We start from the raw sequence: 72089 nt of genomic DNA on the forward strand, positions 1-72089 counted from the left end.
CAGTTGGTCAGAGTCCCCATTAAGAGCCACCGCCAACTGGGTATCATCGGCGTATGATACCATAGTGAGACCCCAACTCTTCGCGACCTCCGCCAAAGGTTGAACGTAGAGGTTGAAGAGAATGGGGCTCAACGCCGAGCCTTGCGGGACTCCTTGAGTGATAGCGTGGGGCTTGGATCTGAACGGTGGCACTACAACCTGAAAGGATCGTTCCGAAAGGAACGATTGAAACCAATCCAACGCCCTGCTTGAAATACCTGCTTCACGAAGCCTTCGAATAAGAATGGTGTGAGATACAGTGTCAAAGGCGGCACTAAGGTCCAAGAGGACCAGTGCCGCCGTTTGACCTGCATCTAGTACAGAGCGGAGGTGTTCAACCATGAATAGAAGTGCCATCTCTGTACTATGTCCAGGTCTAAAACCATTCTGTGTAGGATCTAGTAGATGTGCAGATGCCAGATGGTTTGTTAAGATGTTATTCACATGGGCCTCTGTAATCTTTGCCACCCAGGGAAGGAGGGAGATGGGTCGATAACTCTCCGGCTTCAACGAATCCAATCCAGGCTTCTTTTTGATGGGCATGACACAGGCAGCCTTCCAACTAGGTGGAACTGAACCGATGGCAAGGGATTGCTCCACCATATGGCGGATAGGAGGAAGGCAAACGGACGCCGAGTCCATAAACTGGGCAGGTCTCAAAGGGTCATCCGGTGAGCCAGACTTGACCTTGGCCGCTAGGAGATTAAACTCCTGCTCCGATGGTATAGAGAGAGAGGCCAAGCACTGAGAAGTACGCAATGTCAAGGTCGTACTGTCAGGGTCAGCTTTGGGAAAAGAGCGATAGATGGCATTTACTTTTTCCACGAAGAAGCTGGCTAACGACTCACAATGGGCAAGGGAACAGATCTCCGTAATAGGAAGTCTGTTCACTGTGAGCTCCTTCAAGACTCTAAAAACCAGTTTGGACGGGTTAGAACTCGCCTGGAACTCCCGTGCATAGTAGTCAGCTCGGGTCCGGCAGACAGCTCTGTGGTATGTCTTTACCTTGGCCAGGTAGCATACTTTCAGGTCTTTATCATAATTCTTCCTCCATGCTCTTTCTGCTTGTCGGCAGGTAGCTTTAATACACCTGAGTGCCTCCGTGTACCAGGGATTGGGCTGAGAATGTCGATTCCTACTCCAGCCGGCTGGGATTAATACGTCAAGGACTTTAACAATCCAAGCGCAAAAGATGGTATACCCAGTTGCAACGTCATCCGTATGAGCCAGAGGTGATGTGATCAGGAGACGATGGAAATCCTCCAATTTGAGCTTTTTCCAGGGCCGCCTGAAAGATGTTTTATCAGGCTTCCTAATAGATTGTGTCACCATTGTGACAGAAAGCTCAATGAGGTAATGATCACTCCATCCCATGGGTCTAGGAGGTGAAACCTCGACCAGTTGAAGGTTTGTGAAGACCGGATCGAGGATATGACCTCCCACATGGGTCGGATGACGGACCAGTTGGAGTAGCTGTACTGCTTCAAGGTCGTCCAGCAGACCTCTAACCACTGGTATCTCCATGGCATCGAAGTGTATATTAAGATCGCCGATGATGGTTATGTTGGAGGAGAACAGAGAAAGAGAGCTTACCAGCTCAGGAAGGCCTTTCCTGAAAGCACTGTCACTCCCTGGAGGGCGGTAGATCAAAAGACCTGACAATGTTTGATGCTGACTAAAGCTCATGGAAAAATGGGCACACTCTGCGCCCGCCAAGTCCATAGGCTTCCAGGTGCAGGTGAAGCAAGTTTTAAAAGCCACGGCTATGCCTCCGCCTCTCCCCTTGCGATTTAGTGTATGGATTGCGTAGCCCAGAGGGAGGGCCAGATTAATAATGGCCGTATCCTCATCACCTAGCCAGGTCTCCGTCATACAGAAGACATCAGGGCTTTCTAAGGAGATAAGTTCATAGATATCTCGATGATGTTTCAACAGGGATCTGACATTGTGGTGCCAAAGTTTAACGGCACTAGGGGGTGAAGGTTCCTTCTTACGATGCGGTATTACCTGGCTAGGGGCCATCGTCGGTGCCGATAGTTCCCACCATCCACATGGACAAGTATGAGGGCCGCACAGGGGATGCTGAGCCGAGTGCGAACAAGAGGGCAAACATCGTTTGATCAAATGAAGAGCCTGACTAGAATACTGATAGATCATACTTGCAGCACGATAGTGTCCTGCCACGTCCTGCGTCTCCCTTGCGCGGATGAGCGCAGACGGGCAGGACTCTGGCACGACTCAGGCGCGAGTCAGGCGCTTCCGCTGCGCGTCAACCGCTGCGCGGATAGTGTGAGCTTTAAATAGAGGCTCACCTGATGTGGAAACAGAGCACTAGAGCGCTCAGGCAAGTAACAGGATCAAATCTCAAGCACCCCCAAGATGGCGGCGAGGCGCCTCGAGTGGCTGTAAGATAGGGAAGTAATCCGCTCTACAAGCGGTGGGGGGCACAATTAGAATGCAGGTATGAGGGCGCGATGGTGAATGTTAAAATCAGGGGCTAACAAACACAAATATAACAGAGATGCCAAAAACGGGATTAATTAAAAATGCGATAGCGCTGCACACCTGGTTACACGCTAGTGCTGACGCTCGTTCTAAAACATCGTACACCTTTCCCAAAGAACGAGCAACTCAAGGTGCTTGCCCTAAATAGAGGCTCACCTGATGTGGAAACAGAGCACTAGAGCGCTCAGGCAAGTAACAGGATCAAATCTCAAGCACCCCCAAGATAGCGGCGAGGCGCCTCGAGTGGCTGTAAGATAGGGAAGTAATCCGCTCTACAAGCGGTGGGGGGCACAATTAGAATGCAGGTATGAGGGCGCGATGGTGAATGTTAAAATCAGGGGCTAACAAACACAAATATAACAGAGATGCCAAAAACGGGATTAATTAAAAATGCGATAGCGCTGCACACCTGGTTACACGCTAGTGCTGACGCGCGTTCTAAAACATCGTACACCTTTCCCAAAGAACGAGCAACTCAAGGTGCTTGCCCTAAATAGAGGCTCACCTGATGTGGAAACAGAGCACTAGAGCGCTCAGGCAAGTAACAGGATCAAATCTCAAGCACCCCCAAGATGGCGGCGAGGCGCCTCGAGTGGCTGTAAGATAGGGAAGTAATCCGCTCTACAAGCGGTGGGGGGCACAATTAGAATGCAGGTATGAGGGCGCGATGGTGAATGTTAAAATCAGGGGCTAACAAACACAAATATAACAGAGATGCCAAAAACGGGATTAATTAAAAATGCGATAGCGCTGCACACCTGGTTACACGCTAGTGCTGACGCTCGTTCTAAAACATCGTACACCTTTCCCAAAGAACGAGCAACTCAAGGTGCTCGCCCTAAATAGAGGCTCACCTGATGTGGAAACAAAGCACTAGAGCGCTCAGGCAAGTAACAGGATCAAATCTCAAGCACCCCCAAGATGGCGGCGAGGCGCCTCGAGTGGCTGTAAGATAGGGAAGTAATCCGCTCTACAAGCGGTGGGGGGCACAATTAGAATGCAGGTATGAGGGCGCGATGGTGAATGTTAAAATCAGGGGCTAACAAACACAAATATAACAGAGATGCCAAAAACGGGATTAATTAAAAATGCAATAGCGCTGCACACCTGGTTACACGCTAGTAACCTGAACCCTGTACATACTAAGAGTGATGTAACATGTTATATGGGTGAATATTTTCTAATAATAGGTACGATAGATATAGCTGAAGCACACAAGAATAATTTAACATGCTTATTACGTGAAAAAGAGAAAATGTTTTTTAATATGGTTGCGGAAAGGAGAGTTTCCAAAGAAAAGCAAATGATAAGAATCATAACATTCCTAAATGGACTGAGAATATAGGGTCCACCCCAAATGGCAAGACTCATGCTGCTATGTTGCTAGATTTTGAAAAGAAGGGGAAGCTCTGTCTCCATAGGGAAAGAACTAGTTATTATAACAATATATTCATTGGTTCCAGTGAATGTGAACACAATTATAAGGTAATTGGGGGTTGGGGTTTCAAAGATGGAACTGAACCTGTGTTTCCTGGAATTTATTTTATATGCGGAAACAAGGCTTATTACAAATTGCCAACAAGGGGTGGTGATGGACAGAGTCTCTGAATTAAGCAGAATACTCTCACCCAGTCAAGAGATCAGGGCTAAATCCAACACCGTTTTTTAGCTCATTGCACCATCCCAGTTTCAGAACCTGGCTGTATGCAAATTAGTCTGTCCCTGGCCCAGTGCATCATGGGAACAGGGCAGACCAGACTACAAAAGCCAATTCTTACACTGGGAAGGAAACAAGCTTCCGGGGACCGGTTTCTGGCATTTCAGCCGTCTTCGGCCCGGCTTGCTTGAATCCTGATGGTGCAATGAGCAAGGGACTCACATCTGAGTATACCCTTCCACGCTTAGGGTGGACAAAAATATTTACAACAAGGGGTGGTGATGGACAGAGTCTCTGAATTAAGCAGAATACTCTCACCCAGTCAAGAGATCAGGGCTAGATCCAACACCGTTTTTTAGCTCATTGCACCATCCCAGTTTCAGAACCTGGCTGTATGCAAATTAGGCTGTCCCTGGCCCAGTGCATCATGGGAACAGGGCAGACCAGACTACAAAAGCCAATTCTTACACTGGGAAGGAAACAAGCTTCCGGGGACCGGTTTCTGGCATTTCAGCCGTCTTCGGCCCGGCTTGCTTGAATCCTGATGGTGCAATGAGCAAGGGACTCACATCTGAGTATACCCTTCCACGCTTAGGGTGGACAAAAATATTTACAACAAGGGGTGGTGATGGACAGAGTCTCTGAATTAAGCAGAATACTCTCACCCAGTCAAGAGATCAGGGCTAGATCCAACACCGTTTTTTAGCTCATTGCACCATCCCAGTTTCAGAACCTGGCTGTATGCAAATTAGTCTGTCCCTGGCCCAGTGCATCATGGGAACAGGGCAGACCAGACTACAAAAGCCAATTCTTACACTGGGAAGGAAACAAGCTTCCGGGGACCGGTTTCTGGCATTTCAGCCGTCTTCGGCCCGGCTTGCTTGAATCCTGATGGTGCAATGAGCAAGGGACTCACATCTGAGTATACCCTTCCACGCTTAGGGTGGACAAAAATATTTACAACAAGGGGTGGTGATGGACAGAGTCTCTGAATTAAGCAGAATACTCTCACCCAGTCAAGAGATCAGGGCTAGATCCAACACCGTTTTTTAGCTCATTGCACCATCCCAGTTTCAGAACCTGGCTGTATGCAAATTAGTCTGTCCCTGGCCCAGTGCATCATGGGAACAGGGCAGACCAGACTACAAAAGCCAATTCTTACACTGGGAAGGAAACAAGCTTCCGGGGACCGGTTTCTGGCATTTCAGCCGTCTTCAGCCCGGCTTGCTTGAATCCTGATGGTGCAATGAGCAAGGGACTCACATCTGAGTATACCCTTCCACGCTTAGGGTGGACAAAAATATTTACAACAAGGGGTGGTGATGGACAGAGTCTCTGAATTAAGCAGAATACTCTCACCCAGTCAAGAGATCAGGGCTAGATCCAACACCGTTTTTTAGCTCATTGCACCATCCCAGTTTCAGAACCTGGCTGTATGCAAATTAGTCTGTCCCTGGCCCAGTGCATCATGGGAACAGGGCAGACCAGACTACAAAAGCCAATTCTTACACTGGGAAGGAAACAAGCTTCCGGGGACCGGTTTCTGGCATTTCAGCCGTCTTCGGCCCGGCTTGCTTGAATCCTGATGGTGCAATGAGCAAGGGACTCACATCTGAGTATACCCTTCCACGCTTAGGGTGGACAAAAATATTTACAACAAGGGGTGGTGATGGACAGAGTCTCTGAATTAAGCAGAATACTCTCACCCAGTCAAGAGATCAGGGCTAGATCCAACACCGTTTTTTAGCTCATTGCACCATCCCAGTTTCAGAACCTGGCTGTATGCAAATTAGTCTGTCCCTGGCCCAGTGCATCATGGGAACAGGGCAGACCAGACTACAAAAGCCAATTCTTACACTGGGAAGGAAACAAGCTTCCGGGGACCGGTTTCTGGCATTTCAGCCGTCTTCGGCCCGGCTTGCTTGAATCCTGATGGTGCAATGAGCAAGGGACTCACATCTGAGTATACCCTTCCACGCTTAGGGTGGACAAAAATATTTACAACAAGGGGTGGTGATGGACAGAGTCTCTGAATTAAGCAGAATACTCTCACCCAGTCAAGAGATCAGGGCTAGATCCAACACCGTTTTTTTAGCTCATTGCACCATCCCAGTTTCAGAACCTGGCTGTATGCAAATTAGTCTGTCCCTGGCCCAGTGCATCATGGGAACAGGGCAGACCAGACTACAAAAGCCAATTCTTACACTGGGAAGGAAACAAGCTTCCGGGGACCGGTTTCTGGCATTTCAGCCGTCTTCGGCCCGGCTTGCTTGAATCCTGATGGTGCAATGAGCAAGGGACTCACATCTGAGTATACCCTTCCACGCTTAGGGTGGACAAAAATATTTACAACAAGGGGTGGTGATGGACAGAGTCTCTGAATTAAGCAGAATACTCTCACCCAGTCAAGAGATCAGGGCTAGATCCAACACCGTTTTTTAGCTCATTGCACCATCCCAGTTTCAGAACCTGGCTGTATGCAAATTAGTCTGTCCCTGGCCCAGTGCATCATGGGAACAGGGCAGACCAGACTACAAAATCCAATTCTTACACTGGGAAGGAAACAAGCTTCCGGGGACCGGTTTCTGGCATTTCAGCCGTCTTCGGCCCGGCTTGCTTGAATCCTGATGGTGCAATGAGCAAGGGACTCACATCTGAGTATACCCTTCCACGCTTAGGGTGGACAAAAATATTTACAACAAGGGGTGGTGATGGACAGAGTCTCTGAATTAAGCAGAATACTCTCACCCAGTCAAGAGATCAGGGCTAGATCCAACACCGTTTTTTAGCTCATTGCACCATCCCAGTTTCAGAACCTGGCTGTATGCAAATTAGTCTGTCCCTGGCCCAGTGCATCATAGGAACAGGGCAGACCAGACTACAAAAGCCAATTCTTACACTGGGAAGGAAACAAGCTTCCGGGGACCGGTTTCTGGCATTTCAGCCGTCTTCGGCCCGGCTTGCTTGAATCCTGATGGTGCAATGAGCAAGGGACTCACATCTGAGTAGACCCTTCCACGCTTAGGGTGGACAAAAATATTTACAACAAGGGGTGGTGATGGACAGAGACTTTGAATTAAGCAGAATACTCTCACCCAGTCAAGAGATCAGGGCTAGATCCAACACCGTTTTTTAGCTCATTGCACCATCCCAGTTTCAGAACCTGGCTGTATGCAAATTAGTCTGTCCCTGGCCCAGTGCATCATGGGAACAGGGCAGACCAGACTACAAAAGCCAATTCTTACACTGGGAAGGAAACAAGCTTCCGGGGACCGGTTTCTGGCATTTCAGCCGTCTTCGGCCCGGCTTGCTTGAATCCTGATGGTGCAATGAGCAAGGGACTCACATCTGAGTATACCCTTCCACGCTTAGGGTGGACAAAAATATTTACAACAAGGGGTGGTGATGGACAGAGTCTCTGAATTAAGCAGACTACTCTCACCCAGTCAAGAGATCAGGGCTAGATCCAACACCGTTTTTTAGCTCATTGCACCATCCCAGTTTCGGAACCTGGCTGTATGCAAATTAGTTTGTCCCTGGCCCAGTGCATCATGGGAACAGGGCAGACCAGACTACAAAAGCCAATTCTTACACTGGGAAGGAAACAAGCTTCCGGGGACCGGTTTCTGGCATTTCAGCCGTCTTCGGCCCGGCTTGCTTGAATCCTGATGGTGCAATGAGCAAGGGACTCACATCTGAGTATACCCTTCCACGCTTAGGGTGGACAAAAATATTTACAACAAGGGGTGGTGATGGACAGAGTCTCTGAATTAAGCAGAATACTCTCACCCAGTCAAGAGATCAGGGCTAGATCCAACACCGTTTTTTAGCTCATTGCACCATCCCAGTTTCAGAACCTGGCTGTATGCAAATTAGTCTGTCCCTGGCCCAGTGCATCATGGGAACAGGGCAGACCAGACTACAAAAGCCAATTCTTACACTGGGAAGGAAACAAGCTTCCGGGGACCGGTTTCTGGCATTTCAGCCGTCTTCGGCCCGGCTTCCTTGAATCCTGATGGTGCAATGAGCAAGGGACTCACATCTGAGTATACCCTTCCACGCTTAGGGTGGACAAAAATATTTACAACAAGGGGTGGTGATGGACAGAGTCTCTGAATTAAGCAGAATACTCTCACCCAGTCAAGAGATCAGGGCTAGATCCAACACTGTTTTTTAGCTCATTGCACCATCCCAGTTTCAGAACCTGGCTGTATGCAAATTAGTCTGTCCCTGGCCCAGTGCATCATGGGAACAGGGCATCCCAGACTACAAAAGCCAATTCTTACACTGGGAAGGAAACAAGCTTCCGGGGACCGGTTTCTGGCATTTCAGCCGTCTTCGGCCCGGCTTGCTTGAATCCTGATGGTGCAATGAGCAAGGGACTCACATCTGAGTATACCCTTCCACGCTTAGGGTGGACAAAAATATTTACAACAGGGGTGGTGATGGACAGAGTCTCTGAATTAAGCAGAATACTCTCACCCAGTCAAGAGATCAGGGCTAGATCCAACACCGTTTTTTAGCTCATTGCACCATCCCAGTTTCAGAACCTGGCTGTATGCAAATTAGTCTGTCCCTGGCCCAGTGCATCATGGGAACAGGGCAGACCAGACTACAAAAGCCAATTCTTACACTGGGAAGGAAACAAGCTTCCGGGGACCGGTTTCTGGCATTTCAGCCGTCTTTAGCCCGGCTTGCTTGAATCCTGATGGTGCAATGAGCAAGGGACTCACATCTGAGTATACCCTTCCACGCTTAGGGTGGACAAAAATATTTACAACAAGGGGTGGTGATGGACAGAGTCTCTGAATTAAGCAGAATACTCTCACCCAGTCAAGAGATCAGGGCTAGATCCAACACCGTTTTTTAGCTCATTGCACCATCCCAGTTTCAGAACCTGGCTGTATGCAAATTAGTTTGTCCCTGGCCCAGTGCATCATGGGAACAGGGCAGACCAGACTACAAAAGCCAATTCTTACACTGGGAAGGAAACAAGCTTCCGGGGACCGGTTTCTGGCATTTCAGCCGTCTTCGGCCCGGCTTGCTTGAATCCTGATGGTGCAATGAGCAAGGGACTCACATCTGAGTATACCCTTCCACGCTTAGGGTGGACAAAAATATTTACAACAAGGGGTGGTGATGGACAGAGTCTCTGAATTAAGCAGAATACTCTCACCCAGTCAAGAGATCAGGGCTAGATCCAACACCGTTTTTTAGCTCATTGCACCATCCCAGTTTCAGAACCTGGCTGTATGCAAATTAGTCTGTCCCTGGCCCAGTGCATCATGGGAACAGGGCAGACCAGACTACAAAAGCCAATTCTTACACTGGGAAGGAAACAAGCTTCCGGGGACCGGTTTCTGGCATTTCAGCCGTCTTCGGCCCGGCTTGCTTGAATCCTGATGGTGCAATGAGCAAGGGACTCACATCTGAGTATACCCTTCCACGCTTAGGGTGGACAAAAATATTTACAACAAGGGGTGGTGATGGACAGAGTCTCTGAATTAAGCAGAATACTCTCACCCAGTCAAGAGATCAGGGCTAGATCCAACACCGTTTTTTAGCTCATTGCACCATCCCAGTTTCAGAACCTGGCTGTATGCAAATTAGTCTGTCCCTGGCCCAGTGCATCATGGGAACAGGGCATCCCAGACTACAAAAGCCAATTCTTACACTGGGAAGGAAACAAGCTTCCGGGGACCGGTTTCTGGCATTTCAGCCGTCTTCGGCCCGGCTTGCTTGAATCCTGATGGTGCAATGAGCAAGGGACTCACATCTGAGTATACCCTTCCACGCTTAGGGTGGACAAAAATATTTACAACAAGGGGTGGTGATGGACAGAGTCTCTGAATTAAGCAGAATACTCTCACCCAGTCAAGAGATCAGGGCTAGATCCAACACCGTTTTTTAGCTCATTGCACCATCCCAGTTTCAGAACCTGGCTGTATGCAAATTAGTCTGTCCCTGGCCCAGTGCATCATGGGAACAGGGCAGACCAGACTACAAAAGCCAATTCTTACACTGGGAAGGAAACAAGCTTCCGGGGACCGGTTTCTGGCATTTCAGCCGTCTGCGGCCCGGCTTGCTTGAATCCTGATGGTGCAATGAGCAAGGGACTCACATCTGAGTATACCCTTCCACGCTTAGGGTGGACAAAAATATTTACAACAAGGGGTGGTGATGGACAGAGTCTCTGAATTAAGCAGAATACTCTCACCCAGTCAAGAGATCAGGGCTAGATCCAACACCGTTTTTTAGCTCATTGCACCATCCCAGTTTCAGAACCTGGCTGTATGCAAATTAGTCTGTCCCTGGCCCAGTGCATCATGGGAACAGGGCAGACCAGACTACAAAAGCCAATTCTTACACTGGGAAGGAAACAAGCTTCCGGGGACCGGTTTCTGGCATTTCAGCCGTCTTCGGCCCGGCTTGCTTGAATCCTGATGGTGCCGACGAGGCTGAAATGCCAGAAACCGGTCCCCGGTAGCTTGTCTCCTTTCTGGTGAAGAATTGGCTTGGTAGTTTGGTCTGCCCTGTTCCCATGATGCACTGGGCCAGGGACAGACTAATTTGCATATAGCCAGGTTCTGAGCTGGGATGGGGCAGTGAGCTAAATAACGGTGATGGATCAAGCCCTGATCTTTGGACTGGGTAAGAGTGGTCTGCTTAATTCAGACACTCTATTCATCACCACCCCCTTTTCTGAATCGTTTTTGGCCACTATAGGTGTGGCAGGGTATACTCAGACATGAGTCCCTTGCTCACTGCTCCATCAGGATTCAAGCAAGCCGGGCCGACGAGGCTGAAATGCCAGAAACTTGTCCCCGGTAGCTTGTCTCCTTTCTGGTGAAGAATTGGCTTGGTAGTTTGATCTGCCCTGTTCCCATGATGCACTGGGCCAGGGACAGACTAATTTGCATATAGCCAGGTTCTGAGCTGGGATGGGGCAGTGAGCTAAATAACGGTGATGGATCAAGCCCTGATCTTTGGACTGGGTAAGAGTGGTCTGCTTAATTCAGACACTCTGTTCATCACCACCCCCTTTTCTGAATTATTACAAATTGCCAGCTCATTGGTATGGGAGCTGTTATTTTGGAGAAATAGTAGGTGATATATTTAGTGCATTGATACCTACAGTGGGAGTGGCTCTGAATACACAAAGAATTTGCAAATTGTCAACAGTAGTGGATCGGTTATCAACTGACACTGCTGGAGGGTTCTTGATGGTCAATACCGAATTGGTTGCGACCAGATCAATGGTTTTACAAAACCGACTTGCTCTTGATACATTATTAGCAAAAGAGGGCGGAGTCTGTAGAATGTTGAAAGCGCAACATTGTTGCACTTACATACCTGACAAGAGTGTTGAAATTAAAGGGTATGTAAGAAATATTACACATTTGGAAAAATAGCTCAAACCACTGGAGGTCGATAGTGCATGGAAGAGACTGACTGATGGTCTCGCCTCAATAGGTAGTTGGATTTCTAACGTAGGGAGAAGTTTTGTAGGTAGAATATTGATGCCAATGGTGGGAATAGGCCTACTGATTTTAGGGATAATAGTATGTTGCAAATGTCGTAAACACGGAAAGAGATATACAGTAAATGAAAGAGGGAGGAAAAGAAACTGCAATGAAATAGAGCTTGAAGAATTAAATGGTAAAATTTATAAGAAAATGAAAACTTTTCATTTAAATAATGATAAAAATCCTAGAAGAAAGATTGAAGCAATTGAGTTGGGTGAATTGTGAAAGTTGGCATCTGTTTTATTAATTGGTGATTATATAAAATATCATCAAAGAGGGTATTGATTGAGCAAGGATTCGCACGTAACGCGACTTGCTTGTGTTCAGTCCTCTCGACATAACGTTAATAAACTAACCAACATGTTTGTATTACTAACATCGCATTACACGACATCCAAGGGAAGCTTGCATATGTGCTTTTATTAACTATAATCCGCTTGCATTAAAATGGCTGCTGCTATGCGGGATTTTCTACTGCGCATGCGTCTGTCATACTCACGTGACATGACGTACTCTTTACTTTGGAGGGAAACTTTCGCTTCTGCGCACTAGAATTAAAAATCGCTGATCTGTGTTACAGCATGCATGAAGCTTGCACTGCTGCTTTTGCTAAGCTGTTTGTTTTGCTTAAACCTTAACGCAATAGTTAAATATAAAGTAATGGGAATAAAGTAGAGATACGTGGTATACAGTGCATTCTTTTATTCTGTGTTCCTAAACTGTTTCTTTTCTATTCTTACATGTAAATACATTTTGGGCCTGATGCCTGTCCCTGAACTCCACATTGAAACCTTTGAGCCTGCGCACCAGAGTCTAAAATCAATCGAGTCATGGCATTGAATGAGTGCCAGGGACAGTCTTGACCAAGATGCTCCTGGGAACCTCACCTCCTGAACTTTACGAAGGAAACAGAATTCTAAATATGAACTAAAATGTAACAAATAACATTCATTGTAACATTCATTGTCGGGTGGAAAAAAATATACATGGGAAAATAAAAATTGATGGACGGGAACGTTAATAGAATATTCAAAAGAAAAGTGTCATTTTGGTATGGTGTGATGACCTCTCCTCATTCCTTGTCCAATCAAAATTGGGGATCCTTACACTTGCAACATTGGGGGGTGGTACACTGACCTGGAAAATAGTATAACTAGGGTAGGCTTAGCTAGTTAATTTGTCCGACTTGTCCGAATAGCTGACCTGTCACTGACCCAACGCACTCAATAGGTGACCAAGAGCAGAGAGCTGCAAAGCACTCTGTCAGAAGATTCGATAACCCAATCGGGGTTCCGGGAGCTGAAGTGCTGGCGAAGCACTTTGTCGGGGAAATCAATAACAAATTCGGGGTTCTGGCTGTTAGCTGCAGAGAGGGAGTAGCGCAGGTGTTGCAACTTAACTGCGGGTGCCAGTCTCAACCTTTGGTGATCCTGTCCTGATCCAATTTGGCTTTACCTGTCCTGGTTCTGAATCTGCACCTGTTAGCCTACTGGCGACTGCACCTTTTGGGGTTCTGTCCTTTAAACTGACCTGTGGCCAGGGTTAGTTCTTCACACCATTCTAGGTAAATATAAAATCCATGTGGGTTCGTCATTGATTTGTTCCTTCTCTTACCCTTCCTAATCGCTACATGTTTTAATTGCTGCATGTTTGCATATCATGTTCCTTCTCTTTACCCTTCCTACTGTTAAAATTTGACATGTTCCCTTTTTACCCTCCTTTTGTTAAATGCCTAAACATTTTGATAGTATTTCATGTTCCTTTTCTTTACCCACCCTATTTCTAAATGATTGAAATTAATTTAATACATCTTTTGCATAGTTACATTTTGATTCTGATCTTCATAATTGAAAGTCTTTTGGTGTTTAATCTTTGGATGATGACCATTTAAGAAACTTAGATAAAGAGTAAAACGTTCCCGAGTCTGTGGTTATTATATGAGTGAAATGTTAATTCTCGCTGCCTGTTTTAAAACTAACTCCCTGATCCAATAGGTTTACAGGTACCAGCAATAAGGGTTGGCAAGTTAATGGTACAGGACCTAGTAGGGAAAATATCTGGTAGTAGAGCTAAGGTTACCTGATTAAATTATATGTTTAGTGTATATGGGCCCAGGTGAGTATGGTAAAAATGCGCGATGGGCACCCATGAGGGAGCTCTTTGCAGAGATCTTTTTATAGCCATATGATGAAGTGGGGGTGTGTGGGGTTTTGTAGTGTGGCTGACGTGGTGATACAATAGTGAGTTGAAATAAGTCTAGTGATGTTCAGTATCAGATTACTTTATTGATTGAGCTCACTAACCTAATTAAAAGATGTGGTGCTCATTCAGGGTACAATGGTCCTAATAAGCAAGGGAAAAGTTTGTTTTGAGAAAGGAGGTCACCAGCCTTCTCGCCTGTATCTGCCTAAACGGATCAATAGGCAATTATTCAGTTCCTAACAGAAATAAACTACACTACATCATTAACAGGTTCATTATTAAGTGCACTGTGCTATAGTAATCAGTCCTACATCAGGTCAAAAGTGAATTGTACTTTGACCAAGATCACAATCCTAAAACAGTGAATGTTTACACCGGCTTGGGGCAAGGGCGCTCAGTTAGTCATCCTAGAGCATGGGGCTGCTGCCTCTTGTTATACACTATGAGCCCCGTGGATGGCATGGTGTTTGGAGGGGTGGGCTCCTAGGGTTGCGGACAAGGATCAGATAGCTGTGGACCACCCCTCAAGGATGCAGGTGGGATACACCAGCGTGGTTCTCCCTGAGGCACAGGCTGACTGGTCCCGTAGTGCTGCAAAGGAGAGGTGACCCTCGAAAGTCTCATGGAACTGTCTTCTTTAATTACCACAAATAATTAATTATGTTTTACCTCAATTACCTCAATTGTTTGGTGACTGAAAATATAATGATTGTAAATAGGTTGTTGGAAAATCTTATAGGATATTGATTCCATGTTGTTATGATTTTGAGGATTAAACCATAATGTTATGTTTTGTTGTGCGTTATGTAATAAACATGGACTCTTTCTCTCCCAAACACTCGTTTGTCAGTCATTGACTCGTGGGGCTTTGGGGGTGGGAAAGACACGACTTGGGGGATACAGGTTTTAAATCTCCAGAACACATAGGATGTGTGGCTGAGGGGCAACCTCCTGCAGAATGGTCACACCAACAAAAACAGAAATCATGTCTCTTAATAACATTTTAATAACAGAAAACATGCTTTCAATTCTATCCTCAATTCCTGGGCACATAATGAGCCAAACCTACTAAAATTTCAAAGTTATTAAATCCTGCAGTGGCAAAGTACACTATATGTTACTTTTGTTAAAACTTTCTTCAGATTTCCCTTGAGAAGATTGACCATATTCTCTATAATGGTTGTTCCTAAATGTCTATGCTAATTATAGCAAGTAGTCTGACCTGAGGCGAAACGTCCATTACAACGCAAGCATTACATCATTATGCCTTTACTCCGCAGCTTTTACAATGCAGGTGACATTACAATGCATAGTAAGGTAAGTAATGGAGGTAAGTTTTTATTTTTTATTATTTTTCCTATTTGTGTATTAATATATATTACCTACTGGCAGTCGCCAGTAGGTATATATAGTTAGGATTTTTTTGAATAGGGATTTCTGAAAATTCTATGTTGAATAACTTTGTCGTTGATGGACGGAATTGGATGAAATTTTCAGGAAAATGGCACATTTCGTTTCTGAGCGTCCCCTGAAAGTTTGGGGGGGGGGGGTTTCGTCAAGCGGGGGCCGAGAAAAAAGGGTGGTCCCAAAACGTGTTTTTAACATTGAGTTTTCCATAGGGCGGTTGGACTCACTTTTAGCTCGAACGGCTGAATGGATTTCCACAAAACTTGGCAAAATTGTAGGGACTGGTAGCCCGATGTGCCTTTGCTATGTCTCAAGATATATGCTCCAGTGGTTTTTACGAAAATTAACTTTGAAAAATATATATTGGGCTACATTGGGCTATATATATATGTTAAAGCCCAAATGTAGCCCAATGTAGCCCAATGTAGCCCAATGTAGCCCAAAGATGGCCACCAGAAACAAAAAAAAACAAATGTAGCCCAAATATCAGCCAGATGTAGCCCAACTATAGCCCAATGACAGAATGTCCCAGAGTGTTCTAAAGAACAACTAGAACGCTAACAGTCTTACTTATGACAAAAGTATGGCACACCTGAAGTCATCTTGATTGGAATAAAGTGGTAACACTTAATACATTTAATTTGAAAAGGAACAAAATGAGGGGTTTCATTTTGCCATAGAAATGTTATATATATATATATATTCACTGAAAAAGAGTCTCTGAATTAAGCAGAATACTCTCACCCAGTCAAGAGATCAGGGCTAGATCCAACACCGTTTTTTAGCTCATTGCACCATCCCAGTTTCAGAACCTGGCTGTATGCAAATTAGTCTGTCCCTGGCTCAGTGCATCATGGGAACAGGGCAGACCAGACTACAAAAGCCAATTCTTACACTGGGAAGGAAACAAGCTTCCGGGGACCGGTTTCTGGCATTTCAGCCGTCTTCGGCCCGGCTTGCTTGAATCCTGATGGTGCAATGAGCAAGGGACTCACATCTGAGTATACCCTTCCACGCTTAGGGTGGACAAAAATATTTACAACAAGGGGTGGTGATGGACAGAGTCTCTGAATTAAGCAGAATACTCTCACCCAGTCAAGAGATCAGGGCTAGATCCAACACCGTTTTTTAGCTCATTGCACCATCCCAGTTTCAGAACCTGGCTGTATGCAAATTAGTCTGTCCCTGGCCCAGTGCATCATGGGAACAGGGCAGACCAGACTACAAAATCCAATTCTTACACTGGGAAGGAAACAAGCTTCCGGGGACCGGTTTCTGGCATTTCAGCCGTCTTCGGCCCGGCTTGCTTGAATCCTGATGGTGCAATGAGCAAGGGACTCACATCTGAGTATACCCTTCCACGCTTAGGGTGGACAAAAATATTTACAACAAGGGGTGGTGATGGACAGAGTCTCTGAATTAAGCAGAATACTCTCACCCAGTCAAGAGATCAGGGCTAGATCCAACACCGTTTTTTAGCTCATTGCACCATCCCAGTTTCAGAACCTGGCTGTATGCAAATTAGTCTGTCCCTGGCCCAGTGCATCATGGGAACAGGGCAGACCAGACTACAAAAGCCAATTCTTACACTGGGAAGGAAACAAGCTTCCGGGGACCGGTTTCTGGCATTTCAGCCGTCTTCGGCCCGGCTTGCTTGAATCCTGATGGTGCAATGAGCAAGGGACTCACATCTGAGTATACCCTTCCACGCTTAGGGTGGACAAAAATATTTACAACAAGGGGTGGTGATGGACAGAGTCTCTGAATTAAGCAGAATACTCTCACCCAGTCAAGAGATCAGGGCTAGATCCAACACCGTTTTTTAGCTCATTGCACCATCCCAGTTTCAGAACCTGGCTGTATGCAAATTAGTCTGTCCCTGGCCCAGTGCATCATGGGAACAGGGCAGACCAGACTACAAAAGCCAATTCTTACACTGGGAAGGAAACAAGCTTCCGGGGACCGGTTTCTGGCATTTCAGCCGTCTTCGGCCCGGCTTGCTTGAATCCTGATGGTGCAATGAGCAAGGGACTCACATCTGAGTATACCCTTCCACGCTTAGGGTGGACAAAAATATTTACAACAAGGGGTGGTGATGGACAGAGTCTCTGAATTAAGCAGAATACTCTCACCCAGTCAAGAGATCAGGGCTAGATCCAACACCGTTTTTTAGCTCATTGCACCATCCCAGTTTCAGAACCTGGCTGTATGCAAATTAGTTTGTCCCTGGCCCAGTGCATCATGGGAACAGGGCAGACCAGACTACAAAAGCCAATTCTTACACTGGGAAGGAAACAAGCTTCCGGGGACCGGTTTCTGGCATTTCAGCCGTCTTCGGCCCGGCTTGCTTGAATCCTGATGGTGCAATGAGCAAGGGACTCACATCTGAGTATACCCTTCCACGCTTAGGGTGGACAAAAATATTTACAACAAGGGGTGGTGATGGACAGAGTCTCTGAATTAAGCAGAATACTCTCACCCAGTCAAGAGATCAGGGCTAGATCCAACACCGTTTTTTAGCTCATTGCACCATCCCAGTTTCAGAACCTGGCTGTATGCAAATTAGTCTGTCCCTGGCCCAGTGCATCATGGGAACAGGGCAGACCAGACTACAAAAGCCAATTCTTACACTGGGAAGGAAACAAGCTTCCGGGGACCGGTTTCTGGCATTTCAGCCGTCTTCGGCCCGGCTTCCTTGAATCCTGATGGTGCAATGAGCAAGGGACTCACATCTGAGTATACCCTTCCACGCTTAGGGTGGACAAAAATATTTACAACAAGGGGTGGTGATGGACAGAGTCTCTGAATTAAGCAGAATACTCTTACCCAGTCAAGAGATCAGGGCTAGATCCAACACCGTTTTTTAGCTCATTGCACTATCCCAGTTTCAGAACCTGGCTGTATGCAAATTAGTCTGTCCCTGGCCCAGTGCATCATGGGAACAGGGCAGACCAGACTACAAAAGCCAATTCTTACACTGGGAAGGAAACAAGCTTCCGGGGACCGGTTTCTGGCATTTCAGCTGTCTTCGGCCCGGCTTGCTTGAATCCTGATGGTGCAATGAGCAAGGGACTCACATCTGAGTATACCCTTCCACGCTTAGGGTGGACAAAAATATTTACAACAAGGGGTGGTGATGGACAGAGTCTCTGAATTAAGCAGAATACTCTCACCCAGTCAAGAGATCAGGGCTAGATCCAACACCGTTTTTTAGCTCATTGCACCATCCCAGTTTCAGAACCTGGCTGTATGCAAATTAGTCTGTCCCTGGCCCAGTGCATCATGGGAACAGGGCAGACCAGACTACAAAAGCCAATTCTTACACTGGGAAGGAAACAAGCTTCCCGGGGACCGGTTTCTGGCATTTCAGCCGTCTTCGGCCCGGCTTGCTTGAATCCTGATGGTGCAATGAGCAAGGGACTCACATCTGAGTATACCCTTCCACGCTTAGGGTGGACAAAAATATTTACAACAAGGGGTGGTGATGGACAGAGTCTCTGAATTAAGCAGAATACTCTCACCCAGTCAAGAGATCAGGGCTAGATCCAACACCGTTTTTTAGCTCATTGCACCATCCCAGTTTCAGAACCTGGCTGTATGCAAATTAGTTTGTCCCTGGCCCAGTGCATCATGGGAACAGGGCAGACCAGACTACAAAAGCCAATTCTTACACTGGGAAGGAAACAAGCTTCCGGGGACCGGTTTCTGGCATTTCAGCCGTCTTCGGCCCGGCTTGCTTGAATCCTGATGGTGCAATGAGCAAGGGACTCACATCTGAGTATACCCTTCCACGCTTAGGGTGGACAAAAATATTTACAACAAGGGGTGGTGATGGACAGAGTCTCTGAATTAAGCAGAATACTCTCACCCAGTCAAGAGATCAGGGCTAGATCCAACACCGTTTTTTAGCTCATTGCACCATCCCAGTTTCAGAACATGGCTGTATGCAAATTAGTCTGTCCCTGGCCCAGTGCATCATGGGAACAGGGCAGACCAGACTACAAAAGCCAATTCTTACACTGGGAAGGAAACAAGCTTCCGGGGACCGGTTTCTGGCATTTCAGCCGTCTTCGGCCCGGCTGGCTTGAATCCTGATGGTGCAATGAGCAAGGGACTCACATCTGAGTATACCCTTCCACGCTTAGGGTGGACAAAAATATTTACAACAAGGGGTGGTGATGGACAGAGTCTCTGAATTAAGCAGAATACTCTCACCCAGTCAAGAGATCAGGGCTAGATCCAACACCGTTTTTTAGCTCATTGCACCATCCCAGTTTCAGAACCTGGCTGTATGCAAATTAGTCTGTCCCTGGCCCAGTGCATCATGGGAACAGGGCATCCCAGACTACAAAAGCCAATTCTTACACTGGGAAGGAAACAAGCTTCCGGGGACCGGTTTCTGGCATTTCAGCCGTCTTCGGCCCGGCTTGCTTGAATCCTGATGGTGCAATGAGCAAGGAACTCACATCTGAGTATACCCTTCCACGCTTAGGGTGGACAAAAATATTTACAACAAGGGGTGGTGATGGACAGAGTCTCTGAATTAAGCAGAATACTCTCACCCAGTCAAGAGATCAGGGCTAGATCCAAAACGTTTTTTAGCTCATTGCACCATCCCAGTTTCAGAACCTGGCTGTATGCAAATTAGTCTGTCCCTGGCCCAGTGCATCATGGGAACAGGGCAGACCAGACTACAAAAGCCAATTCTTACACTGTGAAGGAAACAAGCTTCCGGGGACCGGTTTCTGGCATTTCAGCCGTCTTCGGCCCGGCTTGCTTGAATCCTGATGGTGCAATGAGCAAGGGACTCACATCTGAGTATACCCTTCCACGCTTAGGGTGGACAAAAATATTTACAACAAGGGGTGGTGATGGACAGAGTCTCTGAATTAAGCAGAATACTCTCACCCAGTCAAGAGATCAGGGCTAGATCCAACACCGTTTTTTAGCTCATTGCACCATCCCAGTTTCAGAACCTGGCTGTATGCAAATTAGTCTATCCCTGGCCCAGTGCATCATGGGAACAGGGCAGACCAGACTACAAAAGCCAATTCTTACACTGGGAAGGAAACAAGCTTCCCGGGGACCGGTTTCTGGCATTTCAGCCGTCTTCGGCCCGGCTTGCTTGAATCCTGATGGTGCAATGAGCAAGGGACTCACATCTGAGTATACCCTTCCACGCTTAGGGTGGACAAAAATATTTACAACAAGGGGTGGTGATGGACAGAGTCTCTGAATTAAGCAGAATACTCTCACCCAGTCAAGAGATCAGGGCTAGATCCAACACCGTTTTTTAGCTCATTGCACCATCCCAGTTTCAGAACCTGGCTGTATGCAAATTAGTTTGTCCCTGGCCCAGTGCATCATGGGAACAGGGCAGACCAGACTACAAAAGCCAATTCTTACACTGGGAAGGAAACAAGCTTCCGGGGACCGGTTTCTGGCATTTCAGCCGTCTTCGGCCCGGCTTGCTTGAATCCTGATGGTGCAATGAGCAAGGGACTCACATCTGAGTATACCCTTCCACGCTTAGGGTGGACAAAAATATTTACAACAAGGGGTGGTGATGGACAGAGTCTCTGAATTAAGCAGAATACTCTCACCCAGTCAAGAGATCAGGGCTAGATCCAACACCGTTTTTTAGCTCATTGCACCATCCCAGTTTCAGAACATGGCTGTATGCAAATTAGTCTGTCCCTGGCCCAGTGCATCATGGGAACAGGGCAGACCAGACTACAAAAGCCAATTCTTACACTGGGAAGGAAACAAGCTTCCGGGGACCGGTTTCTGGCATTTCAGCCGTCTTCGGCCCGGCTTGCTTGAATCCTGATGGTGCAATGAGCAAGGGACTCACATCTGAGTATACCCTTCCACGCTTAGGGTGGACAAAAATATTTACAACAAGGGGTGGTGATGGACAGAGTCTCTGAATTAAGCAGAATACTCTCACCCAGTCAAGAGATCAGGGCTAGATCCAACACCGTTTTTTAGCTCATTGCACCATCCCAGTTTCAGAACCTGGCTGTATGCAAATTAGTCTGTCCCTGGCCCAGTGCATCATGGGAACAGGGCATCCCAGACTACAAAAGCCAATTCTTACACTGGGAAGGAAACAAGCTTCCGGGGACCGGTTTCTGGCATTTCAGCCGTCTTCGGCCCGGCTTGCTTGAATCCTGATGGTGCAATGAGCAAGGAACTCACATCTGAGTATACCCTTCCACGCTTAGGGTGGACAAAAATATTTACAACAAGGGGTGGTGATGGACAGAGTCTCTGAATTAAGCAGAATACTCTCACCCAGTCAAGAGATCAGGGCTAGATCCAAAACGTTTTTTAGCTCATTGCACCATCCCAGTTTCAGAACCTGGCTGTATGCAAATTAGTCTGTCCCTGGCCCAGTGCATCATGGGAACAGGGCAGACCAGACTACAAAAGCCAATTCTTACACTGTGAAGGAAACAAGCTTCCGGGGACCGGTTTCTGGCATTTCAGCCGTCTTCGGCCCGGCTTGCTTGAATCCTGATGGTGCAATGAGCAAGGGACTCACATCTGAGTATACCCTTCCACGCTTAGGGTGGACAAAAATATTTACAACAAGGGGTGGTGATGGACAGAGTCTCTGAATTAAGCAGAATACTCTCACCCAGTCAAGAGATCAGGGCTAGATCCAACACCGTTTTTTAGCTCATTGCACCATCCCAGTTTCAGAACCTGGCTGTATGCAAATTAGTCTGTCCCTGGCCCAGTGCATCATGGGAACAGGGCAGACCAGACTACAAAAGCCAATTCTTACACTGGGAAGGAAACAAGCTTCCGGGGACCGGTTTCTGGCATTTCAGCCGTCTTCGGCCCGGCTTGCTTGAATCCTGATGGTGCCGACGAGGCTGAAATGCCAGAAACCGGTCCCCGGTAGCTTGTCTCCTTTCTGGTGAAGAATTGGCTTGGTAGTTTGGTCTGCCCTGTTCCCATGATGCACTGGGCCAGGGACAGACTAATTTGCATATAGCCAGGTTCTGAGCTGGGATGGGGCAGTGAGCTAAATAACGGTGATGGATCAAGCCCTGATCTTTGGACTGGGTAAGAGTGGTCTGCTTAATTCAGACACTCTGTTCATCACCACCCCCTTTTCTGAATCGTTTTTGGCCACTATAGGTGTGGCAGGGTATACTCAGACATGAGTCCCTTGCTCACTGCTCCATCAGGATTCAAGCAAGCCGGGCCGACGAGGCTGAAATGCCAGAAACCGGTCCCCGGTAGCTTGTCTCCTTTCTGGTGAAGAATTGGCTTGGTAGTTTGGTCTGCCCTGTTCCCATGATGCACTGGGCCAGGGACAGACTAATTTGCATATAGCCAGGTTCTGAGCTGGGATGGGGCAGTGAGCTAAATAACGGTGATGGATCAAGCCCTGATCTTTGGACTGGGTAAGAGTGGTCTGCTTAATTCAGACACTCTGTTCATCACCACCCCCTTTTCTGAATTATTACAAATTGCCAGCTCATTGGTATGGGAGCTGTTATTTTGGAGAAATAGTAGGTGATATATTTAGTGCATTGATACCTACAGTGGGAGTGGCTCTGAATACACAAAGAATTTGCAAATTGTCAACAGTAGTGGATCGGTTATCAACTGACACTGCTGGAGGGTTCTTGATGGTCAATACCGAATTGGTTGCGAGCAGATCAATGGTTTTACAAAACCGACTTGCTCTTGATACATTATTAGCAAAAGAGGGCGGAGTCTGTAGAATGTTGAAAGCGCAACATTGTTGCACTTACATACCTGACAAGAGTGTTGAAATTAAAGGGTATGTAAGAAATATTACACATTTGGAAAAATAGCTCAAACCACTGGAGGTCGATAGTGCATGGAAGAGACTGACTGATGGTCTCGCCTCAATAGGTAGTTGGATTTCTAACGTAGGGAGAAGTTTTGTAGGTAGAATATTGATGCCAATGGTGGGAATAGGCCTACTGATTTTATGGATAATAGTATGTTGCAAATGTCGTAAACACGGAAAGAGATATACAGTAAATGAAAGAGGGAGGAAAAGAAACTGCAATGAAATAGAGCTTCAAGAATTAAATGGTAAAATTTATAAGAAAATGAAAACTTTTCATTTAAATAATGATAAAAATCCTAGAAGAAAGATTGAAGCAATTGAGTTGGGTGAATTGTGAAAGTTGGCATCTGTTTTATTAATTGGTGATTATATAAAATATCATCAAAGAGGGTATTGATTGAGCAAGGATTCGCACGTAACGCGACTTGCTTGTGTTCAGTCCTCTCGACATAACGTTAATAAACTAACCAACATGTTTGTATTACTAACATCGCATTACACGACATCCAAGGGAAGCTTGCATATGTGCTTTTCTTAACTATAATCCGCTTGCATTAAAATGGCTGCTGCTATGCGGGATTTTCTACTGCGCATGCGTCTGTCATACTCACGTGACATGACGTACTCTTTACTTTGGAGGGAAACTTTCGCTTCTGCGCACTAGAATTAAAAATCGCTGATCTGTGTTACAGCATGCATGAAGCTTGCACTGCTGCTTTTGCTAAGCTGTTTGTTTTGCTTAAACCTTAACGCAATAGTTAAATATAAAGTAATGGGAATAAAGTAGAGATACGTGGTATACAGTGCATTCTTTTATTCTGTGTTCCTAAACTGTTTCTTTTCTATTCTTACATGTAAATACATTTTGGGCCTGATGCCTGTCCCTGAACTCCACATTGAAACCTTTGAGCCTGCGCACCAGAGTCTAAAATCAATCGAGTCATGGCATTGAATGAGTGCCAGGGACAGTCTTGACCAAGATGCTCCTGGGAACCTCACCTCCTGAACTTTACGAAGGAAACAGAATTCTAAATATGAACTAAAATGTAACAAATAACATTCATTGTAACATTCATTGTCGGGTGGAAAAAAATATACATGGGAAAATAAAAATTGATGGACGGGAACGTTAATAGAATATTCAAAAGAAAAGTGTCATTTTGGTATGGTGTGATGACCTCTCCTCATTCCTTGTCCAATCAAAATTGGGGATCCTTACACTTGCAACATTGGGGGGTGGTACACTGACCTGGAAAATAGTATAACTAGGGTAGGCTTAGCTAGTTAATTTGTCCGACTTGTCCGAATAGCTGACCTGTCACTGACCCAACGCACTCAATAGGTGACCAAGAGCAGAGAGCTGCAAAGCACTCTGTCAGAAGATTCGATAACCCAATCGGGGTTCCGGGAGCTGAAGTGCTGGCGAAGCACTTTGTCGGGGAAATCAATAACAAATTCGGGGTTCTGGCTGTTAGCTGCAGAGAGGGAGTAGCGCAGGTGTTGCAACTTAACTGCGGGTGCCAGTCTCAACCTTTGGTGATCCTGTCCTGATCCAATTTGGCTTTACCTGTCCTGGTTCTGAATCTGCACCTGCTAGCCTACTGGCGACTGCACCTTTTGGGGTTCTGTCCTTTAAACTGACCTGTGGCCAGGGTTAGTTCTTCACACCATTCTAGGTAAATATAAAATCCATGTGGGTTCGTCATTGATTTGTTCCTTCTCTTACCCTTCCTAATCGCTACATGTTTTAATTGCTGCATGTTTGCATATCATGTTCCTTCTCTTTACCCTTCCTACTGTTAAAATTTGACATGTTCCCTTTTTACCCTCCTTTTGTTAAATGCCTAAACATTTTGATAGTATTTCATGTTCCTTTTCTTTACCCACCCTATTTCTAAATGATTGAAATTAATTTAATACATCTTTTGCATAGTTACATTTTGATTCTGATCTTCATAATTGAAAGTCTTTTGGTGTTTAATCTTTGGATGATGACCATTTAAGAAACTTAGATAAAGAGTAAAACGTTCCCGAGTCTGTGGTTATTATATGAGTGAAATGTTAATTCTCGCTGCCTGTTTTAAAACTAACTCCCTGATCCAATAGGTTTACAGGTACCAGCAATAAGGGTTGGCAAGTTAATGGTACAGGACCTAGTAGGGAAAATATCTGGTAGTAGAGCTAAGGTTACCTGATTAAATTATATGTTTAGTGTATATGGGCCCAGGTGAGTATGGTAAAAATGCGCGATGGGCACCCATGAGGGAGCTCTTTGCAGAGATCTTTTTATAGCCATATGATGAAGTGGGGGTGTGTGGGGTTTTGTAGTGTGGCTGACGTGGTGATACAATAGTGAGTTGAAATAAGTCTAGTGATGTTCAGTATCAGATTACTTTATTGATTGAGCTCACTAACCTAATTAAAAGATGTGGTGCTCATTCAGGGTACAATGGTCCTAATAAGCAAGGGAAAAGTTTGTTTTGAGAAAGGAGGTCACCAGCCTTCTCGCCTGTATCTGTCCAAACGGATCAATAGGCAATTATTCAGTTCCTAACAGAAATAAACTACACTACATCATTAACAGGTTCATTATTAAGTGCACTGTGCTATAGTAATCAGTCCTACATCAGGTCAAAAGTGAATTGTACTTTGACCAAGATCACAATCCTAAAACAGTGAATGTTTACACCGGCTTGGGGCAAGGGCGCTCAGTTAGTCATCCTAGAGCATGGGGCTGCTGCCTCTTGTTATACACTATGAGCCCCGTGGATGGCATGGTGTTTGGAGGGGTGGGCTCCTAGGGTTGCGGACAAGGATCAGATAGCTGTGGACCACCCCTCAAGGATGCAGGTGGGATACACCAGCGTGGTTCTCCCTGAGGCACAGGCTGACTGGTCCCGTAGTGCTGCAAAGGAGAGGTGACCCTCGAAAGTCTCATGGAACTGTCTTCTTTAATTACCACAAATAATTAATTATGTTTTACCTCAATTACCTCAATTGTTTGGTGACTGAAAATATAATGATTGTAAATAGGTTGTTGGAAAATCTTATAGGATATTGATTCCATGTTGTTATGATTTTGAGGATTAAACCATAATGTTATGTTTTGTTGTGCGTTATGTAATAAACATGGACTCTTTCTCTCCCAAACACTCGTTTGTCAGTCATTGACTCGTGGGGCTTTGGGGGTGGGAAAGACACGACTTGGGGGATACAGGTTTTAAATCTCCAGAACACATAGAATGTGTGGCTGAGGGGCAACCTCCTGCAGAATGGTCACACCAACAAAAACAGAAATCATGTCTCTTAATAACATTTTAATAACAGAAAACATGCTTTCAATTCTATCCTCAATTCCTGGGCACATAATGAGCCAAACCTACTAAAATTTCAAAGTTATTAAATCCTGCAGTGGCAAAGTACACTATATGTTACTTTTGTTAAAACTTTCTTCAGATTTCCCTTGAGAAGATTGACCATATTCTCTATAATGGTTGTTCCTAAATGTCTATGCTAATTATAGCAAGTAGTCTGACCTGAGGCGAAACGTCCATTACAACGCAAGCATTACATCATTATGCCTTTACTCCGCAGCTTTTACAATGCAGGTGACATTACAATGCATAGTAAGGTAAGTAATGGAGGTAAGTTTTTATTTTTTATTATTTTTCCTATTTGTGTATTAATATATATTACCTACTGGCAGTCGCCAGTAGGTATATATAGTTAGGATTTTTTTGAATAGGGATTTCTGAAAATTCTATGTTGAATAACTTTGTCGTTGATGGACGGAATTGGATGAAATCTTCAGGAAAATGGCACATTTCGTTTCTGAGCGTCCCCTGAAAGTTTGGGGGGGGGGGGGGGGGGGGTTTCGTCAAGCGGGGGCCGAGAAAAAAGGGTGGTCCCAAAACGTGTTTTTAACATTGAGTTTTCCATAGGGCGGTTGGACTCACTTTTAGCTCGAACGGCTGAATGGATTTCCACAAAACTTGGCAAAATTGTAGGGACTGGTAGCCCGATGTGCCTTTGCTATGTCTCAAGATATATGCTCCAGTGGTTTTTACGAAAATTAACTTTGAAAAATATATATTGGGCTACATTGGGCTATATATATATGTTAGAGCCCAAATGTAGCCCAATGTAGCCCAATGTAGCCCAATGTAGCCCAAAGATGGCCACCAGAAACAAAAAAAAACAAATGTAGCCCAAATATCAGCCAGATGTAGCCCAACTATAGCCCAATGACAGAATGTCCCAGAGTGTTCTAAAGAACAACTAGAACGCTAACAGTCTTACTTATGACAAAAGTATGGCACACCTGAAGTCATCTTGATTGGAATAAAGTGGTAACACTTAATACATTTAATTTGAAAAGGAACAAAATGAGGGGTTTCATTTTGCCATAGAAATGTTATATATATATATATATTCACTGAAAAAACCATAGGTTTTACACACGTTATAGTTAGGAAGTAGCATTTAAAAAACCTATGAAATTCACTGAAAAAACCATAGGTTTTACACACGTTATAGTTAGGAAGTAGCATTTAAAAAACCTATGAAATTCACCGAAAAAACCATAGGTTTTACACCAGTTATAGTTACCAGGAAATTTTACTCGCATAAAACCATTGAAATTCCCACGTTATAGTTAGTTGGACTCACTATAACTTGCGCGTGCAATGCACTGCTGATGACGTCACATATTACATCACTCATGACGTGGTCAGTGACATCACTAATGACATCACTGATGACACCATCCAGTGAATGTGTGTCTTTCTGAAAAATAAATATTAGTGAGTAATGTTTAAATTTTTCAAACATATGTATTAATGTTTCACTTTGTGTATAAGTGCCTGCATGGGTTGGTGAGTAGCTACATGTGTAGGTATATGGGTTATTAGATGTTTTTTTTAATATCAATATGAGTGTCTATATGTTTGGTGGGGGTGTTACTTAGCACATAGATGCGTGAATGCCTGACTCTCTGTTTGTATGTGTTTTGAATACAGCATATGTGCAGGACTGTATGGGTGGATGAGTGTGTATATATGTATGTTAGTGAGTGAATCACTGTCTCACTAGTGTCTTTATCTGTAACTACATATGTTTTAATCTAGTATATGTGAATATTGATGTATATAAGTGAGTATATGTGAGAGTGAGGGATTGTAAGAGTTCCTGTTTAAATAAGTATGTGTTTCTATAAGTGATTGTTTAAGAGAGTAAGTATGTGTAAGTTTCCTTAGAAGTAAAGTGGTAGTGTGTGTATACCTGTATATGCAAATAAATGGATGTTTAATAGTTTATTTGCATGTGTGAGTATGTGTGAGAGTATCTTTTGGATGACTGTCGTTGTGTAACAGGATATATAGGTGTATCACTATATATGATGAGTGAGTATATGTATGAGTGACTACATAGAACTGTTGGTGAAAGAGTGGATGTGTATATAGATGGTGGATTTACTGAATTGGTTGTTGTAACTGGTATGGGTATCTGCATTTTTTTGAAAATGTTAGTTTCTATTTTTGAATATGTGTTTCAAGGGTTACATTACAGTGAAAAGAGGTCTGTCACTCTGTCGCAAGGATGGTGTCATCAGTGATGTCATGAGTGATGTCACTGACCACGTCATGAGTGATGTAATATGTGACGTCATCAGCAGTGCATTGCACGCGCAAGTTATAGTGAGTCCAACTAACTATAACGTGGGAATTTCAATGGTTTTATGAGAGTAAAATATCCTGGTAACTATAACTGGTGTAAAACCTATGTTTTTTTCAGTGAATTTCATAGGTTTTTTAAATGCTACTTTCTAACTATAACGTGTGTAAAACCTATGGTTTTTTCAGTGAATTTCATAGGTTTTTTAAATGCTACTTCCTAACTATAACGTGTGTAAAACCTATGTTTTTTTCAGTGAATTTTCAAGGTTTTGTAAATGCTAATTCCTAACTATATATGGTCTATAACCTATGTTTTTTTCAGTGAATTTTAATGGTTTTTTAATAGCAAATATCAAAAGCTTTAAAATGTCAAGTACGTGGTAGGTAAAAACATTTTTATGCACGCTGATGTGCTTTGAACGCTGCCCCCCCCTCTTTTCTTTTAGGAGTATTCTCTCTTTGCAGATAGCGAAGGGTAGGTAACGCAGGCCTTTGTCCCCGTTGTAATCCGTCGTGCCTGCTTCCCTCTCCATTTGATTGATTGTTATCCAAGCATTTACTGTTTTGGAATTGGTTCTCTTTGGTTCATTCTCTATTTACAAACAAGCACAGAGTCGCAATACTCTGTTTAGTCTTTGCAGATAGTGAAGGATAGGTAACGCAGGCTTTAGCCCCCGTTGTAATCCGTTGTGCCTATTTTTATCCCTCATTTGATTGATTGTTTGGCCGAACATTGATCGTTCAGAATTGGTTCTCTTTGGGTGATTCTCTATTCACAAATAAGCACAGAGTCGCAATACTCTGTTTAGTCTTTGCGGATAGTGAAGGATAGGTAGTGCAGACTTTTGTCCCCTTTGTAATCCGTCATGCCTATCTCTGCCCCGTTTGTTGGCAGTTGATTCAGCCCGGACCGTTTATTAGAGGTAGATCATGCGACTCCACCGGAGGACACCCTAATAAAAAGGACATATATATAAAATGCGGACTAGCCGCTGTATCGTGCAAGCAAACTATAACATAAAAATCGTTAGAAAATACAAAAGGAATCAAGCAAAATCAGTAGGCCACTGATGGGATCTCTTTTTGACCTCGCTAAAATAGAAACATTAGGAACAACCCCTCATGAGAAATATGAAACTAGTGAGAGGAACCGAGCTCGACGCCATGATGTCTGCAAGACAGCTCGGCTCCCCCGCCCACCCCGCCCAAAATAACGACAAACCCTATGCAAATATTATAAATATATACAGCACACCAGCAAAGTAACAGGGTAAAACGTTTTATTAAATAACTATTTACATGGCAGCCTGCTGCAACATCGATCCAAATGCATGACGCTGTTCCTGTCCCTCCTTGTGCAGCAGGTCCGCGGTTACGCCCATCCGGAAGACGAGACCCCCTACACGTATAGGGCGGGGTCTTGCTGGCAGCCATCGGCCGAAGAGGTAGTTGGGTGGATGGCCCGGAAGCACCACGGCCACGATGTTGTTGTACTGGCCTTCCCATTTGTCCACCCTGAGGTGGCATCCAGCGAGCCACGGGTGGGGGGCGGTGAATGCCTTGCTGATGACCCCCCCCTCTTATTGCCTGGTCCAACCATCACATATACCTGCGCCAGGAGACGGCGTGGGGTGCACTTGGAGGGAGAGGTGGCGCGAACGAGCCTCCCCCACCTCCCCAGGTGGAGGTTCCTCAGCTGCACCCCAGCGCTTCACTCGGCCAGCTGAGTTGCGCCCGCTCTTGCGGCACAGTGCCTCGCTCGGCCAGCTGAGTTGCGCCCGCTCTTGCGGCACAGTGCCTCACTCGGCCGGTTGAGTTTCGCCTGCTCTTGCGGCTACAGCGTCTCACCCGCCTCCGGCCGCAACCACAGCGCCAACGATCGCTGCTGACGGAGGGGAGCCTTGCAGGTGAGAGCCACTGATCTGCAGAACCGCTGCCTGCGGTGCCTCCCTGAGCCGCTTGACGGAGGCCCCCGAGGGGCGGTGTGGTGGCGCAGACTCGGAGGGGGCGCTTGGCTCCTGCCCCCTCCCCAAGTCTTGTTGCCCTGGTGTGGCCTGAGATCGCCCCCGACATAGGCGGCCGGCTCCCGGGGTCCGGCGGGACTTTTAGCCTTTTGGTGACTCTTCCATTCTGGACCCTGTCCCACAATCCGTTTGACCTGGAGACACGTCCTACTGTGCCCTCGCAATGCGGCCTGGTCCCTGAATGTGTGCGGGGGGACGGTGTTGATTGGATCAAGATGGCGGCTGGTACCCTTCTTCATTGGTTAACGTCCGGAATGGGCGACTGTTCCACGCCCCCGAGGGGCGGTGTGGTGGCGCGGACTCGGAGGGGGCGCTTGGCTCCTGCCCCCTCCCCAAGTCTTGTTGCCCTGGTGTGGCCTGAGATCACCCCCGACATAGGCGGCCGGCTCCCGGGGTCCGGCGGGACTTTTAGCCTTTTGGTGACTCTTCCATTCTGGACCTTGTCCCACAATCCGTTTGACCTGAAGACACGTCCTGCGGTGCCCTCGCAATGCGGCCTGGTCCCTGAATGTGTGCGGGGGGACGGTATTGATTGGATCAAGATGTCGGCTTCACACAAAGCTGACTCAAGTTTTGCTGCTGATGCTATGCAGACAAAAACTGGTTTTCAGTTTGTACATTCTTCAGGATTTTTCCATCCAAGGCTGGTTGAGAGTTTGTAGAACGATGGCTTCAGATTTTCAACATACTACTCTTCAACATTCTTCATAAATGTAAGAATGTGAGACTCACTAGGAGAATGGCCGTTTATCTTTCCTTTCAAAATGCTGACAACAATATTTTCTGTATGGAAGACACCATCTTGTAGCATAAAGGGCTGCGTCAAGGGTGGTATTGCCCAGAATGTCTTGTTTTCAAGTGCTCGTAATGACAAAGCCAGGACTGTTGCAGAGCGTCCAAAATCTACAAAAAACACCACTGCCAACTCTTCAATAACTTCCATCACCCAGCACCGCATTTCCAAAGAAACAGCATAGCAAGCTTTCGTGGCCTTTAGAGTTTTCGGAAGCAGTTTCCCAAGACCATCACTGCAGCCATTGCAATCCAACAGAGGAACTTTTTCCAAGATCGGCATAGTAACAGGGCTGCTGGTATAATCGGGGCTCTTGCAGCCATTCAACTTAATTGAAGCTTTCACAATGACAGACCGCCCACTGAACTTCGTGCCATGACATTTACTTATAACATTCTGCTGGGTCTTCGCCGAACTGAAGTCTACAAATGCAAAGCATTTCATTCCGCTTTGACATTTCTTGACATGTAGTGGGTTGAAGTCTTTAAAGAGGTCCACAATTCTCTCCTCAGTCACATCACTTGAAAGATTCCCCAAGCCAGGCAGGTCCCACACCACTTGAAAGGACCTGCCTGGCCTCGACCAAAATGGCGCCAGTATGGGAGCGACTTGCAACTCCTTATGACGTTCTAGTTACTTAGCCTTGACGTTATGGGGGATGTATGCGGTCTTTGTGCACATAGCGGGCGGGGAAGGGTACTGACTGGGCATACGGACAACCCTATTGATGTCGGTTTTTCATTATTGATTATTGTATTATTAAAGCTTTGAAGTAATGTTACCCATGATACTCGCCCTTGGTGTGCGTATGGACGATTTTATTGTAACTGATCCTGTCATACTTTCGAATAAAAAATCAACCTTCACTGATCCTGCAACCGTTTGTCACGTTTATTTTTTTCAATTAAATTGCTCGCTTGTTACATACTCCTATACCCCTGGCTTTTGACCCTTTCCTACGCGCGGTCTGTACTACCGCCCTCGGGCGATCTATGTAATGAACAGACTACCATTGCCGAGACACAAGGGATGCATCTCAGAGAGATAAGTCAAGTACGTGGTAGATAAAAACATTTTCATGTTTATGCACGCTGATGTGCTTTGAACGCTGCCCCCCCCCTCTTTTCTTTTTCTGCAGGTTACATTGGAATTTCAGCTTAAGTATGGAGAAGACCTAAACCGCACCGTGTTCCACGCGAGGAAAAATAGGTTAGCTCTGTGAGACGGTACATTATATGTACGAGCTATCTCTGGGAGCGTGAAAGATTGTATGGTATGAATGTGCGCATGGGCCCTGATTTGTACGGTATGAATGCGTATGTGTGGCGCACGACTGGGTCAATAAAAGAATGCTATTTGTATGACTGAGGCGTTGATCGAACGGTTAATGGAATGAGAAAAATAAGCCCGAACATGGTATCCGCATGTGAAGGACGAAAAAGAATATAGCACTTTCCTTACTTAGGAACGACTCTCTCTGGAGCTAGTGAATGGGAGAGTAGCCTACACCAGAAACTTGAAGGGTTATTTCAGTACGACGAACCCGACCCCAACCGATATTCCAAATGTACACCCAAAATAATGCGCACCAGTAAGTCAATTTATGTGCTGACTAAATAAGAGAAGTTAGCTCGGCTCCGCCGCCCACCCCGCCCAAAATAACGACAAACCCTATGCAAATATTATAAATATATACAACACACCAGCAAAGTAACAGGGTAAAACGTTTTATTAAATAACTATTTACATGGCAGCCTGCTGCAACATCGATCCAAATGCATGACGCTGTTCCTGTCGAGGTAGAAGAATAATGGCATAGATTTTCTGTCAATACACACTCATATATGTCTCCTCAACCAATCATATTTGTTCCCGCACAATTTCATATTCAAATTAACATTTCAGTTGGTTATCCTTTCAATATTTTCAAAGTCACATAACGGTCACCCTTCACCCTCTGCCTTCTCTGGCTGTTACCATGGTAACAGCTCAATCTCCACCTAGCTGAAGGCACAGGTCAAAAGTTCATATCTCAACGTTCTAAATCCAAGCAAAAAGGATAATTTCCCTCCAAACACACCTGCCTATCCACTCTTGTTTTACATTTCTTTATTTTCCACGACCAATAGAAGATTTGTTTATAATAAAACTATAACATACAGCGTAGTCTTCAATCTTGAAGTATATCAATTAACCAATCATGTTCAGTTTTCCTTTAACACCAAACCTCACACACTTTTTTTATCGTGACTTTCACCATCTACTTGCCATTCCACTTCACGAACCCATCGGAGTACTACTGCATCTACCTTGAAAATGAAGGTTTGGCTTGTAGGACACAGTTATATTCACTGGAGTGAAAAATATGCTGCAAACAGACGAATTTCTAACCTTGACTTACCAAATGTGCAGATTACGTGGATTGGCCAAAGAGGATTAAGATGTCACCAATTGATACCATTGGTGAAAACTTTTATGCATCTCCCTGAACCTAACCTGATAATTGTGCACTGTGGTGGCAATGATCTAGGCACATTAACAGGGGTAGGTCTGGAAATGCTTCTAAAAGACACCTTTCGTCAATTGATGTCACTTTTTCCTCGAACTGTCTTGGTGTATTCAAATATATGCCAAAGACAAAAATGGAATTGGTCCAATGAACGTTGTCCACAGATTGAGAAAGCAAGGAAACATGTAAATAAATCTGTTTCTGCTTTCCTCAGAGAATATAACATGGGTTCTATATACAACAACAACCTACGTTTCAACATGGAAGGCATCTATCGGAGAGATGGTGTTCATTTCACGGATGAGGGAAATAGAATTTTCCTCTGTAACATGAGACTCTGCATCGGAACTTACTTATAAGTTCAGCAAAAACTCAATTAACACAAGGGCTCTTTTAAGAGCCACCTTAGATCTAAACACTCAAACTTGTTATTTATCTCCATCTTTCCTTATGTTATTTGATCGCCGTGCGCGACCGAGTGCGCGCACCTCGTAACTTATTTGCGAAAAAAAAGCTACTTTTACACTTTCGTCATCCTTAATAAACCCCTCAAGAAACTTACGAAATCAAACACTCTCCACCCTGCTCCCTTTCCATTCTCACCACTATAGTTTTTCACAGTCTTGTAAATAGGGGTGCGCGACCGAATGCATGCACCCCGCAAATGTTTTTTTTGTAATTTTCACCCCGAGTGGGCTGGGTATGCTCAGACGTGAGTCCCAGGCTCTCCACACCACTGGAGTCAAGCTATCCAGGCTGAATGAAGGCTGATAGCCAGAAACCGGTCCTTGGATGCTTGATTCCGGTCTGGGAAAGATATGGCTTGGTAGTTCGGACTGGACTGTTCCCATGAGGCACAGGGTCAGAGCTGATTTGCATATAGCCAGTGTCTAACCCAGGGTGGTGTGGAGTGCAAAAAATGATGGATTTAGGCCCAGATCCTTGTACTGGGGTGAATGTATGACATTGTTCTACATTCTGTCCATCAACTGTGTTTTTTGCAATTTTCACCCCGAGTGGGCTGGGTATGCTCAGACGTGAGTCCCAGGCTCTCCACACCACTGGAGTCAAGCTATCCAGGCTGAATGAAGGCTGATAGCCAGAAACCGGTCCTTGGATGCTTGATTCCGGTCTGGGAAAGACATGGCTTGGTAGTTCGGACTGGACTGTTCCCATGAGGCACAGGGTCAGAGCTGATTTGCATATAGCCAGTGTCTAACCCAGGGTGGTGTGGAGTGCAAAAAACGATGGATTTAGGCCCAGATCCTTGTACTGGGGTGAATGTATGACATTGTTCTACATTCTGTCCATCAACTGTGTTTTTTGCAATTTTCATCCCGAGTGGGCTGGGTATGCTCAGACGTGAGTCCCAGGCTCTCCACACCACTGGAGTCAAGCTATCCAGGCTGAATGAAGGCTGATAGCCAGAAACCGGTCCTTGGATGCTTGATTCCGGTCTGGGAAAGACATGGCTTGGTAGTTCGGACTGGACTGTTCCCATGAGGCACAGGGTCAGAGCTGATTTGCATATAGCCAGTGTCTAACCCAGGGTGGTGTGGAGTGCAAAAAACGATGGATTTAGGCCCAGATCCTTGTACTGGGGTGAATGTATGACATTGTTCTACATTCTGTCCATCAACTGTGTTTTTTGCAATTTTCACCCCGAGTGGGCTGGGTATGCTCAGACGTGAGTCCCAGGCTCTCCACACCACTGGAGTCAAGCTATCCAGGCTGAATGAAGGCTGATAGCCAGAAACCGGTCCTTGGATGCTTGATTCCGGTCTGGGAAAGACATGGCTTGGTAGTTCGGACTGGACTGTTCCCATGAGGCACAGGGTCAGAGCTGATTTGCATATAGCCAGTGTCTAACCCAGGGTGGTGTGGAGTGCAAAAAACGATGGATTTAGGCCCAGATCCTTGTACTGGGGTGAATGTATGACATTGTTCTACATTCTGTCCATCAACTGTGTTTTTTGCAATCAGTCATACAAAAAGCATTCTTTTATTGACCCAGTCGTGCGCCACACATACGCATTCATACCGTACAAATCAGGGCCCATGCGCACATTCATACCATACAATCTTTCACGCTCCCAGAGATAGCTCGTACATATAATGTACCGTCTCACAGAGCTAGCCTATTTTTCCTCGTGTGGAACATGGTGCGGTTTAGGTCTTCTCCATACTTTAGCTGAAATTTCAATGTAACCTGCAGAAAAAGAAAAGAGGGGGGGGCAGCGTTCAAAGCACATCAGCGTGCATGAACACGAAAATGTTTTTATCTACCACGTACTTGACTTATCTCTCTGAGATGCATTCCCTTGTGTCTCGGCAATGGTAGTCTGTTCATTACATAGATCGCCCGAGGGCGGTAGTACAGACCGCGCGTAGGAAAGGGTCAAAAGCCAGGGGTATAGGAGTATGTAACAAGCGAGCCATTTAATTGAAAAAAATAAACGTGACAAACGGTTGTAGGATCAGTGAAGGTTGATTTTTTATTCGAAAGTATAACAGGATCAGTTACAATAAAATCATCCATACGCACACCAAGGGCGAGTATCATGGGTAACATTACTTCGAAGCTTTAATAATACAATAATCAATAATGAAAAACCGACATCAATAGGGTTGTCCGTATGCCCAGTCAGTACCCTTCCTCGCCCGCTATGTGCACAAAGACCGCATACATCCCCCATAACGTCAAGGCTAAGTAACTAGAACGTCATAAGGAGTTGCAAGTCGCTCCCATACTGGCGCCATTTTGGTCGAGGCCAGGCAGGTCGTTTCAAGTGTTGTGGGACCTGCCTGGCTTGGGGAATCTTTCAAGTGATGTGACTGAGGAGCAAATTGTGGTCCTCTTTAACGACTTCAACCCACTACATGTCAAGAAATGTCAAAGCGGAATGAAATGCTTTGCATTTGTAGACTTCAGTTCGGCGAAGACCCAGCAGAATGTTATAAATAAATGTCATGGCACGAAGTTCAGTGGGCGGTCTGTCATTGTGAAAGCTTCAATTAAGTTGAATGGCTGCAAGAGCCCCGATTATACCAGCAGCCCTGTTAATATGCCGATCTTGGAAAAAGTTCCTCTGTTGGATTGCAATGGCTGCAGTGATGGTCTTGGGAAACTGCTACCGAAAACTCTAAAGGCCACGAAAGCTTGCTATGCTGTTTCTTTGGAAATGCGGTGCTGGGTGATGGAAGTTATTGAAGAGTTGGCAGTGGTGTTTTTTGTAGATTTTGGACGCTCTGCAACAGTCCTGGCTTCGTCATTACGAGCACTTGAAAGCAAGACATTCTGGGCAATACCACCCTTGACGCAGCCCTTTATGCTACAAGATGGTGTCTTCCATACAGAAAATATTGTTGGCAGCATTTTGAAAGGAAAGATAAACGGCCATTCTCCTAGTGAGTCTCACATTCTTACATTTATGAAGAATGTTGAAGAGTAGTATGTTAAAAATCTGAAGCCATCGTTCTACAAACTCTCAACCAGCCTTGGATGGAAAAATCCTGAAGAATGTACAAACTGAAAACCAGTTTTTGTCTGCATAGCATCAGCAGCAAAACTTGAGTCAGCTTTGTGTGAAGCCGCCATCTTGATCCAATCAATACCGTCCCCCCGCACACATTCAGGGACCAGGCCGTATTGCGAGGGCACCGCAGGACGTGTCTTCAGGTCAAACGGATTGTGGGACAAGGTCCAGAATGGAAGAGTCACCAAAAGGCTAAAAGTCCCGCCGGACCCCGGGAGCCGGCCGCCTATGTCGGGGGCGATCTCAGGCCACACCAGGGTAACAAGACTTGGGGAGGGGGCAGGAGCCAAGCGCCCACTCCGAGTCTGCGCCACCACACCGCCCCTCGGGGGTGTGGAACAGTCGCCCGGTCCGGACGTTAACCAATGAAGAAGGGTACCAGCCGCCATCTTGATCCAATCAACACCGTCCCCCCGCACACATTCAGGGACCAGGCCGCATTGCGAGGGCACCGCAGGACGTGTCTCCAGGTCAAACGGATTGTGGGACAGGGTCCAGAATGGAAGAGTCACCAAAAGGCTAAAAGTCCCGCCGGACCCCGGGAGCCGGCCGCCTATGTCGGGGGCGATCTCAGGCCACACCAGGGCAACAAGACTTGGGGAGGGGGCAGGAGCCAAGCGCCCCCTCCGAGTCCGCGCCACCACACCGCCCCTCGGGGGCCTCCGTCAAGCGGCTCAGGGAGGCACCGCAGGCAGCGGTTCTTCAGATCAGTGGCTCTCACCGGCAAGGCTCCCCTCCGTCAGCAGCGATCGTTGGCGCTGTGGTTGCGGCCGAAGGTGGGTGAGACGCTGTAGCCGCAAGAGCAGGCGAAACTCAACCGGCCGAGTGAGGCACTGTGCCGCAAGAGCGGGCGCAACTCAGCTGGCCGAGCGAGGCACTGTGCCGCAAGAGCGGGCGCAACTCAACTGGCCGAGTGAAGCGCTGGGGTGCAGCTGAGGAACCTCCACCTGGGGAGGTGGGGGAGGCTCGTTTGCGCCGCCTCTCCCTCCCAGTGCACCCCACGCCGTCTCCTGGTGCAGGTATATGTGATGGTCGGACCAGGCAATAAGAGGGGGGAGGGGTCATCAGCAAGGCATTCACCCCCCCCACCCGTGGCTCGCTGGATGCCACCTCAGGGTGGACAAATGGGAAGGCCAGTACAACAACATCGTGGCCGTGGTGCTTCCGGGCCATCCACCCAACGACCTTTTCGGCCGATGGCTGCCAGCAAGACCCCGCCCTATACGTGCTGGGGGTCTCGTCTTCCGGATGGGCATAGCCGTGGACCTGCTGCACAAGGAGGGACAGGAACAGCGTCACGCATTTGGATCGATGTTGCAGCAGGCTGCCATGTAAATAGTTATTTAATAAAACGTTTTACCCTGTTACTTTGCTGGTGTGTTGTATATATTTGTAATATTTGCATAGGGTTTGTCGTTATTTTGGGCGGGGTGGGCGGCGGAGCCGAGCTGTCTTGCAGACATCATGGCGTCGAGCTCGGTTCCTCTCACTAGTTTCATATTTCTCATGAGGGGTTGTTCCTAATGTTTCTATTTTAGCGAGGTCAAAAAGAGATCCCATCAGTGGCCTACTGATTTTGCTTGATTCCTTTTGTATTTTCTAACGATTTTTATGTTATAGTTTGCTTGCACGATACAGCGGCTAGTCCGCATTTTATATATATGTCCTTTTTATTAGGGTGTCCTCCGGTGGAGTCGCATGATCTACCTCTAAGAAACGGTCCGGGCTGAATCAACTGGCAACAAACGGGGCAGAGATAGGCATGACGGATTACAAAGGGGACAAAAGTCTGCACTACCTATCCTTCACTATCCGCAAAGACTAAACAGAGTATTGCGACTCTGTGCTTATTTGTGAATAGAGAATCACCCAAAGAGAACCAATTCTGAACGATCAATGTTCGGCCAAACAATCAATCAAATGAGGGATAAAAATAGGCACAACGGATTACAACTGGGGCTAAAGCCTGCGTTACCTATCCTTCACTATCTGCAAATACTAAACAGAGTATTGCGACTCTGTGCTTGTTTGTAAATAGAGAATGAACCAAAGAGAACCAATTCCAAAACAGTAAATGCTTGGATAACAATCAATCAAATGGAGAGGGAAGCAGGCACGACGGATTACAACGGGGGCAAAGGCCTGCGTTACCTACCCTTCACTATCTGCAAAGAGAGCACATCAGCGTGCATAAACACGAAAATGTTTTTACCTACCACGTACTTGACATTTTAAAGCTTTTGATATTTGCTATTAAAAAACCATTGAAATTCACTGAAAAAACCATAGGTTATAGACCATATATAGTTAGGAATTAGCATTTACAAAACCTTGAAAATTCACTGAAAAAAACATAGGTTTTACACACGTTATAGTTAAGAAGTAGCATTTAAAAAACCTATGAAATTCACTGAAAAAACCATAGGTTTTACACACGTTATAGTTAGGAAGTAGCATTTAAAAAACCTATGAAATTCACAGAAAAAACCATAGGTTTTACACCAGTTATAGTTACCAGGAAATTTTACTCGCATAAAACCATTGAAATTCCCATGTTATAGTTAGTTGGACTCACTATAACTTGCGCGTGCAATGCACTGCTGATGACGTCACATATTACATCACTCATGACGTGGTCAGTGACATCACTCATGACATCACTGATGACACCATCCTTGCGACAGAGTGACAGACCTCTTTTCACTGTAATGTAACCCTTGAAACACATATTCAAAAATAGAAACTAAAATTTTCAAAAAAATGGAGATACCCATACCAGTTACAACAACCAATTCAGTAAATCCACCATCTATATACACATCCACTCTTTCACCAACAGTTCTATGTAGTCACTCATACATATACTCACTCATCATATATAGTGATACACCTATATATCCTGTTACACAACGACAGTCATCCAAAAGATACTCTCACACATACTCACACATGCAAATAAACTATTAAACATCCATTTATTTGCATATACAGGTATACACACACTACCACTTTACTTCTAAGGAAACTTACACATACTTACTCTCTTAAACAATCACTTATAGAAACACATACTTATTTAAACAGGAACTCTTACAATCCCTCACTCTCACATATACTCACTTATATACATCAATATTCACATATACTAGATTAAAACATATGTAGTTACAGATAAAGACACTAGTGAGACAGTGATTCACTCACCAACATACATATATACACACTCATCCACCCATACAGTCCTGCACATATGCTGTATTCAAAACACATACAAACAGAGAGTCAGTCATTCATGCATCTATGTGCTAAGTAACACCCCCACCAAACATATAGACACTCATATTGATATTAAAAAAAACATCTAATAACCCATATACCTACACATGTAGCTACTCACCAACCCATGCAGGCACTTATACACAAAGTGAAACATTAATACATATGTTTGAAAAATTTAAACATTACTCACTAATATTTATTTTTCAGAAAGATACACATTCACTGGATGGTGTCATCAGTGATGTCATGAGTGATGTCACTGACCACGTCATGAGTGATGTAATATGTGACGTCATCAGCAGTGCATTGCACGCGCAAGTTATAATGAGTCCAACTAACTATAACGTGGGAATTTCAATGGTTTTATGCGAGTAAAATTTCCTGGTAACTATAACTGGTGTAAAACCTATGTTTTTGTCGGTGAATTTCATAGGTTTTTTAAATGCTACTTCCTAACTATAACGTGTGTAAAACCTATGGTTTTTTCAGTGAATACATAAATATATAAATATAGCTATATATATTATTTATTTTCACTGAAAAAACATGGGTTTTTAGGGATGTTATAGTTAGCTGGACATTTCACTCGTACAAAACCATTGAAATTCCTCCATTATAGTTAGTTCTGCTAACTATAACTCGCGCGCCCGCATTCAGCAATCAGCAGTGGCTGATGATGTCACATATTACATCATTCATGACATGGTCAGTGACATCACTGATGACATCACTTTAAGTTTAAATATTTAGCAAATAGGCAACAGACTTTTAAGTACAGTAGTTACAGTTGTTGCAATTGGCAACACAATTTCAAACACAATGCAACATTGAGCTCAATGGGAATTTCTAGTTAAATGCAATTTGTTACATTATGGATTACTTTTCTAACCACAAGACTGTATCCTAGATTCAGTCCTGTGACATCTCCTGTAAACAGTTGAATAAAAGCGTTTTGGTTACAGTAGTGATTATTATGGAATATTATTGTATTTTAAAAGTTGACACTTTTTCACATAGAATCACCAATGTTATCCTATGGGACAACATTCACTTAGCAGGTAAGTAGTGTTATCGTAACTTTTTCTTACTCAGTGGTGGATCCTTGATCCAGCACTGGTGCATCTCCTGTAAACAGTTGAAAGAATGCTTTTGAGTTATACAGGCGATTTTTAAGGAATATTTGTAGTTTGTAAAAATCGACACTTCAAAACTTTTCTGGTGAAAACCAGACAATGGATTCCTACGGAAACAAATACAAGTTACTGGTAAGTACGCTTAGAATTACTTTTCAGGGTCAGTGCTGGGCTAAAAGATGCAGCACTGGGTTCTCTCCTGATAATAGGTGAGTACATCGGAATTCGTTGTTCGGATGATTTTAGGTGAATATTTTAAAGTTCCAAAACTCCACACTTAGAAGAATTTCCAAGTGAAACTAGTCAATGTTAACCTATGGAATTAAATTCAAGTTACTGATAAGTACGGTTAGAATAACTTTTCAGGATCAGTACTGGGCTCAAAGATGGAGCACTGAGGTCTCTCCTGATAACAGGTGAGTAAATCGGAATTCGTAGTTCGGCTGATTTTACTTCGGTTCAGTATATATAGAGCCACTTTCCTACACCATCCCCTCCCTTCACCACTGTGCAAACACGCCCTGTGGCGTGTTTTAAGTTGGGGAAATAATTCCCCTTCAATCCTGAGGGTCCCTACTATACAACTAGCCCACTAGGTACATCCAGTAAGCTCCACAGAGCTGTGTAGCAGAGAGATGTAAAAAGTGCGCACGGCCTGCACCACCTCTTTGCATCACAGCGCAGTGGCGCTTCCTAGAAGCACCTGGTGGGATACTTGGCCTCCAGGGTCCCTCAGGATTGAAGGGGAATTTTTCCCCAACTTAAAATGCGCCACAGGATGTGTTTGCACACATCACCTCATGCCCCGTCCCCTCCCTTCACCACTGTGTAAACGCGCCCTGTGTCCATTCTAAGTTGAGAGATTAAGTCCCCTTCAATCCTAAGGGTCCCTAGGATCAAACTAGCCCATTAACTTCCCAACTTAAAACACGCCACGAGACGCATTTGCACAGTGGTGAAGGAAAGGGGCGTGGCCTGAGGTGACATGGCTGCAAACACACCCTGTGGCGTGTTTTAAGTTAGAGAATACCTCCGCAATCCTGTGGGTCCCCGGGGGACAACTAGCCCACGGGCCAACTAGCCCACCAGGTACCTCCAGTATGCGCTAGGGGGCTGTGTTGCAGAGAAGTGTTCAGAGGCCACGCCCCTTTTTACAACAATCTGCAACGCAGCTCCGTGGCACTTACTGGAGTTACCTGGTGGGCTAGTTGAATTCATTCCCCCTCTACAAACGCGCCAGGGGGCGCCTTTGCAGAGTGATGCAAGGAGGGGGCGTGGCCTCCGGCGCGATGACAATCTTTTTTTAATTTTATTTTTATGAAGGGGGGCTGTGTGGCCCCCCTTCTTTCCCTAATATTTTTTACCCTGGGGACCCGATCCCCCAGGGCCTGCCCCCAAATGTATGTATTTTTTAAAACATTTTGGTAAGGGGCCGCATGGCCACTCCCTTGGCCTTAATCGCCCTGGGGACCCCATCCCCCAGGGCATGGCCTATATATATATTTTTTAAAAAAAAAGTGTTTTGGAGGGGGGCTGCATGGCCCCCCTCCTCTGGCCACTAATGGCCCCGGGGATCCCATCCCCGGGGCCGGCCTTTCTTATTTATTATTATTTTTTTTTAACATTTTTGGGAGGGGGGCTGCGTGGCCCCCCTTCCGGGCCACTTATGGCCCTGGCCTCTTGTTGGAGACCGTGAGGGGGTCCCCGATCCCCCACGGTCCCAGCCGGCTTTCTGCCTCCTGCGAGAGCCGGCATTGCTTTTCCACATGGGGAGCTGCTAAGATGCAGCTCCCCGTATGGAAAAGCAATTTGGTTTGAATTTTGAAAGAGAGAGCAGGTTTCCCTGTTCTCTTTCAAAATTCAAACCAAGTTTGCTGTGGCAGGGTGGGAGCCGCGAGGCACCTGCCCTGCTATAGCAAACTACAGTGTCCCGGGGGTGGGCACCCCGGGACACTGCAGGAGCTGGCCCTGGGGGGTGGCGGTCCTCAGGGCCCTCGAGGGCTCCAGGAGGGGGGCCGCACGGGCTCCCTCCCACCTTTTTCAAAGCCCCGGGGGGTGGTGGTCCTCGGGCTGGTGGGTCTGTCACGGACCCCCCAATTTACATATTTAGAGCCCCCGGGAGGTGGCGGTCCCCGGGGCTCGGGGGCCCTTAGAGGCTCCCCATCATCAAACTTTTAAGCCCCATGTGCCCCCCTGCAATGTCGATCAAGTCGAGCCCCGAGGGGTGGCGGTCCCCGGGGCCCCCCAAAATTATACTTTTAAGCCCCGGGGGGGCGGTCCCTGTAGCTGCTGGGGGGCCATGTGCCCCTGCAATTATACATGCTTGCTTTTGCCCCGGGGTGTGGCGGTCCCAGGGGAAGTGTGGAGGGATTGGGCTCCCCACACTTTTTTTTTATTAACATGCCCCCGGGATTTGGCCCGTGGGATTTGGCTTCGCTTTTTTTTCCAGCAAGATCTGCGCACCCTGTGTGGATTTGGCCAATTAAAAAAAAAATAATAATAATAATTGGGGGGACCAGGGGGTCCTTGTGGGACCCCCTGAGCAGGCCTAGGGTGTCAGGATGTTTCTACTCTGCCCCCTTTTTGCATTTTGCGTGTTTTTTATTTAGGTTTCTTGTGCCTCGGTTCTACCGAGGCACAAGATGACTGCCAACACTCCCTGGTTTGGAGTGTTGACAGCCAATAGCATACAGCTCGTGCTCATGAGGGTGCACGGATCCTGCGCTGCCATAGATATATATGTACCTTTAATTGTGATTTTCTCAGGAACTATTGAACAGATTTACACCATTTAAGCAAAAGACACGAGTCTGAACTAAGGCTTTGCCAAATTTGGTGTAATTCCGTTCAGCAGTTCAGGCTATAGCCGCGATGAACGGTTCCAATGGAAAATTGCATGGGGAAAACACGTTTTGGGACCCCCTTTTTTCTCAGCCCCCGCTTGACAAATCACCCTGAAACTTACAGGATAGGAGCGGACCGGAGCTGGTTATTAGTTTTGAAAATTTCGTGAAGAATCATCAACCGGCGCCAAAGTTATTCCAAATAGAATGTTGCGGATTTCCTATGAACTATAGGTCCTAACTATAACTATCTACTGGTGACTGCAAGTAGATTATCTATCTATCTATCTATCTATCTATCTATCTATCTATCTATCTATCTATCTATCTATCTATCTATCTATCTATCTATCTATCTATCTATATGTATACAAAGTGCTGCCGACTGCGGCGGCAGAAGGTAGGACTGGCAAAAAACAAGCGTATCTGCTGGGTAGAGGGGTGCACAAAGGACTCGAGTTAGGGTCAGAGACTGACAATTGAACTAAAATGTGTAAAAGGCAAAGACTCCACAAACTCGATAGTTCGTTCGAAACATTAGAGACATTTGCATATTTTCAAGGGAATGTTGGCCGATATGCTTAGAGACCGTGACGCTGCTGCAATGGCAATGTTTGATGACTTCAGCACGCCTGATACAAACCACATAGCCCAGAATGCACCAACAGTGGCCAGAAATACAAGTCTCCGAGATAAATACCGGAGCTTGGAAAAATTGAGAAAAAGTGAAGAGAGCTATTGGTGGGAGGGTCGCTCTCTCCAACGTTATCTAGACGTCGGAAGAATTCCGCGCGGATTGCGCATACTAATTGCCCCAAGTTATGGAACAACGGACCCACAAATGATGAAGGAGTGAGCTGAGACTAATTTGGAGTCATCTAGAAGACTTGTCATTTTGTTAGTAAAATATGCAGAATCAGACGGTTTGAAATTACAGGAACAAATAGACAGCCTGACTAACAAAATAGAAACCATGGGGCAGAGTGAAGAAGGGAAAAAACTGAAAGATGATATGACACAGCATCTAAAGAAATAAGAAGACAAAATAAGAGAGCGCAAAACATACAAGTATCATAGAGATAAAGCCGATTATGAATGCGGGCGCATTTTTACTTTTGCCAAGAAATATGAAAATATGAAAATCTCCAAATTCAGTGGCAATACACAGATGTCATGTAAAGGCAAAAACAGCTCCAAACAAGTCATGTCGTCTGCTTCAGATCTAAGCTCGGCAATTGAAAGCGAAACCGAGGCTCAAAATAGAGACTAGAGTTTTCCAGTTGCCCTCTCCTTACCTGAAGAACTTGATTTTTTAGTCGAAGAAAGAAAGCAAACTCTTCGACCAAAAAGACAACAACAACAACAACCAACAAGAAAACTGCCAAGCGAAGAGAAAGGAGAAGGGCAAAACAAAGGAGAACAAACCAGACAATACCAGACGCGACGATGGAACCGCAAATAATGGAGGTACAACACAATACAAAGAATATCACGGTAACCAATTTAACAACGTTGACCTTAAACTCGTCAGAAACACAATTGCTCTCACTAGGACTTTCTTTCTGCCCAGAAAGTTCATTTAACTACGCTGCAAACAGGGTAGATGTATATAAAGCAATAAGAAAGTTAAGGCTGCAAAAATACCATCTAATCAAATCAGCAAGCACTGCTAAAAATACAGATACATTGCCTTCGTCTAGTGTTTCCCCTTAAATTTATGGATTAACCGACAAAGATATGCCACTTTTTAATGATATACAAGCACTGGCATCTTCCTCTATGGAAAGTGGACAGATAACAACAAATGCAACAAGCACTGATGACATAAATGTACACACCAAGTTCAAATCTCGTTCAACCTATGTCCCAGTCATGCCCAGAGACGCTATAGATGCATACCATGAACAAATCACAATTGGTCTCAAGGAGATTAATAAAATGAAAAAAGAGATCCCCAGGACAAGAAGGACTAAGCAGAGAATCCAATATCAACAGCTAATGAAAAAACTGTCATGCAATAATTATATCATTATAAGGAAAGCCGACAAAGGTGGAAACTTGGTAATTTGGGCAAAGGAAGACTTTCACAATGAAGCACTGAGTCAGCTTACAGACCAGCAATGTTACCGTAGAAGTGACCACCTTATTCTACGGGCAACATACGACAGCTATTACAGCAAATTAATGGCCTGGCGAAGTCTGGGGTTAATTAACAAAGATGAATATGGATTCTTAAGGAACAACACACCTACTACCCCAGTTATCTACTTCATACCCAAATTACATAAAAATCCCAACAATCTGCCTGGACGCCCAATTATTTCTGCCATCAATTGCCTGACAGAAAATACAATCGCAATATATAGATTATTTTCTTCAGGAATATGTCCAAGCATTGCCATCTTATTTGAGAGATACTGGCGACTTTCTGGCAAAGATACAGAACTTTCAATGGCTACAAGGGTATCTACTGATAACCATGGATATCTCTGCTTTGTACACAAGCATCAATCATAAAGATGGTCTGCGGGCAGTAAAATACTACCTGGGAAAAAGAGATGTCAAGCATGAACCACACAATTGCATTCTACTAGATATGATTGACTTTTGCCTCGACAACAACTTGTTTTTGTATCAGAACACTGTCTATCAACAATTGCGGGGTGTAGCTATGGGGGCCTGTTTCTCCCCAGCTACGCCTGTCTCCACATGGAATGGTGAGAGGAACTGGTCCTCCATAGAAACTTTGCTGACACCCTAGAACAGAAAGTAAAATGTTGGTGGCGATACATCGATGATCTGTTTTTAATATGGGGGGTCCGGAAACAGAGGCAAAACAATTCATTGATGAACTAAATGTAAATGAGATTAATTTGAACTTTACATCAGATATCAATGCTGAAAAAGGGATATTTTTAGATGTGGAAGTATGCATCAAGAAGGGGCAAATAGAAACTAAAATCCACAGAAATCCCACAGTAGTAAATTTAGTGCTACATGCTACAAGTCGGCACCCCAAACTTCTGATACAGAGTATCCCGTATGGAGAGATGATTCGATTAAAAAGAATATGTAGTACAGAAACCGAACTAGTCAAGGCCCAACAGACTAGTGGGTCACGTTTCCTCCAACGTGGATACACTAAAAAATGCATAGATGCTGCAATTTTGAAAAGTGGATCAGTGGATAGGGACACTCTTTTAAAAGCCAAAACCACAGATCCATCCCAGATACCATCCGAATCAAAATCAAATGATCAATTTCGGATGATAATCGGATACAGCAAACAAAGCAGGGAAGTCAACCGTATTTTACAAAAAAATTGGCCCCTAGTCAAAAGCGATCCAATTTTGGGCCTAAATTGCCGACCAGATTATCTATCGCAAACAGGAGAGCTCCTAAAATGCGTGATAGACATCGGCATCAATACACTAAACTACAAAACTGCATTTAATGATCAGGAACATATTATTGATAAAACCCTCTCATGCAAAACTGAATTTGTGGTGTACGTCCTCTTGGGTCCCTGCAAGCTCAAGTACGTGGGAAGTACTAAGCTGCAGGGACATAAGAGGATTCTGCAACACATAAGAGCCATAACCAACAAAGACCCGGCATATCCTGTGGCAAGGCATTTCATGGAACACCATCAATCAGACCCAAAACATCTTAATCACTTTATTATAGATGGTGTTCCTTTCAACAGACGTGGCGGCAACAGAGAAAAGATGCTTTGACAGTTGGAAACTCGTTACATCCTAGAATTCGATTCTAAAAGCCCTAGCGGTCTGAACATCACAGAAGACCTGTATACTTATTTATGAAATGCCTAAACCAGCACAAACAATAGGTTCTGACTTTTAGAATTAACAGAATGAACACCTTGATACAGGCCCTTCCATATCTCCTGTTCTCCTGTCTTCTTTTTCTCATTCTTTTCCTTACACTTTTTTTAAACTGTTAGTCTAGTATTTATTTCAATTAGAAAGGATTTTTTTATCCTTTTAATGAAATTTATCAAGCAACATATCTGGACTAAAAACTGTTATTTAGCAGCAAAAATTGGAACTTCACATATAAGGCATATAGTAAATTAACCATATCTAGATGTGTCTTTTTAAAAATGTTCACAGATATTTTATAATATCTAATTGACAGAGGCTTTTGTCAATAAAGTTTTGTTTTGGATGATTTGCACACTATGCAATAATTTGCACAAAAATGCTGGTCGGGTCAGATGCTAGATCATGGACTCTATGTAAGATAAAACTAAGAGTGGAACCAAGTCATGTCTCAAGTCCCATTCACAAAGTTTTTTGCAGTAGATAGATTTAGATGAGATAAGTTAACACGTAGCTAAACAGCCCAACAGTCAAAAGAGTCAAGCAGTAAGATAATGGGATCGACTTGGTATTGATATCATGATTATTTTCAATAGATCTAATTTCATTCGTTCTAGTCTTTATTGATGGATTTTAGGAATGTCGTCATCGTCAATAACTTTATTTCGGTCACATCAGACCATAAAAGCACATTTGTAGCATGCATACAAACAACAACCAAGTTAATAAATAACATTAAACAGTACAACACAATCATATTTACAATCATTTACCACATTAAAATAAAGCTTCTACCACCCCATTTTTAACACAGAAAAGTTTGTTAAAAGTTATCGAGAGAACTGAATAGGTTAAAAACGAATTCCAAATATCCAGTACATCAATACCTTCATACTGATCACTTTCATAGAAAACAAGTATGCAGTTCCACAGTTAATTACTTTAAAGTACTCCTACGCTTGTGCCACATCGCGTTGAGTAAACACGAGGCAGCAAAAACAATAGGGGGATGGGTGTCGTACTTTAAAACCCTAAAAGCTTGCAAACAGTGTGTGAAACCCAAGTTTATGCAAATTGGAATTACCCATCTTTTCCGTGATTCCAAATATGCAGGGCAGATGAAAAATACATGAAATTCCGACTCTGACTTATATTTATACGCAGGACATTCAATATTCTTTTCACTGTCCCATTTGCTAGTAAGCGGCTTAAGAGGGAGAGTCCCTATTCTGAATTGCATATATAATTTCCTGGCCGCCGGCAGGTAAATCAAGTCTAGAAACTCTTCTTTTCCATAATCCACTTTCACTTGGAAAAACTCTGATGTCAAGCAACCAACAGTGGAACTTGCTTGCAAAGTCAACAGATTATGGTGCCTATAATGGCGCCCCATGTCTGCCCTAGTTATTAACGGGCACGCTGTGCCCGGAACTTCCCAGAGCTCAGACCTTCCTAATCGATTGCAGAGTACTCTTATGTGGCTGAGTCATGGGATTTTCCTGCTGCTCAAAGTTGGTAGTACCTCCCTAAATTCCTCTCTGTAAGAAGATAACTCTGGGACTGCCCAAAGTCTTCTCCAATACATCAATGGCCTCATTGCAGCTTCTTCTTCAATGGGTAGAAGCCCCAAGTCCATACGGAGGGGGACAGGAGGCGTACTCCCCGGGAGTCCAACCAAATTCCTCATGAATGCATGTTCTACCTTCATGAGGTTGGCGGGGCTAGAATGTCCCCAAAGTTCGGCCCCATATAAAGTGGCCGCCCTGGCCTGTACTTTATAGATTTCAACACTAGGAGCAACTGGCTTGTGTTTGGACAATCTATACATTTTCAATATTCCCCCCACTACTTGAGATAATTTTAAGGATGCCCTGGCAGTCTGGGTCTCACACTGAAATTGTTCCGATAGAGTGATGCCCAGATACTCGAACGTCTTCACTCTTTCTAGGGGAGTGCCATCTAGTGCTGGGTTTGGACGAGTGGTCCTGGGAGGGTTGAAGATCATATATTTAGTCTTGGATAGATTAATCTCTAGACCTCACAAAGTACAGAAACCAGCAAAGCCATCCAGAATACGCTGGATGCCCGTTGATGTTTTGGACAGTAACAGAGTGTCGTCCGCAAATATCAGCGCGGGCACCCTCCCCGAAACTAATTTGTGGGAGTCGCTGTCTTTTATTCCGAGTAAATGGTCTATGAGCCCATTGATGTAAAGTTGGTGCCAGAACGCACCCCTGGCGAACCCCCTGTTAACAGGGAGGCATGCTGACAGTTCCCATGCTTCCCACACCTAACTTGTGCGTAGGTCTCCCTATGTAACCTCTCAATCACATCCAAAAGGTATGGTGGGATTCCAAGATCATACAATACCCTCCACAGCTGCCACCCTCTACACTCACCGTCTTCCAGTATAGGACCTGAAGTCTGAACATCTGGTCGATTGTTGATGTGCTCATCCTAAAGCCAGCCTGGAAGGGACTCAGGATCTCTTTCTCCTCAATCCATCCCTGGACTCTGTCCAAGATGACCCGTTCCATAAGTTTCTGGGTGGTGTCTATTAGGCTAATAGGCCTATAGTTGGATCGTAAAAGTGGGCAGCCTTTTCTGTAAATCGGGACTGTCTCCACCCCTCGCCAAGTATCCGGGGGATCCATGTCCTTTAAAATATCATTAAACAGGGCACATAAATATGGGGCCCAGATTTTTGGTTCCGTCCTGAAAAGGTCCCCGGGTAACTTATCTAAGCCTGGCGCTTTGTTGGGTTGTAATTTATCAATGGCGGATTCTACTTCGCCTAGGGTAATCTCACTGACCCCCTCCAATCGATGCTCATGGAAGGGGCTCGGGAGCGAAGAAGAGTTACCGTCATTGCCTGACTCAGCATACAATGCCCCAAAATATGCTCCCCAAGCAGCTGGGGCAATATTAGGCTCTACTACAGGTCTTTCCTCCCTGCCCCCAGAGCTCACTATTGCCCAGAATGTTTTCAGGTCTCTATCGCAGAGGGCGGTCCTGAGATCTTCCCACTGATCGGCTTCCCAATTTTTCTTAGCTTGAGGAATAATCTGCTTATGCCTGGTCCTGCAGAAGTTGATGATTTGCCTATCCTTAGCCTTCACTGCAGTTAGCAGTTCTGTTTTAGCTTTACGACAGTTTGCGTTGTACCAGGGATGGGCTGGGAGGATTTTCACCCTTTGTTTCCCTATCGGGTAGAATACGTCCAATAATTTAGATGTCAGCCCTTTGTGTATTTTTACAGGCCTATCGTCATTCCCCGGCTGTATATTCATTTCACCTGCCTCACTCATTTCTATAAGATATGGTATAACCTGTTGGTAAATAGTTGTCATTTTGGTTGGCGAGCCCTGGATATAGCACCACTTTACTCTCCGCCTAATATTTGCCAGGGATAGTGGAGCCTGTAATGAATTGGGTACTGGTGCAAGGTTGGACAGGCCCAAGCTCCCTGGTTTGAGAGTCATTACCAGTGCATTATGGTCACTGTCTCCTCTTTGATGGATCTGGAAGTCCAGAATCCTACTCCATGTTCTAGGTTCGACCATAAGGTATTTTGTCCTTCTCTATTAAAGGTGAACTGGCCCAGTCTATCCAATTTTCCCCTCCCATTACTGGCCCTGAGCGAAAGTGCCAAGGTAAATGAGTTTATTTGCAGAACCAATGGTGTCCAGGCTCTAACAGTTGGAATCTGAGGGTCGGGTATGTGTCAGTACTGATCCTCATCGGCAGTACCATCTAGAGTTGGAGTAGATAGAGGCTCAAACTGGCAATTAAAATCGCCCCTCACTTTCAAAACAACTGATGGATCAAGGGTTTGTATAAACTGTCTCAAGTGGTCAATCGTTCCGGATTCCTGCCCATTCTGTACTGGCCTGGAATAAACATTAAGTAGGGCAATTTGTGTATTGTCGGGCACAGTTAGGAGAACACATTCTACATCCTCGGATTTTGTTTGGATTTGCTCGGCTTTAGCCCCGAGATGGGTACCTACCCAAATGCTTAGGCCACCCGAGGGTCTTCCCCTACCCTTCATGGAGTCCATTATATTATAAGTGACAAAGTCTGATCTTTGGTAGTCCTCCCGAGCCCAGGTCTCTTGGAACAGGCACACATCAGAATCTTCTGCAAAAGATAACCATTCTGGGCAATATAGCTTATTTTTAATACCAGCCAAATTCCAACAGAGGATTCTTATATTAGCATTATCCTCCATCCCTCGGATATTCTGGGATATGATGCTGTGTCTATCAGCTATGACAGTAATGTCAATGGTGTTTAATCCCACTTGATTTTGCTTGTGCACACCCTCCACCAGTTCTATGTCTGGGCCTATAACCCTCCTAGCTGCTACAGGAGATACAGCTCTAACTGCTCGTTCCCTTGTTAATTGACCAGTACCAAGCAACAAACCATCATCCCCACTGGTCCTGTCTATATCAATCTTAATCTTATCACTAGCTCCCAGCATAGAGCTCTCACACCCCTGACAGCTTTTTCTGAAGAAAATCTGTTCATGGGGCTCCGCTCACTCACAACGCCCCAGCATCCCCAGGCCATTATCAAGGCCGATCATGAGGTCACCATTCCTCGTCTGTCTGTTAAATTCTTCCCCCCAGTTTCCATTGATTGGCTGGGCTCTCCGTCCCCAGGTGTCCCAGTTAGACCAACGGTGAAATCTTCCTGTTATATTGGAACTATGATTAGTATGGGTTTGGGTGGCAGGGTAAAAGTAAGTTAGAGGAAGGGACTGGATTTGTGTACTTTGGCTGGCTGAATACCAATTACATATTTGCTCAACAGCCTGCCTACTTCTAAAGTTAATCACAATGCAGTCACCCTCAATGCTTTTCTTTTGTTGTCCCTCCCAATTCACCCCTCGTGCAAAGAGGATTCCACAGGATACCTGTACAGGAAGTGGCCTATTATTATTCAGCCAATGAATAGATTTATTCTTAAGATCAATAAATGTCTCATCTTTGCCTTCGCTTAGTACAGGAACCCCAGCCAACACCACTACATATGGTGTTGACTCAAGGGGGAGATCTATAGACGGTAGTATTGACTTTGATGTTTCTCTGGTCCCAGCACCCCTTAAAGGGACAGGTGGGCCTGTTATTCTCGTTGTCTCAGACATCATACCACCCTCCTTGGACAATAAAACTGGATTTGTGTCCTTAGTTCCTCCACTCCCGCCGTTTGCCACCCCTCTGCCCATAGTTATAACATTTGCCACAACGTGCACGTTGGGTAGTGGTCTCTCTGGAGTCCCATTGTCCCTGTTTTCCAGCACAATGTCCTTGGCATGGATTGATGGTAGGCGATGCTCGAGATGCGCTAGTCTATCCTCTATAGATTTAAGTCTATCATGGAGAGGAATACAGGAATTGGTGAATAGAACTTCCATTTTAGCCCAAAAGTCTGTTTCTAACTGTATCAAATTGCCATCACCCTGATCTGGTGTGGTTACAATCTCTTGCTTACGTGGGCTGCATGGTTCAGGGCTAGATCCACTAGTTATCAGTTCTCCTGGCTTGGTGCGTTTTGAAATTTTAGCTTTTTTGTTCTCTTGCAAGGTTCCTCCGCACTTCCTCTCGGTGGCTGGGTCCGGTGCACACCGTTTGGCCGCCGCTGTCAGGGTTAAGTTGCACGCAGACCTCGTTTGTGCTCCTTGTGTTACATTTCTAGCATGCTCTTGGTTTGTTGGACGAACTTGTGGGGTGTCTACTGTAATGTCCGGACAAGCCGGTGAACTGGGCTGGTCACCTACATCCTCAAGCTGCTGGATGCCATTGCCTATATTAGGAGCGGAGTCAGCGGCTTTAATTGGAGGCAATTTTGGTGAGGTTGCGTTGGCCTGCCTGCCCAAGGATGACCGTTTATCGAAGATGGGGTCTAATGACAACCGCCTTTCAGTCAATTCGATCTCATGGGCCAATACTGAAGATGCCCTAACTAAAAATTGGTCCAATGAGCCCACAATCGTCCCACCAGAAGTAGATTTCCTGCCTTTCCCCCCTCTACACGTCATCTTAATTTGAGGGGGATACACAGCAGTTGCTCCAATAGTGCAACACGGGACCGCAATATATAGCGATGACTTGATGGATTTTAGGAATGCTAAAATCTATGTATAATAACAATTCATTTTTAGACTGAATGAGGTTTTTTATATATAAATCAAAATATTAATATTTATATATTTATTTATTTATGCATTTAGTAAATAGATGTACTGTTAGCACTATTTTGCTCAATTGACTGGAAATCAAAAGAGACAACAAGCTATCTATGGTTTGAAACATGCATAGACAAATGGGATAACTACATATGCCCAGGTATTCATACCAATATGTAATAATTGCATACTGATCGAAACATTTTTGTATACACACAACACAAGAGTTTTGAGCACTGCCACTTTAACCATTCATGCTGTAAGAAAAAAGAAAAAAAGAAAAAAAACACTCAAAATGGTATTTAAACAGTCATGTGATCTTTAAGCGCACCATGAGATCAAGGCTCTATGGAGTCGAAACGCGTAATGGCTGACTTACCCTAAGAAAATAAAGAAGAATTGAAAGTGCAGAATTGTGGTCCGTGCTCCTTCTTGACATTGAAGCGCCGAAACAGCAGCAGCAGCGGAGTATTCCAATATATATGTATATATATATATATTACCTACTGGCGGTCGCCAGTAGGTAGTTATAGTTAGGACCTAGCTACCATAGGAAATCCGCAACATTCTATTGGGAATAACTTTGGCGCCGGTTGAGGAATTTGCGTGTAATTTTCCAAAATTTAGGCCAACTCCGCTCTGCTCCTTCCCTGAAAGTTTCGGGGGGATTCGTGAAGTGGGGGCCGAGAAAAAAGGGGGGTCCCAAAACGTGTTTTCCCCATGTTAATTTCCATAGGACGAATAGACAAGGCTACAGCCCGAACCGCTGAACGGAATTACAGCAAACTTTGCAAAATTGTAGGGACTGGTACACAGAAGTGCCTTTTCTATATTTGGTGAAAATTGCTCCAGTGGTTTTTACGAAAATTAACTTAAAAAAATATATATATATATCTATATGCGCGCTTCAAGCGCTTATAGGTACGCGTACCGGGGAGCGCACCCGGCGGGCTACGGGAGTGCGTGAGCGGAAAGCTGATTGGCTCTCGGGTGTCTGTTAACATTCTAAACAGTCCGGAGAGTCCGCTATCTTGTGTCTCGGTAGAATCGAGACACAAGAGGTGAAAATAAAAAGGGGGAAATGATTAAAAGGGGGCAGGGTAGACCACCCCTGACCCCCTAGGTTTTCTGAGGGGGGCCTAGAAGGACCCTGAAGGGCAAAAAAAGTCAATACATTTTTTTGAAATTTTCGCGGGGTAAGCGCTGGGTGCGTTCCCATGTACACTTCCCGGTAGGCGTACCCTGAGCGCACCACGGGGAAAAACAGTGTAAAAAATTAGAGTAAAAAAATAATGTAGATTGCTTAGAGGTAGGGTAGCTCTGAAAAGAGCTGTTGTGTTATGTGGGTGTTTTTTGTACCTACAAGTAGGTACCGATGCAGAGTCTAAAATTCAAGAGGAAGACTCTATTCCCCTCATCTGTAAAATGTACACCATCTCTCCTATAGATGCCTTGCATGTTGTAACGCAAGTTGTTGTGGTATATGGAAGCCATACCATAGTCTATGAGGAAAGCAGAAACAGATTTATTCACATGTTTCCTTGCTTTCTCAATCTGTGGACAAAATTGGTTGGACCGGTTCCATTTTTGCCTTTGGCATATATTGGAATATACCAAGGCAGTTTTTGGAAAAAGTGACATGAATTGCCCAAAGATATCCTTTAAAAGCATTACCAGACCTACCCCAGTCAAAGTGCCCAGGTCATTTCCACCACAGTGGACAATTATGAGGTCAGGGTGTGGTAGATGCATAAAGGATTTTACCAATGGTATCAATTGGTGACATCTCAATCCTGCATAAATAAGAGGGGTGTAGGGGGATTGGAATGTGCGAGGCAGCCCCCCACTCAAAAAGTCTTTAAACAATTAGTGCCTCGCCCATGTAAACATCCTTCTTCTGCGTAGACCGGGTAGGGATGTAAATTATCACTCCTACCTTGGATATGTCCAATAACATAAACAAAAAGGTCTGGATGTATTCTTATTACTTAAAAATAAATCACACAGGACCAAATCATTCACCAACAAAAATAGTGAAAGATAGAGAGAGTACCTCATGGTAGAACAACCCGAGGGGGTTCCCGGTCAATGATTCCCGGTATACCCACTTCTCATCATCGGCGACTCTCTCTATTTGTGAAAACACAAACGTGCACTCAACAGGAAAGTAGTGCGGACGTGAGAATAGTAAGAATAGAAAGAAAATGAAGACAAACCACAAATAGTGATCAACATAGAAATGTGTACAAATACACGTAACGAAACCCCATGTAAACCACACCAAAAAACAAATCAAATGGGTGGTGGTGCTTTGCTTGCTGATACCGTTTTATTCTGATGCAGCAAAGCACTACCAATTAAAATTGGTTACTATTATACCAACGCAGATTATCTCCTCAAGCCGACATGTTTCATCGCTCCTTCTTGTGGCGATTTCATCAGGGCAACTGAGGGGTTTGTTATTCTCAAGCTTTTCACATTAAAAATGGACCTGGAGTGCGCTATGTCAGCACATACCAGCGTCACTCCTCAGGACTCCGTGCCAAATGTTCACGTGTCCGTGACCGTGACCTGGATAATTCACAGTCACTCGAGCCGCGTCCCTCCGGCGCTTCCGTGAAAAGCTTGAGAATAACAAACCCCTCAGTTGCCCTGATGAAATCGCCACAAGAAGGAGCGATGAAACATGTCGGCTTGAGGAGATAATCTACGTTGGTATAATAGTAACCAATTTTAATTGGTAGTGCTTTGCTGCATCAGAATAAAACGGTATCAGCAAGCAAAGCACCACCACCCATTTGATTTGTTTTTTGGTGTGGTTTACATGGGGTTTCGTTACGTGTATTTGTACACATTTCTATGTTGATCACTATTTGTGGTTTGTCTTCATTTTCTTACTATTCTCACGTCCGCACTACTTTCCTGTTGAGTGCACGTTTGTCTTTTCACAAATAGAGAGAGTCGCCGATGATGAGAAGTGGGTATACCGGGAATCATTGACCGGGAACCCCCTCGGGTTGTTCTACCGTGAGGTACTCTCTCTATCTTTCACTATTTTTGTTGGTGAATGATTTGGTCCTGTGTGATTTATTTTTAAGTAATAAGAATACATACAGACCTTTTTGTTTATGTTATTGGACATATCCAAGGTAGGAGTGATAATTTACATCCCTACCCGGTCTACGCAGAAGAAGGATGTTTACATGGGCGAGGCACTAATTGTTTGAGGACATCTCAATCCTCTCTGGCCAATCCACATAATGTCCACATTTGGTAAATCAAGGTTGGAAATACCTCTGTTAGCTGCATATTTTGTCACTCCAGCGAACAAAGCTTTGACCCACAATCCAGACTTTTGGCATCTTCAAGGTAGATGTGGTTGTATTCAGATGAGTTGTGGAAATAAAATGGCAGTTTGAAAGTAGGAGTTATGAAAAAAAAGTGGTTGAGATGCAGTGCCCTTGAAAGAGAAGAAATGATTGGTGATTTTTAAAGTTCTCCACTGAAAATTAGGGTGCATGCTCTTGTGTTTCGAAAGACGTAATTCTAATGGTTGAGAAAAAGTGATTGAAAGAAACATTGCACATGCTTAGCTAGTACATTGAGAGGTCAAACACCCTTGCTGGATTTATTTGCAACATAGTATGATGAACTTTTCACCTGTGTGCTGAGTTTGGTGGGAGTTACCATGGTAACAGGCTGAATGAGCACTGGGGGGGGTGAATATGATGTGAGTTTGAAAGTGTTGAAATGTAGAACCAATTAAAATGTCAGTTTGGTTTTGAAATAGTGTGGGAAGAATTTTTATTGGTTAAGTCCAGGGATATGTGTGAAGAATTACAGGGAATCAGGGCCATTTGTGGTTGCAGTGTTTCAGGAGCATTTCAGAGATTCTGCTTAAGAAAATCTGGTGTGTGTGACTGACACTGTTCTATATCTAAAGCATTTTAAAGGTGAGTAATTATTCATTTAAGGGGAAGATTAAGAAGCATATTGTGCTTCTTTATTCTTGCATTGTGTGTCATGTTTTTTTGTAATGCTGGTAAAAAATGTATTGTTGCATATTGGAAATGTATTTTGGAAATGAGTCAGGTTTCTGCCTTGTAATGTAGTGATTATTTAAATGGGCTGTGCTCTGTGTGTAAAACGATTTACTATGCTACATGTTTTTGATAAAATGTAAGATGGTGATTGATGGTGAGATGGTATGAGCACAAACATATATATTACATGCAGAGACAGACATGGTAGATTACATGTAACATCCTGGTCATGTGCCTAAGATCACACTGTGAGTCAAGCTTGATTTGAAATGAATCTGGGTGAATAATTTGCTTAGTTGATGTGTTTAAAAATATGGGAATACATGTATTCTTGAAGTCAGTTAGGCTTTAGGATATGTACTAGTAGAGAATCTTAGGCAGCATGTCTGTTAGGCCTCTTAGTTCGCAAATAGGCTCTAAGCTGTTCAATAAAGATCCAGGGTGTGCTGTTGAGATGAAAAAGGAATGTTATGTCTTGCTTATATATATAAATGTGGTCTGTTTTTTGCCAGTAGAGACAGTGAGATAGTATGAGCACAAACACACATAGTGGAGGCAGAGACAGACATGGTAGATTACATATAACATCCTGGTCATGTGCCTAAGATCACACTGTGAGTCAAGTTTGATTTTAAATGAATCTGGGTGAATAATTTGCTTAGTTGATGTGTTTAAAAATATGGGAATACATGTATTCTTGAAGTCAGTTAGACTTTAGGATATGTACTAGTAGAGAATCTTAGGCAGCATGTCTGTTAGGCCTCTTAGTTCGCAAATAGGCTCTAAGCTGTGCAATAAAGATCCAGGGTGGGGTGTTGAAATGAAAAAGGAATGTTATGTCTTGCTTATATCTATATGGTCTGTTTTTTGCCAGTAGAGACAGTGAGATAGTATGAGCACAAACACACATAGTGGAGGCAGAGACAGACATGGTAGATTACATCTAACATCCTGGTCATGTGCCTAAGATCACACTGTGAGTCAAGCTTGATTTTAAATGAATCTGGGTGAATAATTTGCTTAGTTGATGTGTTTAAAAATATGGGAATACATGTCTTCTTGAAGTCAGTTAGACTTTAGGATATGTAGTAGTAGAAAATGTTAGGCAGCATGTCTGTTAGGCCTCTTACTTCACAAATAGGCTCTAAGCTGTGCAATAAAGACCCAGGGTGTGCCGTTGAAATGAAAAAGGAATGTTATGTCTTGCTTATATATATGTGGTCTGTTTTTTGCCAGTAGAGACAGTGAAATAGTATGAGCAGAGACACACATATTGCATGCAGAGACAGACATGGTAGATTACATGTAACATCCTGGTCATGTGTCCTGGTCATGTGCCCAAGATCACACTGTGAGTCAAGCTTGATTTTGAATGGATCTGGGTCCACCGCAGCTACCAGTGCTGTTTGTTGTGGAGGGAGGCAAGCGGCACAACTTCCTGGTTGCTCCATCGGAGGCGGCCATCTTTGGTGGGTTGACGCGCTAGTCTCCCACTCCGCCCTGATTACTAAAGGGCCGGTTGGAAGCGCGCTCGAAATTGACTGTGAATTTTGTTGCGCTGGCGCTTGGTAGCAAGCAGGACTGCTACAAGCGTTTTTCCTTGTATTCCTGCTAGATACTGTTTTTAGACTGATTTAATAGTGATTTTAAAAAGTGTACATTTGTGAAACCTACTTACCTGTTGTGTGCTCGCTCACTCCCCGGTCCACCGCAGCTACCAGTGCTGTTTGTTGTGGAGGGAGGCAAGCGGCACAACTTCCTGGTTGCTCCATCGGAGGCGGCCATCTTTGGTGGGTTGACGCGCTAGTCTCCCACTCCGCCCTGATTACTAAAGGGCCGGTTGGAAGCGCGCTCGAAATTGACTGTGAATTTTGTTGCGCTGGCGCTTGGTAGCAAGCAGGACTGCTACAAGCGTTTTTCCTTGTATTCCTGCTAGATACTGTTTTTAGACTGATTTAATAGTGATTTTAAAAAGTGTACATTTGTGAAACCTACTTACCTGTTGTGTGCTCGCTCACTCCCCGGTCCACCGCAGCTACCAGTGCTGTTTGTTGTGGAGGGAGGCAAGCGGCACAACTTCCTGGTTGCTCCATCGGAGGCGGCCATCTTTGGTGGGTTGACGCGCTAGTCTCACACTCCGCCTAACCTACTTAGGCCCCAATTACCTGCGCAGCGGTGACGCGCAGCGGTAGCGCCGTAGACGCGCCGGAGAGGCGCCAGAGAGAAGCCAGTCTGCGCCAGTCCGCGTCCAGACGCTCCGGCGGACCGGTGGGTAGCCTGGTTTGCTATGGCTCTCCCCACACTCTCTTATGATGTCTCATCACTGCTCGCCCTACGCCCTCCTTTACGTCCTCATTGTGCCCATCTGTTTCACCCGTCTGATATTAATTATCTCTGCACGAATTGTAGCTGGAAGCCCTCTACTCCTAATATAGGTACTCTACGCCCTCCCTCTGCCCTAGAATGGAGATTGTATCTCCTAAACTGCAGGTCCGTCTGTAAACATCACACGGAGCTACATCTTATGATTGAAGAACTCAACCCCCACGCACTTTTCCTAACGGAAACATGGCTTCATTCAGATAATGATCCAGCGATTGGGTGGGCTATTCCACAAGGCTTTACTCTTAAGAGGCTAGATCGCCAGACCGGGAGGGGTGGGGGATTGGCTATTGTCTACCGAGACAATTACAAATGCCGTATTACCCCTACCACCTCACCTGCCTGCGAAAGTGTCCTCTTCTCATTAGAATTCTCACCCACTACCACCTTTTCAGGTTTATTAGCCTATCGCCCTCCTGGCGCCTTAAAAAACTCCATTGCCCAAATAACGGATCTTACTGCTAGCGTTGTGTTGTCCTCACCCAACTTCACTCTATTGGGGGATTTTAATCTGCATCTGGATGACCCTCACAACACAGCAGCCAATACGCTCCGCTCTAGCCTTTCCGCTCTCGATCTCCAGCAAAAAGGGTTTCATATAACCCACAACAGAGGCCATCTCTTGGACCATATCTACAGTAACAGCGACGATCTTACAGTGCTAACCCCCATCCCGCTACCCTGGACCGACCACTTTTTAGTACCCTTTATCTGGCACACATATGCTTCCATTCCCACTTGTCACCCTGCCAAACAGCGAGGTAGGAAGTGGTCCTCACTCCCCCTCCCTGAATGGGAAACTGCCCTGGCTAGAGATCCCCCGAGGAAGGCACCGAATGCTAATACGGCAGCCAGCAATTTCGATGGCTGGATCTCCTCTACACTGGACATGGTCCTCCCCGTGCGAGCCACCACTGTCACTAAAAGACCAAAACCTGCTCCCTGGTTTACACCCATCCTCAAATCCAAGAAACTGCTCTGTCGCAAGTACGAAAGAGCCTGGAGACAAGATTACTCCCAAGACAGGAAGGCCAGTTATAGAGCAGCCATTAGGCTCTATAAACAGGAGCAAAAAACAGCACAAGCCTCCTACTACGGCAGTAAAATCGAGGCCGCCGCTAATGCCCCAAGGGAAATTTTTAAAATCGTCAAAACCCTTACCTCACCCCCAACCGAATGCCCCTCCTTGGAGGGCGCTCAGGACCGCTGCAACAATCTGGCTGACTTCTTCTCCCAGAAGATCCAGACTATATACTGTTCTTTTGGAGAAGTTGACAACACTCTGGACCCCTTTCCTTCTCCTTCCCTGCCTACTGTCACGCTTCGTCAACTAAACGCCATTCCTCTCCTGGACACGCCAGCGCTGGATAAACTTATCCCTCAGATCACCTCTGGCTCACCCAATGACTCGGCACCCACCCAGACCCTTCTTAAGGTAATGGACATAATTCGCCCGGTTGTTCTGGACGTCCTCAACACCTCCATCACCACAAAATCCGTACCCCCGTCATGGAAGTGCGCAATGGTGAGGGCTCTGTTGAAGAAGCCCAATTTGGACCAGAGCAACCTGGCGAACTACCGCCCTATATCCTTGCTCCCTTGGCTGAGTAAATTACTTGAGAGGCACGTGAATAACACCTTGATGAGCCATTTGGAATCGAATGGTCTCCTGCGTGCCTCCCAAACAGGGTTCCGCCCTCGACATGGAACGGAAACCGCTCTTTTAGCGGTAACGGAGGAAGCTAGAACCGTGTTGGACCAGGGTGGAAAGGTCGCCATTATCCTACTCGACCTAAGCGCTGCGTTCGACACAGTTAACCATGTCACGCTTTTACAACGTCTGGCGGACTTGGGTGTGTCGGACGCAGCCCTGGAATGGCTAACATCCTTCCTGGCTGACCGTTTCTTCCAGGTCTTTGAGGGCGAGGTGGCATCTCTTAAACATCCTCTCAGATGTGGGGTTCCTCAGGGCTCCTCCCTGAGCCCCACTCTGTTTAATGTCTACATGGAGCCTCTAGACAGGATAGTCCATCCCTTCGGTGTGCGTATTGTCACCTACGCAGACGATACCCAACTGGTGGTCTCCTTAGACCACCAGGAGGGATCGTCTAGCACCTTAGGCTCCTGTTTGGAGGCGGTCTCCAGATGGATGCAATCCTCATGTCTAAAACTGAACGGGGAGAAGACAGATGTCATCCTGTTGGGCAATCCTTCCCCCTCGGGCTTTGCATCCTCCTGGCCCCCATGTTTAGGCCCACCCCCCACGCCTAAACCCCAAATAAAAAGCTTGGGGATTTGGTTTGACACCGACCTTAACTTCTCGGTTCAAGCTACAAAGACTTCGGCTACCTGTTTTGGGCTGATGAGGATGCTTCGGAGGGTACTCCCTCTGCTCCCTTTCCAGGCAAGGAGGATCCTGGTCCAGGCCCTTATACTATCCCGCCTGGACTATGGGAATGTCCTCTACATGGGAGCTCCTGCTTATACCACCCAGAACAGCGCAGCCCGCCTACTCTATAACCTCCCCCGCTGGCAGTCAGCGAGGAATGCTTTAAGGGAACTTCACTGGCTCCCTATAGCCGGAAGAATACAATTTAAGGCCATGTGTATTTTACACAAGGCCTTCCATCGTACCGGCCCTGCAATTCTTCAGTCACTGGTCACCCCCTATGCCCCACCTCGTTCCCTTCGTTCCAGCTCCGCCCAGCTGGCCACTCCCTTCAGAGTCAAGAAGGCTCGTTGGGGTGGCCGCTCCTTCTCACACACTGCGGCAAAATTCTGGAACACCCTTCCTCTGCCTCTGCGAGAAACTGTAAATCATTTCTCTTTTAGGAAAACTCTAAAAACTCACTTGTATGCTACACTCTGCTGACCTACCTTGAGCCCTCGCTAACTAAGTTCCTGTCATAAGCGCTACGAGGCCTCCGGGTAGTTAGCGCTATACAAGTGCTGTTTCAATTCAATTCAATTCAATAATTGGCTTAGTTGATGTGTTTAAAAATATGGGAATACATGTATTCTTGAAGTCAGTTAGGCTTTAGGATATGTACTAGTAGAGAATCTTAGGCAGCATGTCTGCTAGGCCTCTTATTTCACAAATAGGCTCTAAGCTGTGCAATAAAGATCCAGGGTGTGCCGTTGAAATGAAAAAGGAATGTTATGTCTTGCCTATATATATGTGGTCTGTTTTGTGCCAGTAGAGACAGTGAAATAGTATGAGCAGAGACACACATATTGCATGCAGAGACAGACATGATAGATTACATGTAACATCCTGGTCATGTGCTGAAGATCACACTGTGAGTCAAGCACTCCCTCTGTCCTCTCACTTCCTCACTCCCCTTCCCTCACTCCCTCTCTCTTAGCCTTACTCTCTCCGTCCCTTCACTCTCTTACTCCTCTTCCGTCACACTCACTCCCTATAACTCACCCACACTCCCTCACTTACCTTTCTTTGCTCCCTTACTCAGTCCTTTTCTCTCACTCTTTCCTTCACTACCTCTATGTCCTCACTCCCTCAGTCCCCTTGTCTTACACTCACTTGCCTTTATCCACCCTCTATCATCCCTCTTTCCTCAACATCACTGCCCTTGTACCACCCTCCTTTACTCCTGTTCCCTTACTCCGGTTCCCTCACTTATCCTTATTCCCTATCCTTAACTCCCCTTTCCCTTTCTCTCCTCATGCACTCACCTTTCCCAGTCCCTTTGCTTCACTCCCCTTCCCCTTCTTTCCTTCCTTCCTTTGCTCCCTCAGTCATTCCCCTTCCCTCACTCACCTTACTCCCCTTTACTCACTCCTTCTCTCAATCCTTCTATTGTCTCATATTCTCACTCCTCTTCCCTCACTCCCTCTCTGTTACCCTCAGAGGCCCTGGAACACCACTCGCTTGCAAAAAATTGGGAGAATTTACACATACTTTTGTTAGAAAAATTCCCGGCAAAATCAGTAGTGAAACATGCATATGATGCCTATAAACTGCCATGGTAAACCGCAAAGCTAAGAGACAAAAAAAGGGAAATTGCAAATAAAATTAAGACAAAAGGCCACAATAAACAGACAGGGAAAGTATTTAGACAACGGTGAGATACAGAAAATGAGAAAAGAATATAAAGAAGACTGCGGAAAGGCAAAACGGCTACATACTGGGAAAATATGGGCAGACCTGCTAAGGACAAGTAAACTACCGAATAGCAGTGAATTTTGGTGCTTAATCAATAAATTATCAAAAGGAACTGGTGTGAGGCAAAACATAGGAATAAGTGAAACCGCTTGGCTACAATATATAGACTCCCTATATAATACCCATACGCTGCAACTCCGGTGCTTAGAATTAAGACATGAAACAACTAAGGGAAAAGATTTGGGAAATGTAGTAACTAAACACGGAAAAGAAAAATGGGAAAAAGAAACACCAAGCAGAGCAACCATGGACCCATCCCCACTGACAACATTGACATCAGTGAAACAAACAACCTTGTTGATAAAAAATTTAAATCAGAAGGCGCAGCTGGCCCTAACGGGCTACCAAATGCCCTATTTAAACAAGATCCTGATTTTTTGGGCAAACTATCTCACCCCACTTTTCAACCATCTGTTCATTGACAAAAAGATGCCACGGTCCTGGTATGGCAATATCTTCCACCCCATTTATAAAAACGGGAGCACAATGGAACCCGGGAACTACAGGCTGATAGCCCTCATTGATGTAGAGGCAAAACTTTTCTCATCCTGTATATTACGTCATCTACGGGAATGGATAAATAAAAACAAAATAATCCCGAAGTTCCAAACAGGTTTTAGAGAAGGAATGGGATGTACCACAAATCTTTCCGTTCTGGCGCTGTTAATAGAAAGAGCGGAGAAAAAGAAGGTAGGATTATTGGCAATGCTTTATCGATCTAAAATCCGCGTTCGATAGAGTACCAAGAGACCGGTTGTGGAAAAAGCTAGAATCTTGGGGCCTCCCACAGAAACTAATAGATATAATAATTGCCTTATATAACGAAACATGGGCCAAAGTAAAACTTGGGGATGGGAGAAAGATATCACAACAAATAAATGTAAGAAATGGCCTAAAACAGGGATGTGTGCCCTCTCCAAGCCTTTTTAATGTATATCTAGCACACTTAAACAGCTACCTGCTACAGGTAAACGGACATCCACCCACACAGGCAAACGAATCAATCCAGTTTCTGCAATATGCAGATGACATTGTCGTCTTAAGCCATACACCGATAGGCCTGCAAAGGGTCATAAATAAATTAACAGAGTACTTTTACCTAGCAGGTTTGGAACTTAACAAGAAAAAAACAAAGGTCGTGAGATTGGTAGGCCCAAGCAGAGGAACATTTAAATGGTATTCAAAGAATACTCAAATAGAGGAGACAACAACGTATAAATATTTGGGTATCAAATTGTGCAGAAACATGTACATGGTGGACCAAAAACGGTACATCATAGTCAAAGCACAATCACTCACCTTTGCTTATAAACTGCTCCAAAAGAAATTACAATGCCCCTCATACGGTCACCTTTTAAAAGTAATGGCAGCTCAACTGTTACCTACCTTGCCCTACGGGTTGGAAATCTGGCACGGGAAAGAAACTGACACCCTAAACAAATTACAGACAAGAGTATACAAATCTGTTTTTAATCTTTTTAAAGGATCATCCCCAGCGCAAATACGCCTGGAATTTGGCCTACAAAACCAAGTCTACCAGAGGAAAGCTATCTTTGCAAAATGGTGCTGGAAACTCAGAGCATCTGTGGAAAAGTAAATTTTGCCATGTCATATGTGCCTACGTGTTCCCCATCTTATGTTATATGTGCATGATCGATATGCATGTATTCCCCTCTGATCGATTAAAGACGCAATTACAGTTGTGTCCATCTCTAGTATGCCAGTTTCCAGTTTTCGTGAATATAACGAATATCAGGCCTATGTAAAGCTACGTTGCCACGTTTTACAGTGTGCACGTTAATTCATTGAATTGTCCCCGTTTCTAGGCCTCAAAAGGGCCCGGACTCAGATTCAGCTCCTGTTTCCTGAACTCTCCGAGGAGCGATACAGCCCCCACCTGTATCCCTGACCCTTCACTTACTTTCATGCCTCGCAGTGCCTGGCTAGGCCTGGCTCTGCCTCCCAGTCTGCCAAGAGTATGTTATGTTTCTAGTTATCAGTCCAGCCCTCCTTCTCTGCATTCCTAAGCTACTGAATCGCATCAATAGTTTCCGTCATGGTCTAGCCTTTATGTCTCCATGTAAGAGAAATACTGTATTCATATTCATAGATTATTCCTCGCACATACAATACATTTAGAATAATGCATGCACCAGTCTTAGTGTCTGTTAGCCTTTACCCTGATAACTTTTGGATTCTATCAACATGTACTCTAAACACCAGATACTAGATATGCCTAGGTACATGTCGCTCTGACCCTCCAGACTTTCGTCTCCTCTTCTAGTGCAGAAGTCATAGCCCCCAGTTCTCCCTGGTAACACGTCATTGCCAGTTTACGCGCACCACTAGGTTAGAGGTCCCAGCTGCTCAGGTAGCCCCCTCCATGTTTCCGCCCCGTTTATGACATATTCTGTTACGTTTGCATCACATGTCTATGTATACGCCCTGTACACCCCTCTTGTTACACCCACTTTATGCCTTATCTTTCGCGACTGCTACAAACTCCGCCTACTGCTACGCCTACTGTATTGAATGCAATGTAATTGTTTTTAGTATATATATTAATGCACTGTTATTAAAAGCCAGCCAATTCCCAGATCCTGCCCCCGGCAGCTGCCATCCTATTCCCATGCAGGCTGTCCTGTTCCTGTCCTTTTATGCCTGATTAAAGCCTGTATACTTCAGCTACCTCGAATCTTGACTCTTATTTATTGAGCTATCTGTTATTAGAGTATCCTGAAAAATAGAACCGGTAATTAATTATTTATTTACCACATAATGGCGCCCAAACAGGGACTTGCCCTTTCCCCACGCGCCGGAGAAGCCACGCAGGCCCCCTGATCCTCTGCAGCCGTGACGGAACCATACCGGCCACGTGCAGATATTTCTGCTTCAAGTATCCCTCAGGCCCACGGAGGAGATGGAGGTTGCGGTCCAGCGTCCAGACGAGGCGGTGGAGGAACGCGGCGAGTCCCGACCAGAGCCCAAGCCGAGAGTCCAAGGTCCGAGGTATCCGGAGGCCCACCTGTAACTGAAGTCCGAAGTTCGTCCGTCCGTCGTCGTAGCAGTCCAGTCCAGTCCGAGGCCTTCCGTTCTTGCTGCCCGGTGAGTACCATTGCTGGGGTAGTATCTAGACAGGGTCAATTAATTTGTCTCTGGTCCGTGGGTTTGGGTACACAGATCCAACAGGAAGTGTCCACCTAGGTGGATGCGGGTCCTGACGTGTCTCTTTATGAGACCGGTAAGTTTCGTACTGTTTTAGCAGTGCATCTAGTCATTCCAGTAAGTTCTGTTCTGTTCTCGAGAAATTCATGTGTTTTTGTTTTCAGTATTCCAGGTAGTATTCTGTCCGAACTGTTATTTTAAATGTTATTTCATGTGTTTTCAATGTTGTGGTATGAGTGATTTGTTTTCAAGTTATTATTGTGTTTATCGTGTATTGTATTGTGTCCAGATTCCAGTCTAAGTTATGCCTCTGTTCTCGAAGTTACGTCAGTTAAAAACCAGAAAAGGTCTGCTCGAAGAAGCAGTTCCTGTCCCGCCTAGGGACAGTCCAGGTCATTTTATGTATCATAAACATGGCATAAGTGCCATATTATATCTAGACTTATGGGTCGAGTATACTAAAGATCTAGAAGAGAAATATAGATGGCCTGTATCAGGTACATGGGATGCCGAGTGCATCATGCGAGTAGAAGAAGCATTATGGAAAAAGAAATCCAGACAGTCCCAGAAAGATGCCATCGAGTTATGGCGCAAAGAATCTCATAAAAGAACCGAAAAAGAAATCAGAAAGTCAGAATTAAGTAGAGAATCCTCAGAAAGAGCCCAAGAAAGGGAATTGATCGAAGTAGGTGAACGAGTTAAAGCCAAACAGTCAGACAGACAGAGAAATGCCCTTATTAAGGGTATGTATCCTCTTCTTGCTGAGGGCTTGCCAAAAGCAACCCCGGAAGCACCATGTAATTTTCCGCCGCCATTAGTTCCGATTAAGCTACGTCACAAACCGGCCGCAGCTGATATTTTTCTCTCGTCCTATTTGGACGACACAGTCCCAGAATATGCAAATCCTGTTCCGCCAGCTCCCGTAAATAATGTAATTCCTGTTCCTCCAGCCACCGGGGCACCTGTTACAGCACGTGTTACGGCACCCCCGGTCCAGCCCGTAGTACAAGTTCCCGCTACATCGGTCACTCTGCCAGCACGAAGAGTATCAGTCGACGATTCTAGTATAGGGGCCGCGGGGGGAGGTCCTCCTGGTACCCCGCCGCCACACAAACGTGTAACGTTAGTCGAGTTACATGAACGTGCATTACAGCGTACGCCCAAATATCAGTCCGTTGCAGATATCAGACGAGCTCTCACCGAATGCCGTTATGATCCAGTCCCAGGCGATGATAATATGGTTATATATTCATTGCGTGTAAGACGGGTGACCGAGTATTTGGACACCCTACCGAATATGAAAGAAGATCTAGACAGAATATATCGTTTCATCCGTACAGGAGACGATCCAGAAAGTATTGGCGAAATCATGTCTCTAAGGAAAGCTGAGACCCAGTTCATGCTATTAAAATTTCTAATCAATTGTTTAGTAAGGGAACAAGATTGTCCGACTAAAGATCCGATCGAAATGAGAATTCTGACAAAGTGGAGTGATCATATAGCCGAGGGAAGACACAAGACACTCAGTAGTATAGAGAGTATGTACAAGAAAATTCGTAAGGAAATAATAAGGTTACACGAGAAACGCAAAGCAGCACAAGTAAGCGAGAAAGAAGACAACACTGATACTGAAGAGGTAGAAGACGAGAATACCGCCAGAATAGCGTATGTAGGTAAATCTAGACTTCTAGACCGACATTCACGCCTAGAACACAAGAAAGTTTTTCACCTTCCAGCACTAGAACAAGAGAATCTTGAACAAGTATTTCAAGCTACCGATCACATTCTGAAATCACGTATCGGTTATAGTGAACTTAGTACCATGCATGAACTAGAACTAGCCCGATCAGCAGTCCGATGGACTACTGATTCTACCACTTTTCCAGATGAAATAGTGGCACAAATGTTTCTGAAACTGCCCCCAGCCGAGCAGCGACTGGTGGGTATGTATATGATCCAGCACCTCATTACACTGTATGAGGGACAACATTCTGATCCAGGTCCGTTACATGATGTTCTGAACGAGTTGCTCCAATATAGATGGAGAGGTTTAGGTACCGATTTAATCAGTGTCATTCTAGAACAGCGCCACAAATATAGAACGTTTCTGAATCCGCATTTTGTTCACGTCTCACCTCCAGAAAGTAAACCATTTTACATAGATAGACAGCATCCGTTACGAGAAGTACACCCAGTTAGGACAGCGGGTGGTGAAATGCAACGAGTATTTGTTTACACCCCTATCACAAAGATGGAACTCTTAGAGATGAAGAAATTAATTCCTTGTCACGACAAAGATCCAGCAGGGTTCCATCGAGAATTAAAAGACATGCTCCGTATGGGAGAATACACGTATCCAAATGTCATTAAAATGCTAAAGGTCCTGTTGCCCGCAGGGGTATATGAAAAACTCAAGGAAAAAGAATGGGAGGTGGGAGAGAAAAAGATTGATTGGACAGCTCTAGAAGCTGAAGATAAAATACGAGTACCAGGTACCGGTCTTGGGGACAAATGTAAAGAATTGCCCGAGTTATTGATACAGGTCTTGCCAAGGTTACTATCCACGAAAAAGGAAGATTGGGATGCAATCTCAGCATGTAAACAGAAACAGGATGAAGACACTAGTGATTTCTATTCTAGATTTGAAAAATGTTTTATTATTAACAGTGGTTTAAAGACAGGTAGCGAGTCATACCCTCATCTTTTTGTTACTAAACTAGTCGAGAATTCAAGCCCACAAGTTAAAAATCGAGTTTTGAAAGTCGAAAGTACCTGGCAAGCTAGTACCCCGTCACAAATGCTTCAAATGCTCCAGTATCACCAGAATAGAATCAGGGAAGAGCAAGAACACGAAAGGAGACGTATGAAAGACACGAAAATGAAAGTACTAGTTGCACAATCTGTTCCACAAGACAGTCAGAAGAGGGGTCCGAATCAAGCCAGTCATCCTGCAGCTCCCGTTAAAGGGACATGCAATTATTGTAAACAGCCAGGTCATTTTATAAACGAGTGTGCAGTTCTGAAACACAACATAGCTACTGGTAAGACTAAAGAAAGACCACGTCCGCCTAGACCAGAACAAGTCTCACAGACTTCTCAGTCACCGCAGAATGCACTACAGACAGTTCCAGCACCGCAGCCTATCGCTGCAACACTGCATGTTACACAGCAAATGTACCAGTATGCCCAGACAGAGTATCCAGAGTATCAACAGTATTCATGAAACAGCCTAGAGAGGGAGGTAGGCTTGCCTCTCATCGAGATACCTGTAGATCAAGAGGGTCCCTATGTGCACAGTCAAGTATTAGGGAAA

The sequence above is a fragment of the Lissotriton helveticus genome, chromosome 8 (assembly GCF_964261635.1).
Source record: "Lissotriton helveticus chromosome 8, aLisHel1.1, whole genome shotgun sequence".
Taxonomy (NCBI): Eukaryota; Metazoa; Chordata; class Amphibia; order Caudata; family Salamandridae; genus Lissotriton; species Lissotriton helveticus.